General features: G+C 37.5%; 1 long non-coding RNA gene and 14 other non-coding genes across 15 annotated transcripts; all 15 read left to right on the forward strand.

Moving 5' to 3' along the window:
* Positions 1-38,074: 38,074 nt before the first annotated feature.
* On the forward strand, positions 38,075-40,670 carry LOC137495886 (uncharacterized). Its single transcript, XR_011015866.2, has 6 exons — positions 38,075-38,202; positions 38,757-38,840; positions 38,961-39,010; positions 39,110-39,185; positions 39,260-39,436; positions 39,774-40,670. It is a non-coding gene; the product is annotated as an uncharacterized lncRNA (long non-coding RNA).
* A 1,311-nt stretch (positions 40,671-41,981) lies between these two features.
* On the forward strand, positions 41,982-42,063 carry trnal-uag (transfer RNA leucine (anticodon UAG)). Its single transcript has one exon. It is a non-coding gene; the product is annotated as a tRNA-Leu (tRNA).
* A 1,313-nt stretch (positions 42,064-43,376) lies between these two features.
* On the forward strand, positions 43,377-43,458 carry trnai-aau (transfer RNA isoleucine (anticodon AAU)). Its single transcript has one exon. It is a non-coding gene; the product is annotated as a tRNA-Ile (tRNA).
* A 931-nt stretch (positions 43,459-44,389) lies between these two features.
* trnal-aag (transfer RNA leucine (anticodon AAG)) lies at positions 44,390-44,472 on the forward strand. The gene has a single exon. It is a non-coding gene; the product is annotated as a tRNA-Leu (tRNA).
* Positions 44,473-44,569: 97 nt separating this feature from the next.
* Positions 44,570-44,651, forward strand: trnal-uag (transfer RNA leucine (anticodon UAG)). The gene has a single exon. It is a non-coding gene; the product is annotated as a tRNA-Leu (tRNA).
* A 1,310-nt stretch (positions 44,652-45,961) lies between these two features.
* Positions 45,962-46,043, forward strand: trnal-aag (transfer RNA leucine (anticodon AAG)). The gene has a single exon. It is a non-coding gene; the product is annotated as a tRNA-Leu (tRNA).
* Positions 46,044-47,181: 1,138 nt separating this feature from the next.
* trnal-aag (transfer RNA leucine (anticodon AAG)) lies at positions 47,182-47,263 on the forward strand. Its single transcript has one exon. It is a non-coding gene; the product is annotated as a tRNA-Leu (tRNA).
* Positions 47,264-49,468: 2,205 nt separating this feature from the next.
* trnal-aag (transfer RNA leucine (anticodon AAG)) lies at positions 49,469-49,550 on the forward strand. Its single transcript has one exon. It is a non-coding gene; the product is annotated as a tRNA-Leu (tRNA).
* A 2,016-nt stretch (positions 49,551-51,566) lies between these two features.
* On the forward strand, positions 51,567-51,648 carry trnal-aag (transfer RNA leucine (anticodon AAG)). Its single transcript has one exon. It is a non-coding gene; the product is annotated as a tRNA-Leu (tRNA).
* Positions 51,649-52,579: 931 nt separating this feature from the next.
* On the forward strand, positions 52,580-52,661 carry trnal-aag (transfer RNA leucine (anticodon AAG)). Its single transcript has one exon. It is a non-coding gene; the product is annotated as a tRNA-Leu (tRNA).
* Positions 52,662-53,799: 1,138 nt separating this feature from the next.
* trnal-aag (transfer RNA leucine (anticodon AAG)) lies at positions 53,800-53,881 on the forward strand. Its single transcript has one exon. It is a non-coding gene; the product is annotated as a tRNA-Leu (tRNA).
* Positions 53,882-56,068: 2,187 nt separating this feature from the next.
* trnal-aag (transfer RNA leucine (anticodon AAG)) lies at positions 56,069-56,150 on the forward strand. Its single transcript has one exon. It is a non-coding gene; the product is annotated as a tRNA-Leu (tRNA).
* Positions 56,151-57,081: 931 nt separating this feature from the next.
* trnal-aag (transfer RNA leucine (anticodon AAG)) lies at positions 57,082-57,163 on the forward strand. The gene has a single exon. It is a non-coding gene; the product is annotated as a tRNA-Leu (tRNA).
* A 1,138-nt stretch (positions 57,164-58,301) lies between these two features.
* On the forward strand, positions 58,302-58,383 carry trnal-aag (transfer RNA leucine (anticodon AAG)). Its single transcript has one exon. It is a non-coding gene; the product is annotated as a tRNA-Leu (tRNA).
* Positions 58,384-60,592: 2,209 nt separating this feature from the next.
* On the forward strand, positions 60,593-60,674 carry trnal-aag (transfer RNA leucine (anticodon AAG)). Its single transcript has one exon. It is a non-coding gene; the product is annotated as a tRNA-Leu (tRNA).
* The last annotated feature ends 274 nt before the right edge of the window (positions 60,675-60,948 follow it).

Genomic DNA, 60,948 nt, shown 5'->3' on the forward strand with positions numbered 1-60,948 from the left:
GAGAGGACCCACATTTGTGGATTACAGTGGTCTGCTAACACACGACTAAAATATGTTTGTAAGGATCCTTTTTTTTTACCTTAGAGATTTTCAAATCTGAAAATGGTGACATTGGGATATGCAGCTTATCTCCTTTTTTAAAAAAAAGCACGGTTCCAGTTTGTGTTGATTGTCCTATCTCTACAGATTTTCCATCAATGTCTTGTTTATGTTTATTCAAATGGCAATGTTAGTATCGTCAGCAGTACTCTTTCAATTTTTAAAGACATAGCTTAGTCACAGTTTACAATACGTTAATATCGCTACAATATTATGGACTGGAATATCCTCTGCAAATGCTGCTCTCTGAATGTAAACACCTTAGTCAAACTTCTACCGTCGTGTAGGATTTTCGACTATTTATGACTTTTTGCGGCATTTTGTGACAGGATAGTCTATACAAACATGGCTGTTTTACACTATTCTCAGCACCTACCAAGTCTCTGCATCTACTGGGAAATGTGAATGTTTTTCCCCCAAATGACATGTGGTATCAAATTTCAATAAAACTACACCCTTCCAGCAGTTCCTTACATCCAATATCTCATTTGTCATGGGGGGTCATGTATGAGATGTTCCTGAATGAAAGTGAAAGTGCCAAACTGCAGTTAAAGCAGAAATGACACCAAAATTACATGAAACTTTAAATGTGGATAGCGTGGTTATGCGATGACGTTAATCGATTATTATGTGCTATAACATGTAAAACAGGACCATGAAAGAAACATTCAAAAAGCAACTCATGTAAATACCTTAATTATACTATTGTCTTATTCAGTCACTCTCTATCTCCCCTGTGTCTGAAACTCCGGTTTTCATGAAAACCCTTCATTCTTTTGCCACTCGACACTTCCACCGAAACAAAGCTGGATTCCTTCCTGACTTTTTTTCAAACTAGAGGTGTGAAAACACCTTGGAGAGACGAGGGGGATTCATGGCCCTTCAAGGAAAAGCAAAAACTATGTACAGTAGTAAAAATTACCAGTCCAATTGTAGGTAAACCACAAAAAGAACCTAATGAAATTTATTTAATGAGAATTAAACAGAAAGCATGTGTTGTCATTGTAAATAGTTCCCAACCCTTAAATATAAAATTTCAGCTCTTGCTATCAAAAACTAATTTTAGGCAACCTTAAGTAAACAAAAATGTGTATCAAATGTCCTTTGTGCCGACTGCCATTAGAATTTTAAATACTAGGTTTTAAGTATGAATAGGGTTTAATTAAGTGTTTAATGTGATTTATGCAATGACATTGAATGTTTTTATGTTGCCTGTTTTTTTATTTTTATTACTATTATTTTTTGTGATATGTGTAATGTGAACGCTGATGTGGTTTGTGTTGTAAAACCAAAGATTTTTTTTTTTTTTTTTTGTGGACAATATAGAAAGTAACTTAAAAAAAAATAAATAAATAAATGCAAATATTTAAAATTACATTATTATAATATTTGGGAGTGGGCTGTGATCATTCAATTTATTTTCAATGATAATGATAATATGTCATCCAAATGATTATTGCTGTAAGTATGATTAACAGTATATTTTAGCTATTTACATTATTGTTACACTGAGTAATATTTAAATGGGAGTCTGCTGTAAATCATGGTAAAACACATCATTCAAATATTTTGGGGGAGGTGGGAAGGGTAATACATTACTGTATTATTGTACTATAACAATGAATAAAAGGATCAGGCATTACTCTCATCTAAGGTAATTTGGAAATTTCTGATTGGTTATTTTGTTTCTTTAGATTCAGTGTCACAATCTGTGCAACAAGGTCTCCAAAAACACCCCCAAAATTAGCATCACATAATTGTATTCATGTCACTGACAAAACTGTGAAATGGCAGGGAATTTCAGTCACTGCGGTTGTCAGATTACCTGTAAAGGTCAGGAATGGCTGTGACACGGTAAAACGGATTCATTTATCTTCATACGGTGTATGTAAATTGACTTGTAGTTAGAGAGAAAAGCTCCTGTTTACATCAAAAAGTTATTATTTTACCTTTGAAACAGATCCAGAATATCTGTGTGTCTCTTTATGTGAAGTGTATCAGTAGGATGAAAAGTTAATAGTAAATCTATAGCGAGCTTACCAAACCACTTGATACAAAGAGATATAAATATATTCAGCAAACCAAAAGGAAACATTTACTGGAACAGAAGGAAGTTTCCAAAAGCAGACAGAGTTTATGTTTTATGCCTCTTGGGAGCTGGTGCTCTTGAAGGGAATGTTTTACAGGCATTACAACCAGGAACGGATCTCCTGGGATTCCCGCAGAGGCAAATATCACTTTGCTTCATCCACATTTTTTTTTCATTGCATAAAGAGATGGAAATATGCACAATGCCCTGATTTCCAAAATGCAGCACTGAGTGGTCTTACATTTCAAACTAAAAACTGAGTGCATGAATATTTAGACCTCAAGCAATACAAGCAGATGTTGTCTAAACTGAATGGCCTTCCTTTAGAAAAATAATCAACATAAATTATGGCAATACATACAGTTGAAGTCAGAATTATTGGCCCCCCGTTGATTTTTAATTTTTTTTCTAAATATTTCCCAAATGATGTCTAACAGAGCAAGGAAATTTTCACAGTATGTCTGATAATATTTTTTCTTCTGGAAAAAAAAAATATTACTTGTTTTATTTCAGTTACAATAAAAGCAGTTTTAAAGTTTTTAAAAGCCATTTTAAGGACAAAACTACTAGCCCCTTTAAGCTATTTTTTTTTTCCTGATAGTTTACAGAACAAACCATCATTATACAATGACTTGCCTAATTACCCTAACCTGCATAGTTACCCCAATTAACTTAGTTAAGCCTTTAAATGTCACTTTAAGCTGAATAGAAGTCTCTTGAAAATATCTAGTAACATATTATTTACTCTCATCATGGAAAAGATAAAAGAAATCTGTTATTAGAGATAAGTTATTAAAACTATTATGTTTAGAAATGTGTTGACAAAATCTTCTCTCCATTAAACAGAAATTGGGGGAAAAAAACTAACAGGGGTGCTAACAATTCAGGGGGGGGCTAATAATTCTGACTTCAACTGTCTATAATGGTCTATATGGATTTTATCAGTGGTTCCCAAAGTGAGGGTCAGGAATTTTATTAAACTATTAGAATTACCATATTTTATCCATAACCCACAGAAGATAAAGTAGCTAATAGTTACATAAAAAGCGAAAACATGCAAATAAATAGCCATCAGACTTTAATTTTGTTTTCATAGTATTGTGTGTTTGTTAGATTAACAACACAGCAATAGCATCAGCTGCAGCATATTGAAATTGTAGCACCAAGTTAAACTTTATTGCAATTAAATACATAAAAAAAATAAATACAGGCCACAACTGAACATTGATGATGATTTCTGACATTAAAATTATTAAATTAATAAATGACTATTTGAATTATAGTCTATGGTTGTTAGACTGTCTCACTTTTTTGTGTTGTCAATATGCTTGTGTTTATATAGGCCTATTGTTTTGTGTGCAACATTTTTATATTTTTAACCATTTCTGAGGATTGTGGTGGTCACAAGTTACTGGCATTGTTATTTGGGGGGTCGCATGCTGAAAAGATTGGCAATCCCTGGTGTATGTGGTCTATATGGCCTCCATATAGAATGGTCTGTTTTTTTAGGACTTGTCATTCATTTGAAATTAAAGTCATTTAAAGGCTTCTTTTCCATCCAGAAAATGACAGTTGGTCAGAATAGCAAATGTTTTCATTTGTTGTGATCAATTCAATCAGTGCTATTCCTCCAAATATTAATTTCTTAATGATTTTGAAATTAAAACATTGGTTTTGTGTTCTCTAAAATAAATATAAAGATGACACTTTTTGTAATTAATCTTTAAATAACACAAATAAAACAAAAATTGTGTTTTACTCAAATACGTAAAATATGTTAATTAGAGCATTTATTATTGCATTTAATAATAAGAAATTAGAGATGCTGTCACAATCCTGTTCTTTACCTCTCATGTGGTCCATGTACTTTTTGTCTCACGTTTCAAATGTTATCGCTCGATTAAATGGGCATTATCAGTGGTTATCAGCTGATAGATGTGAGCCAGTAGGGGCCTGCTGCGCCTACTAGTAGGCTCTAAAGGTTGTCATCCATTCACATTGTTAATCAGCTATAGTAATAGAGAAGACGGTTTGTTGGGTTTAGGGTTAAGGTAGGGGTAGAAGTTAATAAAATACAATTAATGGAAAAATTAAAAAATAATATAAAGAATTCTTGTTAACTTCTGGCCACAGCCATATGTGATCTTTAGCTTATTAATCATGGATGAATGATAAAAGTCTTCTAAGCCTACGAGTAGGTGCAGAATGCCCCTACTGGCCAATATCTATCGACTGATAATAGCCATTCAACCGAGTGAAAACATTTGAATCGGCTGTTTTTGTTATAGTCATGTGATTCCGTTGTTCAGTTTGCCCAACATGCATTAGTTTCACCAGTGACACACCTCTGTATTCATTCATGTCTTGTAAATTATACCCATGAGTTTCATTAGTTCTTTGTCCGGTATTATATGCCAACCTTTGTGTGTCCCTATTACTAGCCTGTGAGTGTTTTTTTGTAAATATTTATACATTTTTTAAGAATTTTTGTGATCCATGCTTTTATGAGAGAGCCAACCGTGACAGGTACCATGTTTTAGCTGTAGTTACATTCATTCAAGACAATACAAAAAAATACAATTACTTTCAAGAATTTAAAAGGAAATCTATATTTGGTAGAATAACCCAAACTTTTGTTATTTGTTATTATAACCAACTGTTATTATCTAAAAAAAAACAACAACAAAAAAACTATATTTTTATTTGAAATGTGAAAACTTATCATTATTATTATTATTATTATTATTATTATTATTATTTTAATAAAACACATTCATTACTTAACCATATACCTAATAGTCTAGAGAAACTTTGAGTGGTCTCTTTTTTTCTTCCATACATAGCTGTACTGTATGTCAAACATAATGGCTATGATTTTTCTTCCCTTGACCGTGGACTATTGTGAGACTGTTTTCTTTATTCCATTAAAAAATGGCAGAACTACCATTTCACTAACCCTTGAGGAAATAACTCATGCGTTCAAGTGTGGTGGTGTCAGAACAAATACAACACCTTTTTTTTTTTTTTTTTTTTTTTTTTTTTTTTTTTTTTTTTTTTACAATTCTATGCAATAATGTGATAAGAAACAAAAGCAGAAGGGATACTATCCATTGTTTTTAAAGAAGAAATTACAATTAAATCAGTTAAATCAGTTACTTTGGCATAACTCTATTCTATACATTGTAGCCTACAATTCTATTCACCAGTGCTTCTTCCAGCAATTCATATCATACATAGCTGCAGTAAATGATCAACCTGTGAGTTGGTCTTTTTTTTTCTCAGTGTCCTTCTGAATTCAAAGTGTGGCCAGATACTGTGTGTGTTGTAACTGTGTCTGCTGGCTGTCCTCTTCGTCAGCTTCACCTTCCGCTGAAAAACTGCCCTTACATCTGCTAATTAAAATGCACTGAAAATGAACTTGTGCAATGCACGACTTCAACATGATCCAATGCTTGCACCCACTTCAATGTGCAAATTCTGTTGTGTTATTTTTTACAATTTGCATACTTCTTTTAGCATTGTGACTAACTTTTTATTTATTTTTGTTGAATACAGAAAGTATGTTTGCTTTATATATTTCTGATGATTCAAAATTGACTAAACTTTCTATAATTAATATTTTTTAAATTCCTAGTTAATTGCGTGAAAAAAAATCAACAAACAATGCAAGAATTAAACAATTTAATTTTAAATTAACTAAAAACTAAATGTTGTTATTAATTTGCAATCCCTGTGACCTTTGATCATTTGCGGAACACAAATATAAGACATTTTATATTAAATCTTAATTGTCTTTAGACACAAATGGTTCTGGCTCATTCAGAGTCCAGGGGAAAAAAACGACAACCTCAAAACATATTCCTTCAGGAGTTCAATTAAAGTATTATCAAGTGACAAGAATACTTGTGTTCACACAAAAAGGAAAAATAATGACTTTGATATGTTGGTGTCACAATATGAGACTGTGGTTAGGACCCAAGTGAAACGTTATTTCATATCTCAGACCAAATGATATTAGACAAAAACATTCATTCTCAAGAAGGCAAAATGATGAGCAAACAAAAGAGAAACAATACTATAAAATACTCTGAACACACTAAACAAAGCAAAGAACCAACAGTATTCATGACGCAATGCAGAAGCACTGAATAAACAAATACAAAAGGCTTATTTAAGAACACAATCGACAAACATCTGAACATAATATATGTCACAGCAGCAGTTTGTTATGCTTAATTGTTTCTTTTATTAATATTAATATTAATATGAATATTGATATTTCTTTTTTTTTTTAACTAGCCATGTTTTTGGTAAAATATAGCCGTGTAGTGCCATCATCCACCAGTGGCAGGAAACTGATTACTTATAACTGAATTTTGGGATTCTCATTACACCAACTGGAACAAAAAGAAAAATGAAATGAGACAAGCTGTCAGATATTTTATTTGACTGTCAGCTCTTCCCTGTGGTCATAATCTGATACAACACTGTATCAATTACTCCACGCTAAGGAAAGGGGAACATTGGAAATGATGACAGCATCTTGGACTTTGGAGGTCTAAGATTGACTGAACGGTTTAACATTTCATTTTTTGCTGCCTATATTCATCAGCATGTTTATTCATCAGAGTTCATCGACCTTCTGTTTTTGTGTGCCATACAGCTATAGATTCATTGACCAAAATAAAGTATTTAAAATATGTAAACACATGCGGTTTGTGTACATAAATCAAGCCTCTATAGGAAGAACAATCATGTGCAAAGGCAAAATATTCAATATACTCTCTCTCTGTTTACAAGCTCATACGCACCTCAGCCAGACGCATCATCCATCTTTGAAACAATAGACTCTCTCAAAGAATGTTCTTCATCCCAGGTGGATAATTGACAGATTGGCTGTCTGTACAAGGTATAAAAAAAGTCAAAATCCTCAAGCTAACGGAACACTTTTGAAGAAAGGGCAGACCGAAAGAAAGACAGACATGATAGATAGATAGATAGATAGATAGATAGATAGATAGATAGATAGATAGATAGATAGATAGATAGATAGATAGATAGATAGATAGATAGATAGATAGATAGATAGATAGATAGATAGATAGATAGATCAACTACTCTATTTGTGATACTTGTTAAAATGTAGCATTGTATAAACATTTGTAAACAACTGTATTGTTTTAATCAGATTTACTGGGTTTATCTTGATTAAATCTTGAATGCATGTTTTGTTTTTGAAACTTTTGGGAAATACGTCAGTGACTGTGGTTAAAGAATTCGTAATTTTACTTTAATTTGTTACCTTAAAATATGTGCCCGGTACTTTATCTTCTTGCAGTTTTTGTTTTTTACAAATCCACAAGAGGCTGCCTCGAACATTTTTGACAAGCTCAAATACTTTACTGCATTATGTTTTCTCATATGTGTCATTATTGTTAATCCACCTGGCTGCTGTGTACATTTCTGCCAATTTCAAGGTCTTTCTTTCTGTTTTCATCTCAAAGATACACTCTGGGCAAATTTACTACCCTTTTGTTATGTTAGGGATGAAAACATCCACTACAGGTATATTATCAAAGGTTAAAAAAATCCAATCCACAATTACTTTTTATATGGAAAATACATCAAACCAGTGACATCATTTGTGAATTAAAGAGTTAAAATTCTGTAATTTTCTAAAAACAAATGTAGTAGTTTTGATCAGGACTGAGGTTGATTAACAGATTTATGCAAAATAATTCGACAAAATATATATATTTATCTGATGCTTTTTACAGCAGTTTAATTCAGCAGATGTTTTCATTCCTAACACAACAAACAGGTAGGAGATTTGAACAGTAAACAAAGGTTAATGATACAAAGAAAGTCAGTGGGGTTAAAAAAAACAACCTTTTTTACTATTTAAAAAAAAAGTTTAAACATAATTTTGGTCATCTTTTGACATTCTTTACTATAAATAAAGTTTCAGTGGAGTTCCCGTTTTTAGAATAAATTGGCAAGTACTTGTAAACTAATTAACAATCAGTGTCAGTTGTACAATATTTATAATCTACAGTATGATATAACACATCTAGAGAGTTAAAAAATATTCACTTCATGATGAAGCCCTTATATTTCAGATCAAAGGTTTAGTCCCTTTGTCTGTTACCCCAAAGAAACAACAATTCCAAACAAAGTTGGAAAGTTTTTAGTCAACAGAATGTCTGAAGAGGACCATTAAAATCAAGTGTTACCAAAAGAGTTCATTATTTTTGGATGAACTTGTGAGCGCCACTTTGCATTTAGCTTCTCTATTCTGGTGCTTATTTGTTCCAGTGCATCAGAGAAACTAATGGGAAGCAATTAGTTTGATAGTTGTTTGTATACCCGTCAGCTGAATGGCCTTTTGTATCATTTTGTAGCAGCGCTATACCATATTTACGCTACATGAAGGACTAACTTGGGAATGCATAGCAATTAGTCTTCTCCATTTCTTCACCTCAAAGATACAGCTTCAATATCGTCTTGCTTGTACATGCGCATTGTTTGGCTCTCTGGAGGCAGTCTTTGCTGAAATAGGATTTAGTAAATGTACTTTTGGGAATTCGCACAAACATTTACATATGAAACGATAGCTTTACTGAGCCTGTTGGGATTGTTTTATAAATTAGGGTTAGGATGAGAACTGCTGAATACTGAATTAATTGGATTGGGACTGATAAATAAATTGTACAATTGTATTTATTTTTGTCCCTTGTTGACTTTCTTGCATGTCAAGGTGGAACCATGTGAATAAATTTAATTGCTTTGTGAAATTAGTGTCTGTCATTTGCATTTCTGTTTATGACTGTATACAGCAGCCTCCTTTGCTACGCAATATAACTTTTATTTTCTTTTTTAACATAAATGGGGAAATACAAGAAGTGACATTATAAAGAGGTGCAGCACAAACACGGCTTTAAATAAAGTGGAACTTTGTTTTGTAGCTTGGATTTCTTATAGCTTGTGAAATTATGATGATGGTGCACTCAGAAGTACTTAAGACTTACATATAATTCACATTTATTCATTTGATATCTGGTTGCTTGCTTGGTTTGTTGGTTAATTAATTGGTTGGAAAAAGGTGTAACTTTTTTTTTTAACAATCTCAGCCCAAATGCATTTTTTTACAAAACTAACTGTTTACATTTTGTAGTATTTTTGACCATGATTATATTGAGTAGGTTAAAAAAAGAGCCTACTGTATTCACACAGTTCACAAATGACACACATTAAACTACATTTTATTAATGCTGTCCCTGCTTGACTGTCTGCATGGAACAGTGGAACAGTGAATATTGTAAATGCCTTTTGGTTTATGACATTATTGTATTAATCAAAAAACAAACAAACAAATAATTATTAATCATTTTGCATGCCATGCAAAATCATGAATTTGCTATTTAACTGACTGTATTATTAATATTATTATTATTATTATTATTATTGGTAGTTGTAGTAGCATTATTATTTTATTTTTTTTATTTAGAAGTGTTTCTCATTTATCAATGTATATGTTTGCTCATTTTTTCCAGACGTGTTGTGCGTTTTAGTTGGCTCAAATCCCATTTAAAAGTACTCATCATTAACAATATACACTCACCCACCTCTTTATTACAGTAGATCCACCTGTGCTGTGATTTTCATGCACTACTATCTCACACAATCATCTAGGGTTTACAGAAAATGGTCCGAAAAAGAGAAAATATCTTGTGAGCTGCAGTTCTGTCAGCGCAAATGCTTTGTTGATGTCAGAGGTCAGAGAAAAATGTCCAGACTCGTCGAGCTGATAGAAAGGCAACAGTAACTCAAATAAACACCTGAGGTATGCAGAAGAGCATCTCTAAACACACAACACGTCGAACCTTGAGGCGGATGGGCTACAGCAGAAGAAAACCACACCGGGTGCCACTCCTTTCAGCTAAGAACAGGAAACAGACTACAATTCACACAGGCTCACCAAAATTGGACAATAGAATATTGGAAAAATGGTCCCTGGTCTGAAGAGTCTGAGCATGGATCCATCCTGCCGTGTATGAACTGTTCAGGCTGGTGGTGGTGGTGATGTAATGGTGTGGGGGATATTTTTGGCACACTTTGGGCCCATTTGTACCAATTGAGCATCATGCCAATACCACAGCCTAGTATTGTTAATGATCATGTTCATCCCTTCATGAACACAGGGTACCTAAATTCTTATGGCTACTTCCAGCAGGATAACGTGCCATGTCATAAAGCGCAAATCTTCTCAGACTGTATTTTTTAAAATAAAATTGAGTTCACTGTTCTCGAATGGCCTGTACATACACCAGATCTCAATCCAATAGAGCACCTTTGGGATGTGGTGGGATGGGAGATTCACGTCTTGGATGTGCAGCCGACAAATCTGCAGCAACTGAGTAATGCTTTCATGTCAATATGGACCAGAATCTCTGAGAAATATTTCCAGTACCTTGTTGAATCTATGACACAAAGGATTAAGGCAGTTCTGAAGGCAAAAGGGGTCCAACCCAGTACTAGTAAGGCGTTTCTAGTAAAGGTGACTTTAAGTAATACTACTATAATAATATTACTATTTTAATTAGCATTACTACTGTATATATAAGTAATGTTAATAAGTAATAAGTAGGCCCACACGGAATCTGCATGCAAAACTCCGCTGATTTCCACAGAATTTTAGCCCATCAATAATTCTGTTTATTTACTTGAGAGAATGCGTGTAAATCTTTTTTTTTTTTTTTAGTTTTTAAATTAATTACAGTAATATTATTGACTAATATGAAAATGTTCATCTGATTTATGTACAATACAGTTTGTACAATAATATGTTATGCATTTTAGTAGATATATTATATGAGTAACTTGTTTTGTTTACCAAATAAAGTGAATCTAATTGGATTTGCATTTTAAACATTAAATAAAAGTTCAAAAGATATTATTTTTTTATTTCACAAATTAAGGTTTTAGTTATTATACTCCCAAAATAGGTCCACAGAAATCCGTCAGATTTTTACTAAAATTCTCAGCGGAAAAAAAAAAAAAAAAAAAAAAAAAACGTCCCCAAATTCCATCTGGCCCTGGTAATAAGTTATAACAAGTAAGTAACAAATGTATTATCTTTATATAGCCTACTAGAAATTGCAAATAGTCAGTTTTTCTTTTTCTTTTTTGGAATTATCAGTGCAAAATTCTCTTGAAAGACAAATAGTCTTGTCATAGCATTTACTGTATATATGCTGCTTGTACGATTTGAAGTGCTTTTATTCTCACTTGTAAATCCCTTTGGATTAAAATGTCTGCTAAATTCCTTCATTCAATAATTTTTTTTTTGCTTAGTCCCTTTATTAATCCAGGGTCGCCACAGCGGAATGAACCACCAACTAATCCAGCACATGTTTTACGCAGCGGATGCCCTTCCAGCTGCAACCCATCTCTGGGAAACATCCATACACACTCACTCACACTTACTACACTACAGACAATTTAGCCTGCTCAATTCACCTATACCGCATGTCTTTGGACTGTAGGGGAAACAGGAGCACCAGGAGGAAACCCACGCGAACGCAGGGAGAGCATGCAAACTCCACACAGAAACACTAACTGACTCAGCCATGTCTGCTAAATTACTGTACTTAATGTAAAGGTAAAATCCAAATCCTGAAATGAAAAAAAAAAAAAAATAGAAATGTATCCCTTTTTTTGGTTTGTTTTTCTGACCACAGCACATACTTTTAAACATTACCTGCAAAGACACCCATAAATATGTATCCACACAGCAGCTCATTCCCTTAGGCAGAGTGAAGCTTGCACATGACAAAAGCAATAGAAAGTACTTGCCAGTGAAAAATAGAAATGGTTTAGAGCCATTGCTTCCAAGCCATTAAAGGAGGCACGCCGCAATCTCCCGCAATCATCTGTGCTATTTCTCTTGATATTCTGGGTACGCTGGCGACGGGTCACAGGAGAGTATGGTGTGTGTGATACAGTCGGTACAGGCGAACTCTTCGGAGACTCTGGAAATCTTCCTCTGATAGTGCCTGGGTGATTGCTATAGTCTGATGTATGAGGGCCAGTTGAGTATTCAGTCACATCTCTATCAGAAACGACTGCCTTCTGATTCAGGCTAATCCGGTTGGTGTTTTACATCATTTGTAAGTTTAGAGCTCATAGTGCATGTTTAATGGTAAATTCGAAGTAGGAATTTCCAATCTGGATGGTGTATCACTGTACTTTTACATCAGAAGAGAAGAGTGTTCTGACATGCACAAAGAAACATGAAAGTGCATGAAGATAATGTAAGTATGAGGTCGAGGCTTTGTTATAGAACTTTTTTTGTACGGTCACAGAATTAATTTTTCATGCTCGGTGTGCTGGTATGTAGGATGCGGATGGATTTTCTACAATTTTGAGGTTCAGTCGTGGATATTTATGTGTCAATGTTATCCTGTAAGCTATTTGATGCATTGCGTGACAAATGAGACGGATTGAGGATTTTAAAAGTATGGCCAGGTCATGTTTTACTTTTTCAAAAATATTATAAAAATTTAAAAAACTATAAAGCAAGTATAAAAAAGTACAGTATGAAGGAAACACTTTATATCATTGTCTTATTTCTCATAACTTTAGCTATTAAAGTAGCTAACATATTATTTTCATAGCTTTTATTAATCTTTTTTCATTAAAAAAATTTTTAATACTTGAATTAATATTTAACTAAGATTTCTGAAAGCTGTAGAAATTATTTACATTTTTATTTCTTTTTAATGTATTTAATGGAAACAAAATAAATATATGTATGTATGTATGTATGTATGTATGTATGTATGTATGTATGTATGTATGTATGTATGTATGTATTTATTTATTTATTTATTTATTTTGTTTATTTATTTATTTATATACATAAATATGCATATAAAGGCTCAAAATTATACTTAAACATTAATTTATCAATATGTATTTACATATTAAATATATTTACACTCAGTTTGTGTTAATAGTACTGTAGGAATAAAAATTATCATATGCATTTGTTCATATGGCAAAACATGTCTTTTTCACCAAAGAAGGTCCATACTGATTCCAAAGGCAGATACTAATTAGATCAGGGTCCAGACCCTGACAGGAATGTACCATGTGTTCTATGTGTAGAGTGTATGTCTGTATCTGTGTAATGTGAATAAAGTTACAGTATGTTACTACAGAGTGTATCTGTAGCACCCCTGTTTATTTTTGTCCCCAATTTCTGTTTAATGGAGGGAAGATTGTTTCAGCACATTTCTAAGCAGAATAGTTTTAGAATCCTATTTCTAATAACTGATTTATTTCATCTTTGTCATGATGACAGTAAATAAAATTTTACTTGATATTTTTTAAGACACTTCTGTACAGCTTAAAGTGACATTTAAAGACTTAACTAGGTTAATAAGGTGAACTAGGCAGGTTAGGGTAATTAGGCAAGTTATTGTATAACAATGGTTTGTTCTGTAGACTATCGAAAAAAATAGCTTAAAGGGGCTAATACTTTTGTACCAAAATTGTTTTTTTTTTTTAATTAAAAACTGCATTTATTCTAGCCGAAATAAAACAAATAAGACTTTCTCCAGAAGAACAAGTATTATCAGACATACTGTGAAAATTTCCTTGCTCTGTTAAACATAATTTGGGAAATATTAAAAAAGAAATAAAATCAAAAGGGGGCTAATAATTCTGACTTCAACTGTATATATATATATATATATATATATATACAGTATGATATATATAATAAATTTGCATATTTTCTAATCGCTTTTTTGATTCATATTTTAATAATGAATTTGCACAACAAGCATATAGGTAAAATTATTCATTTATTTATTTGGCAAATGAACAATAACTCAGATCTGTCGTACCTTATATCTTCCTCCTGCGTCGACCTGAACTAGGTGCTTGCCTGTGCGTAATCAAACGCATCAAGAGAGACTGATGCAGAGGCAAATGTCATTAAATTCTGTGTCTTTGCCTCGGAAAATTGACTTCTCGTGACAGTTTTAAATTTGTTCTGGAGGCTGAAGCCGCGTTCTGCTGCCACACTGGAGAGTCCTTGCCAGAAGTGGCTCGGACTCTACAGATAGACTCGGGCCAGATATGGTTAACAAGAATTGGGCCAGTGCTTACAGCCACATCACAAACGCATGTACGGCAGCGAGCTGCGATCCATACTCGGCCCGGATAACACTCTGGGTTGCACCACTTCAGCCAGCGTTTTGTAGTTAGGACACATTTCTCCTCAGGAAGTGATCAGAAGTTTGCTGAATTTTCTGAATGTGAGATTTCCCGGTCTTGCGAGCACTCATTTCACCAAGAAAAAAATACTGCAGCACGCGCTCCTTCAGCACCAGGGGCGCAGCCTCACACCTTTGCACTCGGTAGTGCATGGTGCTCACAACGCACTCCAAACAACCTGATCTCCTTGTTGCCGCTTGGTTGGCCTATAACAACAGCTGTCGGCGACTGAGGATTTTTGTCTGTTTGTTCGTCATTGTCCACTGCATCACTTCCTCTTTTTTTCATCTTTATTATTAATATCACAATTATTTGTCCGTTTAAAGAAACTTCTCACACTCAGCTGCTGTGAGATTTTTGCAACTGTACGCAGCGGTGACAAAGAGGAGAAAAAACAAGGGCAATTGCCATCAGCTGGACAGGAGTGGGAATTACAGTTAGCTACAGATTACAATAGATCCCCCTCAGCATAATTCGTCAAAATGACAGATCAGCTTTAGATTTTTCCATCACTGCTGAAAAAAATCCATCAATGACGGAAAATATTCGGTTAACGCGACCTCTGGTCTGTATATGCATAAAGTGTATATGTATCTAGTGTTTATATGTATAGAGTGAATCATGTGTGTAAAGTGTATCATGTGTGCATATGTATGGAGTGTATATGCATAAAGTGTAATGTGTGTATGTGTATAGACTGTATCGTGTGTATATGTACAGAGTGTATGTCTGTATCAACTTTCAGTGTGTAAAATGGTAGTGTATCATGTGTGCATATGTATGGAGTGTATATGTATAAAGTGTAACGTGTGTATGTGTATAGACTGTATCGTGTGTATATGTACAGAGTGTATGTCTGTATCAACTGCCAGTGTGTAAAATGGTAGTGTATCATGTGTGCATATGTATGGAGTGTATCGTGTGTATTTTTGTCTGGATTTTCTCAACGTCCAGTAGCTCAGTAGTTAAGTTAATCACCTCTCAGTTAAGAGACCGGGGTACTATCCCAGACCCTGACAGGAATGTATCATCTGTATATAAATAAAGTGTATTTATGGAGTGTTCATGTATTAAGTGTTCATGTATTAAGTGTAACATGTGTCCATATCTATGAAGTGTATCATGTGTGCATATGTATATAGAGTGTAAATGTATGGAGTGTATTATATGTGTGTACATGTACAGAATATATGTTTGTATATGTATCATGTGTTTATATGTATAGAGTATCAATGGAGTGTATCATGTGTGTATATGTTTAAACTGTGTAAAGTGTATCATATGTGCATATGTATTGACTGTCTCATGTCTGTAAATGTATAAAGGTTCTATCCCAGACACTGACAGTAATGTAACGTATGTATAGGGTGTATGTCTGTATATGTGTCATCTGTGCATATGTATAGAGTGTATGTTTGTATATGTGTAACATGTATCATGTGTGCAAATGTATAATGTATATATATATATATATATATATATATATATATATATATATATATATATATATATATATATATATATATATATATATATATATATATATATAGACTGTGTCATGTGTGTACATGTTCAGAGTATATGTCTGTATCAACTTCCAGTATCTCAGGGGTAAGTGATTCGCCTTTCACTCCAGAGACCCAGGTTTTATCCCATACCCTGACTGGAATGTAATGTGTCTATATGTATGTCTGTATATGTATAGACTGCATCATATGTGTATATGTTCAGAGTATATGTCACACCTGAGAAACAGGTTCTATCTCAGACCCTGACAGGAATGTAATGTGTCTATATGTATAGAGTGTATGTGTGTATATGTGTAAAAAGTATCATGTGTGTATATAATTGGAATGTGTAAAGTGTATCATGTGTGCATATGTATTGACTGTATCATGAGTGTATAAATGTATTGAGTTTATATGTATAAAGTTTGTATGCATATGTTTAGACTGTATCATGTGTGTAAATGTCTGTATCAACTTCCAGTAGCTCAGTGGGTAAGTGTTTCGCCTTTCACACCAGAGACCCAGGTTCTATCCCAGACCCTGACAGGAATGTAATGTGTCTATATGTATAAAGTGCATGTCTGTATATGTGTGAAGTGTATATATATATAAACTGTATCATGTGTCTATTTGTATAGAGTGTATGTCTGTATATGTGTAAAGTGTATCATGTCTGTATATGTATAGACTGCATCATGTTCAGAGTATATGTCTGTATCAACTTCCTGTGGGTAAGTGATTCAACTCTCACACCAGAGATCAGGGTTCTATCCCAGACCCTGACAGTAATGTAATGAGAGTGTAAGTCTGTATGTGTCATCTGTGCATATGTATAAAGTGTACCATATGTATAGACTGTATAATGTGTGTATATGTTCAAAGTATATGCTTGTATCAACTTCCAGTAGCTCAGTGGGTAAGTGATTCGCCTTTCACACCAGGGGTCCGTTCTTCATACCTCACTAAAATGATTCTGGATCTTTTAATCTTGATAACTGATCTCTGGCTAATTTAGTTCTTCAAACAAGTTCGTGAATCAGATTAGAATGTCTGGATGAACTGATCTGAGATCGCTGCGTGTGTTGTGAAATCATGATCAGCAATGCAACGATTGGCTGACGAAACAGCAGCGTAATGACATCATCTGATTAATATTCAATTATCCATATGAGCAAAATTACATCAAATTAGCAGTCGACAGTTTGTTAAATATGACACACAATAACTTTCCACATGTTGTGAACTGCAGGCTTTACACTTTCATGTGTCAAGAGTATTTATCATGTATTTCAATGCATATCAATTTATTTAGTTCTACATTTAGAAAATTTTTTCTTTATTACAGTAGCCGTTTTTTTAATCGCTGCATGGAATAACTGGATGTTTACAAAAGCATTTTGATATTGGTAAAGGCGTCTGCAACTTTTGTGAAGCATAATCACTGGCATATTTACTGTCAAAACATGTTCATGACTGCATTAATGTATTATTTCTTTTTTTAAAAAGTCACATATTCTGCATTTCTATTATCATACACAAATTGTACTAAAGTGATCTAAAAAGTTCATATGAATAAATTTTCTCTTTGTACTTTCATTTCGAGGGTGCAGATTGCATAAGTTTTGTTAATATAACTTTATTTATTTTATTAATAACTATAACTTTATATATATAGTTAATTTTTTAAACTATTTTCCCAAGTGTATATAACTACTACTGTAAGAAAATATCATAATTCGGTACTTTCTTTGTTATTTTTGCTTGAACTGACCCGATCTAATCCTGTTTATATGAATTGAACCTGCTTCCGATCAGGTTTGAGCTAGCAGAACTGTTGCTATGACAACAACTCTCATATCAGCTTTGAAGAACGAAACGATCCTGGATCATGTCAAATCCTGAGTAATCCAAAAACTGAGTAATCCACGTACGAAGAATGGACCCCAGATACCCAGGTTCTATCCCAGACCCTGAAAGTAATATAACATGTAAGTCTGTATATGTGTCATCTGTGCATATGTATAAAGTGTACTATGTGTGTATTTGTATAGAGTGTATGTCTGTATATGTATAAAATGTACCGTGTTTATATATATATATATATATATATATATATATATATATATATATATATATATATATATATATATATATATATATATATATATATATATATATATATATATATATATATATATATATATATATAGACAGTATCAAATGTGTATTTGTATAGAGTGTATGTCTGTATATGTACAAAATATATTTCTGTATCAACTTCCAGTAGCTCAGGGGTAAGTGATTCGCCTTTCACACCAGAGACCCAGGTTTTATCCCATACCCTGACTGGAATGTAATGTGTCTATATGTATGTCTGTATGTGTGTAAAGTGTATCTTGTCTTTATATGTATAGACTGCATCATATGTGTATATGTTCAGAGTATATGTCACACCTGAGAAACAGGTTCTATCTCAGACCCTGACAGGAATGTAATGTGTCTATATGTATAGAGTGTATGTGTGTATATCTATAGACTGTATCATGTGTGTATATGTTCAGAGTATATGTTTGTATCAACTTCCAGTAGTTCAGTGGGTAGGTGATTCAACTCTCACACCAGAGACCCAGGTTCTATCCCAGACCCTGACAGTAATGTAACGTGTCTGTATATCTGTCATCTGTGCATATGTATAAAGTGTACTATGTGTGTATTTGTATAGAGTGTATGTCTGTATATGTATAAAGCGTACCGTGTATATGTATAGAGTTTATCAAATGTGCATTTGTAACTTCCAGTATCTCAGTGGGAAAGTAATTCGCCTTTCACACCAGAGACCCAGGTTCTATGCCAGACCCTGACAGGAATGTAACATGTATGTCTGTATATGGGTCATCTGTGCATATATATAAAGTGTACCATGTATCATGTGTGTATATGTACAGAGTATATGTCTGGATCAACCTTCAGTAGTACAGTGTATAAGTGATTCACCTCTCACACCAGAGATCCAGGTTCTATCCCAGACCCTGACAGGAATGTAACATGTATGTCTGTATATGGGTCATCTGTGCATATGTATAAAGTGTATCATATGTGTATAATCACGTGTATATATGTTTAGATTATGTCTGTATCAACTTCCAGTAGTTCAGTGGGTAAGTGACTCACCTCCCACACCAGAGAATCAGGTTCTAGCCCAGAGCCTGACAGGAATGTATCCTATGTGTAAAGAAAATAATGTTTGTATAACTGTATCATGTGTACAGAGTGTGTGTATTTTTATCATGTGTTTAAGTACAGAATATATGTATCAAGTGTTTATATGTATAGAGTGTATGTCTGTATATGTGTAAAGTGTATCATGTCTGTATATGTATAAACTGCAACATGTGTGTATATGTTCAGAGTATACATCTGTATCAACTTCCAGTAGCCCAGTGGGAAAGTGATTCACCTCTCACACCAGAGACCCAGGTTCTATACCAGACCCTGACATGAATGTAACAAGTCTATATGTATAGAGTGTATGTTTGTATATGTGTCATCTGTATAAAGTATACCATGTGTGTATTTGTATGGAATATATGTCTGTATATGTATAAAGTGTACTGTGTATATATATAGACAGTATCAAATATGTATTAATATAGAGTGTATGTATCAACTTTCAGCGTGTAAGCAATTCACCTCTCACACCAGAGATCCAGGATCTATCCCAGACCCTGACAGGAATGTAACATGTGTATATGTATAGTGTATGTCTGTATATGGGTCATCTGTGCATATGTATAAAGTGTACCATGTGTGTATTTGTATTGAGTGTATATGTGTAACATGTATCATGTGTGTATTTGTATAGACTGTATCATATGTGTATTTGTATAGAGTGTATATGTGTAAAGTGTATCATGTGTGTATATAATTGGAGTGTATCATGTGTGCATATGTATTGACTGTATCATGAGTGTGTAAATGTATAAAGTTTGTATGCATATGTATAAAGTGTATATATGTATAGACTGTATCATCTGTGTAAATGTTTGTGTCAACTTCCAGTAGCTCAGTGGGTAAGTGATTTGCCTTTCACACCAGAGACCCAGGTTCTATCCCAGACCCTGACAGGAATGTAATGTGTCTATATGTAGAGTGTATGTCTGTATATGGGTCATCTGTGTCATCATGTGTAATTTTATAGAGTGTATCATATGTGCATATGTGTAATTGTATTGAGTGTATCGTGTGCGTATGTATGTAGTGGATCATGTGTCCATATGTATAGACTGTATGTGTGTATATGTATAAAGTGTATCATTTGTGCATATGTATGGAGTGTACATGTATGAAGTGTATCATGTGTGCATATGTATGGAGTGTACCATTTACATATGTATAGAGTGTATCAAGTGTGTATATGTATAGAGTGTATTTGCATAGAGTGTTTGTTTGTATATGTGTAAATTGTATCATGTGTATAATGTGTTTGGGTTTATCAACTTCCAGTAGCTCAGTGGTTAAGTGATTTACCTCTAACTCCAGAGACCCGGGTTCTATTCCAGACCTGACAGGAATGTTCCATATTTGTATAGAGTTTAGCATGTGTATGGAGTGGATCGTGTTTATATTCATAGAGTGTATCATGTAAATTTGTATGGAGTGTATCTTTTGTGCATATGTATGAAGTGAATATGTTTAGAGCGTTTGCGTGTCATGTGTGCATATGTAATGACTGTGTGCTCTATAGAGTGTCATGTGTGTATATGTATAGTGTCATGTGTACTTATGTATAGTGTATCATGTATTTTTTTGCATTGCTTAACTTTGTATCTTATTGAATATTTTTGGTCCTTAACAAATTTTGTATTAAATATGTACAGTATAGAGTGTATCGTGTGCATATGTATTGTGTGTATCATGTGTACATACAAATGGAGTGTATCATGTGTGCTTATTTATTGAGTGTTTATGTATAGAGTGTGTTGTGTGTATATGTTTGGAGTTAATCATGTGTGTTTATTTTTAGAGTGTAGCATGTGTATGGAATGTATCGTGTGAATTTGTATGGAGTGTATCATGTATGTGTATGTATGGAGTGTATCATGTGTGTGTAGAATGTATCATGTGTGCATATGTATAGATTGTATCTTGTGTGTATATTTATAGTCATGTGTGTTTATGTATTGAGTGTATTATGTGTGCATATGTATGGATTGTATCATGTGTGTTTATAGAAAGTATCATGTGTGCATATATATATGAAGTGTATCATGTGTGCATATGTATGGAGTCTATTGTGTGGGCATATGTATAGAGTGTATCATGTGTATATGTATAGAGTTTATTGTGTGTGTATATGTTTAGAGTGTATCATGTGTGCATACAGGGCCGCTGCTTGCCAAAAGGGTGCCCTATGCGAAGTTTTACTGTGGTGCCCTACAGAAAAACAAAAACACACAAACCTATGTATTTAAACATGTATTTATTTATCTATTTACATAAATATGCATTTAACACTCAAAATTATACTTAAACATTCAAATATTTACATTATAAAACAATAGTTTGCATCAAAATAAACACTGACGTGTCTCCTGCAGAAGCATGCCTAAATTTAAACATTTACATAAAGTAAAGAATAAAACCTTCTCTGTACCTGTAGAGATGGACGGTCCTCAATGCTGCATCCTGTGTCTACCTGTGCAGCTGTTGGTGCCTTTGGAGCAGTGCTAGATCAGGCTTCCTCATCTTCTTTTGTGACAAATTTCAGCATTGAACCACCATGTAGAATGCAGAAGAAATTTAAGAAAAACTCATGACATACTATTAAAACAATGGGCTAGTCAAGCACTCTTCATAATGTTTCTAAATTACAAACAAAATGTGGATTTACCTGGCACTATGATCTGTGGTGACAAAAACTGACACTTGCTTTCAGTATAAATCAAAGGCATTTGTGTTTTTTTTTAAACAAAAACTTTGTTAACATTCAAAAAAAGATCATCATTAATGAATTCATGCAATAAAAATGGTTCATGGCCTGTGGCTTACAGTAATTTGACTCATTTTATGTTATTGATCTTTCAGAAATCACAAACATTATTTTTATTACTTCACATTGTACTGTAGAAAAATGAAAAACATTTTAAAAACATTAAACCTATTAAAAACACACCAATCCACCAATGTAAAGACTAAAGAGACTTTATTGTTATTGCAGCGATGAAATTAAGCTAACTTGGCAGCTCTCAGAAAGAACAGCAGCAATAAAAAAAGGTAGAAATAGACAAAACAATAAACAATGATAACTGCAGAGAATTATATAATATAAAATAATATAATAAAATATAATATAACGTGAAAGACATAAAACATGTCCTATCATAGTTTAATACACAATGCAAAGCAAGAAACTGAATGTAAACAACAAAAAATTAGGCAGATTTGTGTAGTTGTTTCGAAGTTTAAACAATGGCTTCACTAATTTACTTGAACAACCAAGTAAATTTTTTTAAGATTCATGGACATAAGTTACCTGAAAGTGATGTATACGATTCATTGTGTACTAGTTTCCTCTTCTCGGCTCCAGACTGCTGTTGTCTTGGACATAGAGCAGCAACTTGCATTCATATATATATATATATATATATATATATATATATATATATATATATATATATATATATATATATATATATATATGTTGTTAAAAACATTTTAAAAATCAGCCCAGCCTGGCCTCCTTATCTTTCAGGCTGCGCCTGTGACATGTTTGTTTGTATTTTGCGTTCTTCAAAAAATTATTTTAAAAATGTGTTTAACAACATATTATCCATGTATATATTTTTATTTACACTGAGTTTATGCCATTATTAAATAATTATTACAATTTTTTTTGAGCAACCGAGTTGGTGCCCCCCTTAGGAGTTGGTGCCCTACGCAACCTGCGTACTCTGCATATAATAAGCATATAATAATAAGTGTATAACGTCTAGAGTATAATATAATATCTGAAAATATCTAATGTAGTGTGGAAGTGAATAATATCTAGTGTATAATATGTGTATTAACATTTAATAATAAGTGTATAATATCTAGTGTAATATAATTTCTAAAAGTATCTAATATAGTAAAGAAGTGTATAATATCTAGTGTAAACTATGTGTAAGCATATTATACGTGTATAATATTTAGCGTATACTATAATATCTAAACGTATCTAATATAGTGTAGTATATCTATTGCATATACTATAACAAGACCCTTAAAAAATAAATTATAATATTTTTTATTTCAATTATTTAAATCTAAATAATACAGTTTACAGTAATGATGTGATGATTTAATTGATTGTCAAAAAATATATCATGGTTTATTTTGGTACACATACTTTATGACCTGAACATGTTCTTAACTAGATTTATGAGATTTACCTGGATATGTATATTTGAGTTGTTATGTTTTCCTACAAAGGCATAAATATTCAAGGACTTTCTTGAAAACCCGGACATTGTCATGATTAAGACGCACTTGTTCTTAAACACCTCAGCAGGGCATAAATCCACACTCCCCAAAGTGCTCATTTAAGAGCCCATAAATTTTACATTTCCTCAGTCTAAACTGGTTACCACAGGATTCACGCTGCGTGAGGCAAAACACAAAGCAATATTATCATGTATTTTTACCCTCTAATTATTCTGCTGGAGACACTTGCAGTACTTTAAGCTCAAAGTCACATTTACAAGTATGCTGAATTTCGCCTTTTAACGTAATTCATAATGAAAGCAGTTTCTTGAACTTCACTACATATATATGGTGTCATCAAGTATCAAATCTCTGTATTTAGGCTACATTTATATTGGTGTGTTTGTTTCAATCTGTGTTTTAAAATGAAAATAATCCTCATTCACATTGGCATTTTCAGAAAATTCATGTCAGAAGATAAAAGTAGCTATAAAGCTGTTGCAATATTGTAGCCTCTATCCAAATATTAAATAAGACTAATTATGTCACTAGTTTCAAGAATAACTATTGGAAATTAAATTGAAATAGAATTATAAATATATAAATAAGCCCAAGATATATAAATGTATAGAAAGTGTATTTAGATTTTGACTTATCAACATATAAAATGTAAATAATATATACATATAAAATGTTAAATAATGTAAGTGGTGCACATGATCCTATTTGCAATTGAATGACTCAGAACATAAAATAGGAATATGTAATAAATCAAACAAATTAGAATGATTTTCATGATAGATAACATGTGAACTATATAGCTATAGTAAAATAATAAATGAACACATTTAAAGTAGTGATGGGCAAAATTTTTTTGCATTTTAAAATAAAAGTTTGTTTTGACATAATTTACATGTGTACACTCTCAGAAATAAAGGTATGTGAGTTGTCACTGGGGTGGTACCTTTTGAAAAAGCACAAGTTTGTACCTAAAAGGTCCATATTAATGCCTCACGGGTACACATTAGTACCTAAAAAGTGCAAAAGTGTTCCACTTAAAATATTTAGGTACCAATATGTACCTTTTGAAAAGATACCACCCCAGTGACACCTTCCGTACCTTTATTTCTGAGAGTGTACTGTGCAAATTTCTAATATATGTATATATAATATACATAATTCACATAATCCATATTTAATACACATATAAAACTTATGACAAAATAAACTTTCATTTTGGGATGTGATTAATTGCAATCAATCTTTGCTCAGCACTAATTTAAGGCTAAGCAAGCATTTCTTATTCAAAATAAATCAATAAATAAAATGTATAATAGTTTAGCAACCCAATGTTACATAGTGAATATCTTAACAAGTCATTGTACTGTAGAACTGGGTGCATTTCCTACACAATTTCCTAAATGGCTGAACTATCATACGATTCATCGGTTAGGAAAAGATCAATGTAGTGACGAGGGTTTCCCCAAACCCGTAGTTTCTCTGTCGCAGATCCATCATTTGAACCACGTTAGTTATAACGTTAAATGCCCATAATGATGCTCTAAACAGGGTGGTGTAACAACCTATTTAGAGGGGAACCCCATCATTTCTTTGTGCAAATTATATTGTTTTAAACAAACATGCAAGTTTGTAATTTAACACACACAAGTGACAAGCTGCAGACTGCACATCATCACTTCTCTACAGGTTTACTGTTTACTAACAAGGTGACAATGCCAAATGCTTGCCTGACATACAGTACATAATACAGCATTTTTGGTTGTTTTCATAGACATGTAAAGGGGGATCATTTTGAAAACATTGTTGAGTAAGTGGGATTTTTTTTTAAACTCAAGGGAATTTTTGTTCTATATTTAGTGACATCATTGTCATGTAAACATAGCCTTAGATATCAAGTGGTATAATGAAAGGTAAATTTCAAGGCATCTGTTTGTCTCCTTGAGTGAAAACAGCCGCTTGTGTGATCTTGTTTTCATCAAAAGCCAGCAGGGCAACAAAAGGAGATGAAAAGGGAAAGAGTGTCTTCAGATGTGCCTCGACCACCTGAGGTGCCACCGATATCTCTCAACTCATGTAAATCACCTATAATGAAGACCGTTTTTGAAAGGATAGCATATATTTGATAATTAATTTTTAAAAGAAAATTCTTATAGCAAGAAAAAAAAAACATGCAGTGGTCATTTGAATGGAAGGCTGAAGCGTTTACATCTTTACAGGCTTCTGTCCTTGTCATTCTTTTAAATTTAAGTGCTCTTTGAGCTACTTAATTTCTTATGTATTCTAACATTCTTGGCTTTTGTGTGTTTAAATAGTTTTTTCATTGTTAAATAAAAATGATATTATGATTTATTATTATTATTATTACATATATTTTTTACCATCATGGTATTCCAAAACTCATGATGAAGCTAAATAAGGACCAGGGTAGCGCTGACCTCTTCAGAGATGTGTTTCCCAAAACAATCCTTAGCCAGCTAGGGTCACAAGTTCTATAATTATAAACAGTTTGTCGATTCTGTTTTCAGAACCCTTTGTTCCGACAAAAAATTTACTAATTTTTCGCTTGCAATGTTTTAACAAACTTCTTGCTGTCTGTGTTCTAGTGGATTTTTTCCAAACCATCTACATCCACTTTGAAGGATTTTGAGTAATAGTTGTCTTGCACATTTTTTATTTGTAATTTGCTTTTAGGGGTTTTAGTTTTAGTTTCAGTTCAGTTTTAACAGTCTTCAGATTGTTGAAAGTTGTGCCCTCTGTAGTGCACTCTGAAAACAATTATACCATTTTTAAAGCAGCCACGTCTCATGTAGGAAGGTAATTCATTTTTATGGTTTACAAGCCAAAGTGATACATTTGCAAATTTTGTGAAAACAAAGCTAATACACAATGGTCATAGTTTTGATTTGTATTAAAAATGTACATTTACTGTACATACATTGCATCCTGCAAGTATTCATAGCGCTTCACTTTTTCCACATTTTTTATGCTACAGCCTTTTTCCAAAATGGATTAAATTAATTTATTTATTCAAAATTCTTCACACAATACAACATAATATCAATGTGAAAAAGATTGTTTTAAAGTGTTGCAAATTTATTAAAAAAAAAAAAAAACCCTGAAAAATCACAAGTACATGAGTATTCATAGCCTTTGCTCAATACTTTGTTGATGCACCTTTGGCAGCAATTAAAGCCTCAAGTCATTTTTAATAGGATGCCACAGGGTTTTTGCAGTACTTCTCAAGGTCTATCAGGTTGGATGGGAAACGACTGTGAACAGCCATTTTCAGATCTCCCCAGAGATGCTCAGTAGGATTTAGGCCTGGGCTCTGGCTGGGCCACTCAAGAACATTCACAGAGCTGTTGTGAAGCCACTCCATTGATTTTTTGGTGATGTGCTTTTGGTCATTGTCCTGCTAGAAGATGAACCAATGCCTCAGTCCGAGGTCAAGAGCACTATGAAGCAGGTTTTCATTCAGGATGTCTTCCAGTTTCTGCTGGAATGATGCTGCCACCACCATGCTTCAATGTAGGGATGGTATTAGCCTGGTGATAAGTGTTTCCTGGTTTTCTCCAAACATAAAGCCTGGCATTCACTCCTAAGAGTTTAATTTTAGTCTCATCAGACCAGAGAATTGTGTTTCTTATGGTCTGAGAGTCTATTAGATGCCTTTTGGAAAATTCTAAGCAGGAAGTGGCTTCTGTCTGACCACTCTAGCATATAGGTCTGATTGGTGGATTGCTGCACAGATGGTTGTCCTTCTGTAAGGTTCTCCTCTCTCTAAAGAAGAACACTGGAGCTCAGACAGAGTGACCATCAGGTTATTGATCACATCCCTGAATGAGGTCCTTCTCCCCTGATTACTCAGCTTAGATGGCCGGCCAGCTCTAAGAAGAGTCCTGGTGGTTCCAAACATCTTCTATTTAAGGTTGATGGAGGCTTGTGTGCTCATTGGAGCTTTCAGAGCAGCAGACATTTTTCCGTAACTTTCCTTAGCCTTGTGTCTCAAGAAAATCCTTTCTCAGTGGTCTACAGACAATTCCTTTGTCTTTCTGTTTGATTTGTGCCTTTTCAAATCATGTCCAATCAACTGCATTTACCACAGGTAAACTCCAATTAAGCTGCTGAAACATCTTAAGAATGATCAGTGGAAACAGAATGTACCTGAGCTCAATTTAGAGCTTCACGACAAAGGCTGTAAATACTTATGTACATGTGAATTTTCACATATTTTATTTTTTATAAATTTGCAACAATTTTGAAAAATATATATTTTCTTCACATTGTCATTATGGGGTACTTTGTGTATAATTTTAAGGAAATACATAAATTTAATTCATTTTGGAATAAGGCTGTAACATTAAAAAAAAAAAAAAGTGGGAAAATGAAAGTGATTTTTCGGTTTAGCCCCTTTATTAATCTGTAATCTGGGGTCGCCACAGCAGAATGAACTGCCACAAAGCAAAAAATAAAATTGCATAAATAAAATTGACTAGTATTTTTAGTGTCGAAGAGCAGTAGGCTATTATTTAGTTAATGGGTATTTGACATTTTAATTATAGGAGTCTTCATTTGCATTCATGAGAGTTTCACTTTCTTATAAGTTTTATAATGACACTACATTTTGTATTTTTTCTTTTGGGGGGGGGGAGAGGGGTCAAACCTTTAAGGAAAAATGTTGGATTCGATTTTATACTGTACGGTAGTTGCATTTTTCCCCTACTCGAGTCTCAAGTGAAACACTATCAAAGAACACAGAAAAATCAAATCAAAACCGAGCGGAAGAGGAATATTTCTTGCCGCAAGAACGCTCATCTGAACTTGGGGATACAACTGCTAATTTAGGTCCTCCTGACAGGAAAAAAAGTAAGCGCTCTTCAAAGGCAGCCTGCGAGTCTTTGTCTGCTTCAGCGTCAACATTTCCAGCATGTTTCTCGAAGGGAGAAGAAATAATTGGCTGCATTGTGTGAGGTTTATGTGTCAGGTCTGATAAGCGATACAGCGCTGATGTACATGAAGACATGAAAGAGACATGCAAGAAGACTGTCTTTTGAACCTCCAATGTGTTGATAAAGTATGCATCCATATTTAATGTCTTGATATGAGATATTGCAGAAATGTGGGTGAAGAATCGCATTTTTTTTATTTTCAGACGCCTACACCTGCAACTTTTTTTCCCCCGGTGGCTGTCCCTGTTTGCGCGATGTGATTTGTGTGCTTTCCTCCGTTAACGTGTCTATTATGCTAATTAACTGTGGTTTAACACTTCTGAGACGACTTCAAAGCTGAAGGTACGCAAAGTTCTGATAAAAGAAAATGGCAGGTTGCGATGTTTTAATCCCCATTGGCTACTTTATCAAGTCTGTGAGGCCTTTTTTTATTCTGAGGAAGTCTTTATTTTTCAGTTTAACAGGGATGGAGGTGAGACAACAAAGCTGGATTGTAAGAGGTAGAGGCATCATGCAACATGAAGAAAATTAAAATGAATGTGTATATAATTGATAATTAATTTGTGAGTTTTAAATTTACTTATAAATATATTTTATTAAATACTAATAGAAAGGTATTGCAATGGTGGGTAACCACATTTCAATTCAACAAGATTGATTTTTTTAAATGATATATTATTAATAATAATATTATTATGTATTAGTACTTACATGATGCATAATATTTTATAGATCAGGGGTGTAAAGTTTAGTTCCAGCCCTTCTTCTACACACATCTGTTTCAAACAAGCCTAAAGCACTCAATTAGTTTGATCAGGTGTGTTTAATTAGGGTTGGAACTAAATCGTGCAGAGCCGTGGCCCTCCAGAAACTAAATTTGACACCTGTGTGATATAATAATAATAATTATAATAATAATAATAATAACAATAATAATAATAATACACTTTCACTTTTTTTATTCTAATATACTAATCAGGGTTGGATCATACTTGTTTATGTACTGCATTTTTATTCATTTTTTAATTTTCCTTTACCCTAGTCCCTTTTCATCAGGGGTTACCACAGCAGAATGAACTATCAACTTATCCAGCATTTGTTTTAAACAGCGGATGCCCTTCCAGCTGCAACCCAGCACTGGGAAACACCCATACACTACTACAATTACACACTACAGTCAATTTAATTCATTCAGTTCACCTGCATATCTTTGGACTGTGGGGGGAAACCGGAGAATCTTGGAAAAAAACCCATGCAAACACAGGGAGAACATGCAAATTCCACACAGAAATGCTGACTTACCCAGCCAGGACTCGAACCAGTGACCTTCTTGCTGTCAGGCGACAGTGAATCTATTGTACTGCATTTTAAATTAAACAAATCTGAATACACTTTTATCCACTTTCTGTACAAACAAGGACAATAGTATTAAAAGCAACGTAAGTACAGCAATATTTAAATATAACAATTCATATTTGCATAATGCAGTACACAATTGTCAAAATGTTTGTTCATTTTTATTTATGGAAGAAACTGAAATGGAATAGAAAGTGTAAAAGAAGTTTTAGAAGTTTTGAGGAAACTTTCAATGTCAATTTAAAACAGATCATTATTAGTAATTGTGCATCTATAATAGTTGAGGTGTGCATTATTTAAAAAAAAAAAAAACATTTGTAGTAAAAATTAACAACATTACTGTTTTTTTTTTATTATTTATTCAAACAAAAGCTACTGTTATAATCACCACCAATCTAGCAGTTGCAGATCACCGGAGAACTGCGAATTTGCCACTTAACAGAACTACAAATTCCGTCATGTTCAGAACTCACACAACAGTAGATTCTTGCTTACCCCTAGATTTCACACACCCAGCTACAGATCATCCTGCCTGATTACTTGTACTAAGCACCACAGAGACATTCATTCATTGCCTAGTATTGTTCCATGTTCCTTGCTTCCATGTTTTGATCTGTCTAGTTTTTTATTCTTGGACTCTTTTTGAATTGCCATTCACTAAATAATGCTGCATGCGGAAGTCCATCTCATTTGCCACACCTGCATTGTTTCTACATCCTTGCTATGCTTTAGAAGCTATGTGAATAATAAAATATTAATAAATTAAATCAGTCAATCAATGATTAACAGTTATAAACTATTAACAAACTATTTATATATTCAAATAATTCTTAATATCTATCTGTTCATCCACCTATCCTTCAATCCTTCTGTATATCTGTAACACTATACTGGTTTACATATTTTAAAACAATATACATGGATTTTTTAAAAAATATTTTGATACATAAAAAGTTCATAAAAATATACATAAAAATGTTGTAGTATGTGTAATTTTGTAAAAGAATTGTAATATGTGTTCTATTGTTAATACTTAAATTATTCATTCATTCATTTATTTATTCAGTTGATTCTAAGCTGTATTTTTTGACACATCTGTTAAATATACATTACCACAGTTCTTGTTTTTTTCCCAGAATGTTCTACAAAAGCTTAAATATTCTGTGTCCAACTCCCCTCAAACTAACGTGTTCAAAAAAGAAACCATAAACCAAACTCAGTCAAGCTAAAATGAAAAGCCGTCCTGTGCTGCTCACTTTCACAGCAGCGTCAGAGACAGCAGTTCCTCATAGATCATTAACTCAGAATTTATAGCAACAGATAATGAGCATTCTGGACATGTTTAAGAGAACAGCGCTCTCTTATTTTTACAGTATCCTGACACAGCCTCAAACCTACAAACAGTGGAGCTGGTTGAGAATCGACAGGCACCGGCTCTTTCCGCACTGACAGCTCATACTCGCTTTAATAGGCTGATAAAATGCTGACTTGAGCACACAAAGAAGCTGCGGTGTTTTCGCAGAGCAAGACTGAATGATGGAGACTGGTCTCTGCCACAGGTTTTTACATTTCTGAGAGATAATGAGGAACAGGCTGAACCTTCTTTGGCCTTATTCATGCTTTCTTGAAACCAATACAAATGAGGCTTTGTCAATGAAAGTTAAAGTAAACACTGGTGACTTTTTACACTTTGTGTTTGTTTAGGCGATGTATATGATGTGCTTATTTCAGTTTTATTCTTTAACGCATTGCTCACCCAAACTGGAAAAAAACTCTATTTATTTATTTCTAAACAATTTATTTGTTTATTTTTGTATTTATTTTGCATAATATTATTTGCATTTATATTTTTAACTGATAATATTAATACTATAATAATAATAAAAAATAATATTTGATTGTTTTAAAATGTAATTTATTTTTGTGTAGGCAAAACAAATTTTCTGGAGTCTTTTTTTTTTGGAGGGGAGATTTTATTTATTAATAATATACAACAATAATATGTTCTATGCTGAAAAAAACGAATACAAGCGCTACAAAATCTAAAAATTGTACTAAAACTGTACAAAAACTCTAAGAACTCTACAAAAGTAAAATTCGCATAAAAAAAAATTTGTGTTTTATAGTCCCTATCAGACACATTGCACCAGTTCCCATTGAAATCATTAAATGACAGGCACCAGATCCCTCTGAAGTCCTCAAATAGTGGGCGCCAGATGCCTCTGAAGTCCTCGAATGGTGGAAGCCAGACCTCCCTAGTCCCACTAATGGCCTGAGTCGCCACCTGACCTCCACGAATGGCCAGAGCTGTCATATGAGTCCCACAAATGCACAGAGTGTCCACTTGAATCCGTGTGAGTAGACTGGGGTTGTCTAAACCTATTTTGGAGCTCAGGTAGGGGCTCTGGCCATTCTTGGAACCCGGGAAGATCTGGTACTCGCCATTCTGGGAATTCAGGAGTATCTGGCGTCTGCCATTTGGGCACTTTAGAAGGAACTGGCACCCACCATTCAAGGACTTCAGGGAGATCTGCCGCAAAGTGCTCTCTAGTGTGTCTGGTAGAGACTCAACTTGGTGACTGTAACATTTACATTTATTCAATATAAGGTACGATACATAGATGATATTTGTACAAATGTGTATTTTAAGTTTTAATATGGAATTCTATAGAAATTCTATATAACAATAATATTTGTAGAATATACAATAAATTAACCATTTTACTTTTTCTTTATAAGGTTTTATCACTGGAACTAAAAGTGAACACCAGAGACTTACACTTTGTGTTTGTTTTTGTGCTGCTAATTTAAGTTTTATATAAAGTGTCACTCATTTTCTCTTCTGTCTATGATGCATTGAAACTTGTGAACAGCAGAGAGCTTTTCCTCAGTGACGATAAATAGATTTAACTGCTAATTAAGCTGTTTTCAAACAATCTGATATCCTCAGGAGAGGCTGTTGACTATATATTTCACGTTCAGCCATTTGCAATAACTCCAGGACATCAGAATGGCTGTCAGTTTACTGCCACCGTAATAACTATAATCATGACATGTGAAGCAATTGTTGAGATCCAATCCTACAGTCTGTCTCTTTCCACTGTCCTCAGAAAGAAAGCTGATGACTTGCCCTTGCACATGAAGGAACAAATGTCCTCTTTTTTTGGTATCTACACTTTCTTGCAACTTTGACTTCATTTACAAAACTAAAATGAAGTAGGCCAGGGTTTGGTTTAACTTTACATTCACCAATTTTTGTATCCACTTATGATTTGTACATTCATAGGAATTGTGCATTTTTAGTGTTTGAGATAACTATTATTAAAATGTATGCATTTTTGTAATTGTCATAGTTTTTTCAAAGAAAAAAAAAAGCTGGGACATAGGCATGCTTAACATGCTGTCACATCAACTTTCCTTTTAATGAAATGATTTGATTGTTTGAGAATTGAGGATGCTAACTGTTATTGTATTGCATGCAAAACTGTCTTCAATCTGACATTATACAAGACTTATTGCAGATGCAGAATGAATTTAAAATCACAATGTCTAAAATGCAAAATATAAAAAAATATTACAATTCCTGGAATCGATGCAGCTCTGGGGTCTGTTCTGCGTACATGGATTACACCACTAGCTGGATTTGGATATTGACGATTTGACACAATCCAGGATCGTTTCGTTCTTCAAAGCTGATCCGAGAGTTGTTGTCATAGCAACAGTTCTGCTAGCTCAAACCTGATCGGAAGCAGGTTCAATTCATATAAACAGGATTAGATCGGGTATTTTCTTACAGTAGTAGTTATATACACTTGGGAAAATGGTACATATTTGTTAACTATATATATAAAGTTATAGTCATTAATAAAATAAATGAATTTATACATATTAATAAAACTTAAGCAAGATGCACCCTCGAAATGAAAGTACAAAGACTGCCACCTGGTGGTGCAAAGAGAAAACTTATTGATATGAACTTTTTAGATCGCTTTAGTACAAATTGTGTATAATAGAAATGCACAATATGTGACTTTTTTTAAAGCAATAATACATTTATGCAGTCATAAACATGTTTTGATAGTTAACATGCCAGTAATTTTATGCTTCACAAAAGTTGCAGACGCCTTTACCAATATGAAAATGCTTTTGTAAACAACCAGTTATTCTTTACACCGATTAAAAAACGGCTACTATAATAAAGCAAATCTTTTCTAAATGTAGAACTAAATACACTGATTTGCATTGAAATACATGATAAATACTCTTGACACATGAAAGTGCAAAGCCTGCAGCTCACAACAAATGTGGAAGGTTATTGCGTCATATTTAACAAACCGTTTACTGCAAATTTGATGTAATTTTGCTCACATGGATAATTGAATATTAATCAGATGATGTCATTACGCAGCTGTGCCGTCAGCCAATCGTTGCATTGCTGATCATGATTTCGAGGATCGATAGATCTGTCCTTCACAACACACGCAACGATCTCAGATCAGTTCATCAAGACATTCTAATCTGATTCACGAACTTGTTTGAAGAACCAAATTAGCCAGAGATCAGTTATCAAGATTAAAAGATCCAGGATCGGCAAAATCATCTTAGATCATTTAAGCGAGGTACGAAGAACGGACCCCTGAAGTTGTTCCAAGCTGATAAAGTCCCTCTTAACACATCTTTAAAAAAACCTGATAAAATTAGGACCAGCAAGATCAGGACATTGCTTAATTGTTAGAAGATAAAAAATCAGCTCAAAATCAGTGCAGTTATCATACAACTAATTTATAGTTCCACTTTGAGATACAAAGAAGCAAGTTACATTTTCTTGATGCAGCAGCAGATTGTGTTTAGTGACGGTGGTTTTCTGAAGTACTGTGATGTGGCTATATTTAACACCACAACAGAATGTTGTTGTTGTTGTTGTTGTTGTTGTTGAATTTAGGTGAAATATCTAAATTCTTTGACATTTCTTTCAAGACCTTTTGCATAAAATGAGCCATGGATCTGTTTTGCCTGAAAAAACGGAACCTCCACATATTTGATCTTTTCTGTAAATTAAGTTTATTTTATATTTTACTTTTTTATAAAGTTTTACCGTTTATTTTTAAAATTTTCACTTCATTTTTTTTTACTTCAATATTTGCTTAAATTTACAAAAAACATTCAGGTTTTTTTTTATTAAAACACCTGCATTTCTTTGCTTTTACATTTGTCATTTAACATTTAATGTAAGATATGTAACAAGGTATTTCAAAAACACTCTGTACATTGTGACATATTATCCTAAAAGGCTTTGAAAGTCCAGAGAAATTATTAATTATGTCTCATTGCATGTCACTGGCATAATATCCAAAAACAAAGTAGTGTGATCGAATATACAACTGTTTAAAATATGTGGTAATAATTCATGACCTTATCAGAAATTACATTATCCCAAACTTCATCTTTATTAGTTCATCTTTATTAGTTTGTCTATAATATTTGTAGTCACAAAAACGTAAATATAAATAAGTTAAAGAAAATTAGAGCAATCTACCACAACTTGTCCCAACATTTTCAAAGTTAGGCTAGTATGTTATTTTTTAATTATTTTTTTATTTGTATTTTACGAAATAATATTAACAAATATAATATTTAATTACATACTAAAAATTTTCCAGCAATTAATATTAATTATATTATATTATATTATATTATATTATATTATATTATATTATATTATATTATATTATATTATATTATATTATATTATATTATATTATTCATTTAGTTTTGGCTTAGTCCTTTTATTAATCTGGAGTCATCATAGCGGAATAGTCGCCTTGCTGTGAGGCAACAGCACTACCTATTGGATTACCGCATCACCCATATTATATTATATTATATTATATTATATTATATTATATTATATTATATTATATTATATTATATTATATTATATTATTCCAACACATCACGTATTATCATTTCTGCAAGAAGGCCCTTTAAAACCAGTGATTTTTGAAGTGAGTGCTGACACCTTTCACCATTCACTTTCCAAGCTGCTTCTAGAAAGATCCAAACCTTTAATGCGTCCCAGCAGCGTCGTTCCTCCAGCTTTCAGGCATCCGTCAGGAGCCGCTCATTAGGGGCTTTTTCCTGCCTACTGTCAGCCATTGAGTCTCTGCAGTCTGAAGCCTCCATCACACCACCATCACCATTCCCTCATCCCCATCTCTCACATCAGCAACAGCAGGCTTGTTAAACGCCGGCCCACATTAGTCGGTCCTGTCCCTCCGCTGAGGCTCGCAGGCCTGTCAGCCCCGAGGTTCAGTTAATCACTCAGTGAGATCAGCCTTGCGCTCGGGCCCTGGACGCTAATAGAGCGACGAGCGAGACTCAAACACAACATGAGGGCCTCGTTAGCACAGCAGGTATTTAAGGAAACACTCCGTTTCAAATGAAGGGATAATTTGTCTTTGCGCCGAACCACGGGACCCCCTTTTTTTTGAGGGATGGCTATGCGTCGTCAGCATTGAGAGGCTGTAGGCTGGCACCGTTGACACCATCACTTTGATGCTTAATAAATATTTTCTGCCGAATAGCTGTATATTTTAGCCCCAAATACACTAGTCATTCTGTTGTGTTGAGGGGCTTTTTCTGCTGACTGCTCTTTCTTTTCCTTTCTTTCTGTCTTTTCTTTTCCTTCCTTTCTTTTCATTTTCATTTTCGTTTGTGGGTTTACATATGTACAGAGGAAACATTTTTCTCATCCCATATTAATTAATGGGGAGCAAATTCAGTTAGTAACAAATGATGTTTGGGTGTGATGTTGGACAATAAACAAGTGAGATGTATGGACTTACTGTGTAAGGAAAAGGCTTCAACAGAGAATGTACTTCTTAAAGAAATGACTGTTTTTTAATGTTGACAACACATTGTTAACCATGTTTTATAGTGCTTTTTTGTATTGCAAAATGTTGTATTGCAACATTTTGTGCAATCTGTTGGTATGGAAATGCTTCTGAGGCCCAGAAGAGGTCACTGGGGAAGATGGTAACAAAAGCCAGTAAGTTGTTGGGAATTTTTGTACGACTGAACTCATGATTTAGCCACTAAACTGACAAAATGTAAAACAATTATGTTTCTTTTTGAGATTAGGCATGAGGATCAGCACATAAGCGCGTAAAAGAGACGTGTACCTGCAAAAGACATTGTTCAGTCTTAAGTGAGTGAGTGAGTGAGTGAGTGAGTGAGTGAGTGAGTGAGTGAGTGAGTGAGTGAGGGAGTGGGTGAGTGAGTGAGTTAGAGTAGTGTGTGAGGAGATGTTTTCTGTCTGATGAATCATTATAGCATGGATACCCATTCATTTCCTATGACGGTCACGTTTGACTGGAAACACCACAGGTGTAAAAAGGTTGAGTAAAACACTAAAAATTCAATGAAAAAGATAGTCATCACTTTTATATGTTCAAATGCAAAGTGTGAACACTCTCAGAAAAAAAGGTACAATGAGGGTACAATTTTCTTCCTAGAGGGAACAAAATATAAAATTGTACATTTAAAGGTCCCATATTGGTCCTTAGGGTACAATTTTGTACCCAAATGGGCTATAAAGGTACAAATGTCCAGATTTAGGTTTGAAAGGTACATTTTGTACCTTTTATAGCACATTTGGATACAAAATTGTACCGTAAAGGACCAATTTGGCTCCTTTAAAGGTACAATTATATATTTTGTTTCCCTATAGGAACAAAATTGTACCCTCAGCTCATGATAAGATCAAGACACTATATAAGACTAATTTAAATGTATTAATACTAAACATTAATACTAAAATACATAATTTAAAAATATAATGAATAAATAAATTGATTGAATTAAATATTTTAATAATTAATTTTTTTTCATGTATTTAAATTACATTTTTCTCAAAAATGTTAACAATTTAATTTATAATTGAATTTTAATCATTAAAAACGTAAATACTGGTCTTTGCTTACTGTTTAAGACCCTATAGTATATGGGATGTAGAATAAGAACCATGCAGAGTGACAGCATCTTCATACAGGTGGTGATGTTGCTGTCTCTTTAAGAATTTGGCTTGTTGAGACGTTATAGTAGTGTTTGTTACTGAGGCGGTCGGTCGAGTATGCTGGCTGTTTACACAGAACTTCGCACGCTTTTCAAAGAAAAGTCTATTTTGGAGTCCCCACTTTTCAGGTAAGAATGTATTAAAGATATATTTTCAGTCTCATTTTTACATGTGAAGCCGTGTTCTGTTGATTTTGTCTGACTATCGGGTCTCGGCTTTCCCCTGCTTTAAGTGCTCCGGATTGTCTGGTGTAACGTTACGTTGGCCTGCAGGATGGAGTTTGCTAAGATGTCTGCAGCTTATTAAAGAAGTTAATACAATGTGATATCGAAGTCACTGAGGGACATAACGTTATAGACGGTGAGTACTATATGCTGTTAGTTTTCTCGGTGTAAAAGTTCCCTTTATCGCCTACGTTACGTATTCGCGCCTTATATCTTACGTTACGTTACTGCTTTATTAATAAGTGTTGCCACGGCGGAATATAATCGCAACCCAGATAGCAAAATACACTCGGGCCAGTTGCAGCTAGATTTTCGCCTGCCCGAGTCCGTCTGCTGTAACGTTACTTGGGCCAGATGCGGTGGCAGAAGCGAGCCGTACATATATTCGTTTCAGTGTCTAAGTTACATTAATGTTGAGGAGTGTCCACAAACTCTCATGTCCAGAATTGTTGGTGCCAGAATCGTTTAACGTTATACTTATGTTAATGTAGAATTATTAACATACCACGTTGTATAAATCGACGTTTTAAGTTATACTTTGTTCTTTAATGTAATAATTTGTCTTATCTGTTCTGAAACTGGTACCTTGAGCTATTTTACCTATTTTATTAATATCTCAAAATAAATAAATAGTTATTGCTTTATCTTATTGCTTTCCAGAAGTTTTTGAAGTTTCCAATTGTCTTTCAGGACAAGATTGAACAACAGAATGCAGCCTAACAGCATCAGACCAATGAAGGCATGTCATATGAAAGCATGGCTCAGTTACAAGATGTAAGTATGTCTCATTATCTATACCATGGTTTTAATGGCTTACATACTATTTTAAATTTGTAGGTTTTTACTTACAAACAACAATAAATGTACACCCACGTGTTTAAAATTATTTTCTAGGTTTTCATCGAAAGATGAGAGATCAACTGAAGAATGCTATAGACTCTAAGGTACTCTTTCTAAACTTTCTCCACTTGATTAATATTATTAAATTCTAGCTTTGTATGGATTCCTTCATATTTGTTTGTATGCCACATCTTATGTTCCAGGAAGTGATTTTACAGCAGCACTTCTCATGTTGCCAGCCTTGTTAAGCGAGACACTTCAACATTCCGTTGTGCTCCGGTGCGTATGTTGTTTTCTGTTCAGTATATGCTGTGATAAATGCATTTTATAATGCTTGATATTCTTTATATTAGGATGACGCAGTGGGTAGTGCTGTCACCTTACAGCAAGAAGGTTGCTGGTTCGAGCCTCGGCTGGGTCAGTTGGCATTTGTATGAGGAGTTTGCATATTTTTCCAGTGTTCGTGAGGGATTCCTCCAAGTGCTCCGGTTTCCCCACAAGTCCAAAGACATGCGCTATAGCTGAATTTGGTAAGCTTATTTGTCTGTAGTGTATAAATGTGTGTGTGAATAAGTGTGTCTGGGTGTGTCGTAATACTGGGTTGCAGCTAGAAGGGCATCTGCTGCATAAAACATATGCTGGATAAGTTGGAGGTTCATTCCACTGTGGCGACCCCAGATTAATAAAGGGACTAAGCCGAAAAGAAATTGAATGAATGAATGAAATTTATATTAGTCTTTTAATCTGTGATACCTTTTTTTTTTAATCAGTGAATATTAATTATTTTACTTTCTATGCATGTTGATTTTCTCTTCATCAGTGATAGAGTGACTGATATTAATGTAATTATTGCTTTGTCATTTACAGTGAACCATCTTCACCACATCCAACAGTTCAAGTACAGGAGGACATCACCGACTGGACAACTGTGTTAACAAGACGAGTCACAGCAGTCTTCAGAGTTGATGGGATTGTGATTGGCCGGGCTAATGATGTGGACGAATATACATTTTTAACATATCCATCTTATTAGAAGAACACCTTGATGTTTCTGCAGTGGAATGTTTTGAATGGACGGTGGACGATGACAAGCCTCGATCTACTCCAGTTACCAGAGTGATCAACCTTGTTTTTTGTTTCTCTACATGCTCTTGGGATAATCACAATCAATCCACAATCAAAGTTAATCCAGCACACTGCTATCATTCATGCATAAAGCAAATTTTTAAATAACTTGTGGTCCTAATGACTATCAAAGAACATTTTCCAGGTATGAGTGCTTTACATGTCATGTTTATCAAACGCATAAACACATATTGTGTTACAACAAATTACAACTCCACTTGAGGATGATGAGGAGTAATCTACTGATGTTGAGGAAGAGGCTACTGATGTATTTGGTTTTCTTCACTGTTGAAGCAATTTATAGAGAAACATTGCCTTCATTCTGAAATTCAGAGAAAATTTTGATGACAAATTATTTATTATGACAGAGTATTCTGACTAAAGACAAATACTTTGGACTTTATAAAGTGCAGTACTTGATGTAGCCTGTGTAATGTGTTTATACATCTTAAACAGTATTCTTGTGGTCTTTGTATTAATTGTAGATTATTTAGTTTTTATTCTTATCTAAATTGTTCTTTTTACTGTTTTACATGTCTGCTTTATACTTGCTGTGTAATTTTATTTCTTAACACATTTAGTTGTGAGTTGTAATGAAATATTTCTACAATAATAATTAAGAATGGACATCTGTGAACCAAAATATTTTATTTATTTATTTGTGCATGCAGTCACCAAAAGATCAAAATGCCTGGGTCAGTACCCTAAAAATACTACATAATATAAAAAGGTACATTTTTGTACCTTCAGTGTCTACAATTTTGTTCCTTGGGGGTACAAAATTGTCCCTTAAAGGGTACAAATGTAGAAGGTACAATTTTGTACCTTTAAATTGAGGTACAAATTTGTACCCTTAAGGGTACCACCCCAGTGACGGGCCATTTGTACCCTAAAAGGTACAATTTTGTACCTTTTTTTTCTGAGAGTGAAGGATATTATAAGGCCTTGAGGCAATCAGATGTAAAACACTATATTTAAGATTGATTTAAGTTGTAAATCGGTCAGATTTGACCCAAACTCGACAGGAGGGTTAAACAGAGCAGCAAACTGCTTGAGTGTGTGCGCATGTTCACGGTAAACGTTAGAAATGTGAGAGTACACTTAAGCTGGCAGCTAGTCAGTATAATGTGTTCTTTGAAACTCACGGCAGACTTGTTGTTGTGACGGCAACACATCCCCAATCTCGGATCTGCTCAGGAGCAAATGTCTTTACCACGATCTTGGCAACGTCTGTACTGGAAGGCTCTCTCAGCCATTGTTCCTTTTAGCAAGAACACCCGGTTGAAACAGGAACAGTAATGATTCACAATTAGAGTAGTAATACTTTATAACTGGATTTGATTATAATAACAACAACAATGTGGGGTCTGCTGTGATGGAATCAGTAGCTTTCACTCTTTTGTGAAACAACAGTTACCTTGTAATACGGTGCTTAAATGCATCGCAGTTGGCTGCCAGTTGGAGTAGACATCAAATGCCTTGAGGTGTGCTCAAATAGAGACAGAACTGTGGTTGACAGGAAGGTGGGAGTGCTTCCTAACTGGTATTAAGGAGCTCTCTTTCTTTGTGGAGGAGCTCCAGCAAGTAACGGCCAAATTGAATAGATTTTCCAGCGCTGTTGCGCTACATGAAACAAGTTGGTGGGAAAAATGCACAGGGAAATCACCTTCGCAAGGTCGAGCGGTCTAAGGCGCTGGATTAAGGCTCCAGTCTCTTCGGGGGCGTGGGTTCGAATCCCACCGCTGCCAGACAGTCATATTAGGATCCTTGAGATTGACCTCTCTGCTTGAGCAAACAGATTTGCAAAGTGATACTGGATGCTCCCGGTCACATCCAAATGTGTCCTAATTGGCCAAAGTTGAAGGGCTTCACTAGGAAGCTCGGCGTCCTCTCTGCTGTTCTGCTTTCGTAAGACTGGGGAAAAAGGGCCCACGGTATGGTGGTTACCAGGGTAGCGTGGCCAAGCGGTCTAAGGCGCTGGATTTAGGCTCCAGTCTCTTTGGGGGCGTGGGTTTGAATCCCACTGCTGCCAGATGCGGTATTAAACGTGGCAGCAAACTGCTTGAGTGTATTCACATTAAACGCCTGGGAATTGTCAGAGTACACTTAAGTTGGCAGCTAGTCAGTATAATGTGTTCTTTGAAACTTACGGCAGACTGAGCAAATGTTTTTACAACGATCTTGGCAACGTCTGTACTGGAAGTCTCTCTCAGCCATTGTTCCTTTTAGCAAAAACACCCAGTTGAAACAGGAACAGTAATGATTCCCAGCGCTGTTGCGCTACATGAAACAAGTTGTTGAGAAAAGTGCTCAGGGAAAGCACCTTTACAGGGTAGCATGGCCAAGCAGTCTAATTCACTGGATTAAGGCTCCAGTCTCTTCGGGGGCGTGGATTCGAATCCCACCGCTGCCAGACAGTCATTTTAGGATCTTTGAGATTGACCTCTCTGCTTGAGCAAACAGATTTGCAAAGTGATACTGGATGCTCCCGGTCACATCCAAACGTGGCCTAATTGGCCAAAGTTGAAGGGCTTCACTAGGAAGCTCGGCGTCCTCTCTGCTGTTCTGCTTTCGTAAGACTGGGGAAAAAGGGCCCACGGTATAAATGCCATTGGGGTAGCGTGGCCGATGGGTCTAAGGCACTGGCTTTAAGCTCCAGTCTCTTTGGGGGCGTGAGTTCAAATCCCACCATTGCCAGATGCGGTTTTCAACAGGGCAGCAAACTGCTTGAGTGTATTCGCTTTAAACGCCCGGGAATTGTCAGAGTACACTTAAGTTGGCAGCTAGTCAGTATAATGTGTTTTTTGAAACTCACGGCAGACTTGTTGTTGTGATGGCAACACATCCCCAATCTCGGATCTGCTCTGGAGCAAATGTCTTTACCACAATCTTGGCAACGTCTGTACTGGAAGGCTCTCTCAGCCATTGTTCCTTTAAGCAAGAACACCCGGTTGAAACAGGAACAGTAATGATTCACAATTAGAGTAGTAATACTTTATAACTGGATTTGAATATAATAACAACAGCAATGTGGGGTCTGCTGTGATGGAATCAGTAGCTTTCACTCTTTTGTGAAACAACAGTTACCTTGTAATACGGTGCTTAAATGCATCGCAGTTGGCTGCCAATTGGAGTAGACATCAAATGCCTTGAGGTGTGCTCAAATAGAGACAGAACTGTGGTTGACAGGAAGGTGGGAGTGCTTCCTAAGCTGGTATTAAGGAGCTCTCTTTCTTTGTGGAGGAGCTCCAGCAAGTAACGGCCAAATTGAATAGATTTTCCAGCGCTGTTGCGCTACATGAAACAAGTTGGTGGAAAAAGTGCACAGGAAAAGCAACGTTGCAAGGTCGCGTGGCTGAGCGGTCTAAGGCGCTGGATTAATGCTCCAGTCTCTTCGGGGGCGTGGGTTAGAATCCCACCGCTGCCAGACAGTCATTTTAGGATCCTTGAGATTGACCTCTCTGCTTGAGCAAACAGATTTGCAAAGTGATACTGGATGCTCCCGGTCACATCCAAACGTGGCCTAATTGGCCAAAGTTGAAGGGCTTCACAAGGAAGCTCGGCGTCCTCTCTGCTGTTCTGCTTTCGTAAGACTGGGGAAAAAGGGCCCACGGTATAAATGCCACTGGGGTAGTGTGGCCGATGGGTCTAAGGCACTGGCTTTAGGCTCTGGTCTCTTTGGGGGCATGAGTTTGAATCCCACCGCTGCCAGATGCGGTTTTCAACAGGGCAGCAAACTGCTTGAGTGTGATCGCTTTAAACGTCCGGGAATTGTGAGAGTACACTTAAGTTGGCAGCTAGTCAGTATAATGTGTTCTTTAAAACTCACGGCAGACTTGTTGTTGTGACGGCAACACATCCCCAATCTCGGATCTGCTCTGGAGCAAATGTCTTTACCACGATCTTGGCAACGTCTGTACAGGAAGGCTCTCTCAGCCATTGTTCCTTTTAGCAAGAACACCCGGTTGAAACAGGAACAGTAATGATTCACAATTAGAGTAGTAATACTTTATAACTGGATTTGAATATAATAACAACAACAATGTGGGGTCTGCTGTGATGGAATCAGTAGCTTTCACTCTTTTGTGAAACAACAGTTACCTTGTAATACGGTGCTTAAATGCATCGCAGTTGGCTGCCAATTGGAGTAGACATCAAATGCCTTGAGGTGTGCTCAAATAGAGACAGAACTGTGGTTGACAGGAAGGTGGGAGTGCTTCCTAACTGGTATTAAGGAGCTCTCTTTCTTTGTGGAGGAGCTCCAGCAAGTAACGGCCAAATTGAATAGATTTTCCAGCGCTGTTGCGCTACATGAAACAAGTTGGTGGGAAAAATGCACAGGGAAATCAACTTCGCAAGGTAGCGTGGCCGAGCGGTCTAAGGCGCTGGATTAAGGCTCCAGTCTCTTCGGGGTGCATGGGTTTGAATCCCACCGCTGCCAGCAAGTCATATTAGGATCCTTGAGATTGACCTCTCTGCTTGAGCAAACAGATTTGCAAAGTGATACTGGATGCTCCCGGTCACAGTATGGTTACCGGGGTAGCGTGGCCGAGCGGTCTAAGGTGCTGGATTTAGGCTCCAGTCTCTTTGGGGGCATGGGTTCGAATCCCACCGCTGCCAGATGCGGTATTAAATGTGGCAGCAAACTGCTTGAGTGTATTCGCATTAAACGCCTGGGAATTGTCAGAGTACACTTAAGTTGGCAACTAGTCAGTATAATGTGTTCTTTGAAACTTACGGCAGACTGAGCAAATGTTTTTACAACGATCTTGGCAACGTCTGTACTGGAAGTCTCTCAGCCATTGTTCCTTTTAGCAAAAACACCCAGTTGAAACAGGAACAGTAATGATTCCCAGCGCTGTTGCGCTACATGAAACAAGTTGTTGAGAAAAGTGCTCAGGGAAAGCACCTTTACAGGGTAGCATGGCCAAGCAGTCTAATTCACTGGATTAAGGCTCCAGTCTCTTCGGGGGCGTGGATTCGAATCCCACCGCTGCCAGACAGTCATTTTAGGATCTTTGAGATTGACCTCTCTGCTTGAGCAAACAGATTTGCAAAGTGATACTGGATGCTCCCGGTCACATCCAAACGTGGCCTAATTGGCCAAAGTTGAAGGGCTTCACTAGGAAGCTCGGCGTCCTCTCTGCTGTTCTGCTTTCGTAAGACTGGGGAAAAAGGGCCCACAGTATAAATGCCATTGGGGTAGCGTGGCCGATGGGTCTAAGGCACTGGCTTTAAGCTCCAGTCTCTTTGGGGGCATGAGTTTGAATCCCACCGCTGCCAGATGCGGTTTTCAACAGGGCAGCAAACTGCTTGAGTGTGATCGCTTTAAACGTCCGGGAATTGTGAGAGTACACTTAAGTTGGCAGCTAGTCAGTATAATGTGTTCTTTAAAACTCACGGCAGACTTGTTGTTGTGACGGCAACACATCCCCAATCTCGGATCTGCTCTGGAGCAAATGTCTTTACCACGATCTTGGCAACGTCTGTACTGGAAGGCTCTCTCAGCCATTGTTCCTTTTAGCAAGAACACCCGGTTGAAACAGGAACAGTAATGATTCACAATTAGAGTAGTAATACTTTATAACTGGATTTGAATATAATACCAACAACAATGTGGGGTCTGCTGTGATGGAATCAGTAGCTTTCACTCTTTTGTGAAACAACAGTTACCTTGTAATACGGTGCTTAAATGCATCGCAGTTGGCTGGCAATTGGAGTAGACATCAAATGCCTTGAGGTGTGCTCAAATAGAGACAGAACTGTGGTTGACAGGAAGGTGGGAGTGCTTCCTAACTGGTATTAAGGAGCTCTCTTTCTTTGTGGAGGAGCTCCAGCAAGTAACGGCCAAATTGAATAGATTTTCCAGCGCTGTTGCGCTACATGACACAAGTTGGTGGAAAAAGTGCACAGGTAAAGCATTGTTACAAGGTAGCGTGGCCGAGCGGTCTAAGGCGCTGGAATAAGGCTCCAGTCTCTTCGGGGGCGTGGGTTCGAATCCCACTGCTGCCAGATAGTCATTTTAGGATCCTTGAGATTGACCTCTCTGCTTGAGCAAACAGATTTGCAAAGTGATACTGGATGCTCCCGGTCACATCCAAACGTGGCCTAATTGGCCAAAGTTGAAGGGCTTCACAAGGAAGCTCGGCGTCCTCTCTGCTGTTCTGCTTTCGTAAGACTGGGGAAAAAGGGCCCACGGTATAAATGCCACTGGGGTAGTGTGGCCGTTGGTCTAAGGCACTGGCTTTAGGCTCCAGTCTCTTCGGGTGTTTGGGTTCGAATCCCACCGCTGCCAGATGTGGTTTTAAACATGGCAACAAACTGCTTGAGTGTATTCGCTTTAAACGCCCGGGAATTGTCTAAGTACACTTAAGTTGGCAGCTAGTCAATATAATGTGTTCTTTGAAACTTATGGCAGACTGAGCAAATGTTTTTACAATGATCTTGGCAACGTCTGTACTGGAAGTCTCTCTCAGCCATTGTTCCTTTTAGCAAGAACACCCAGTTGAAACAGGAACAGTAATGATTCCCAGCGCTGTTGCGCTACATGAAACAAGTTGGTGTGAAAAGTGCTGAGGGAAAGCGCCATTACAGGGTAGCATGGCCAAGTGGTCTAATTCATTGGATTAAGGCTCCAGTCTCTTCGGGGGCGTGGCTTCGAATCCCACCGCTGCCAGACAGTCATTTTAGGATCCTTGGCAACGTCTGTACTGGAAGGCTCTCTCAGCCATTGTTCCTTTTAGCAAGAACACCCGGTTGAAACAGGAACAGTAATGATTCACAATTAGAGTAATAATACTTTATAACTGGATTTGAATATAATAACAACAACATTGTGGGGTCTGCTGTGATGGAATCAGTAGCTTTCACTCTTTTGTGAAATAACAGTTACCTTGTAATACGGTGCTTAAATGCATCACAGTTGGCTGCCAATTGGAGTAGACATCAAATGCCTTGAGGTGTGCTCAAATAGAGACAGAACTGTGGTTGACAGGAAGGTGGGAGTGCTTCCTAAGCTGGTATTAAGGAGCTCTCTTTCTTTGTGGAGGAGCTCCAGCAAGTAACGGCCAAATTGAATCGATTTTCCAGCGCTGTTGCGCTACATGAAACAAGTTGGTTGAAAAAGTACACAGGAAAAGGACCTTTGTCAGGTAGCGTGGCCGAGCGGTCTAAGGCGCTGGATTAAGGCTCCAGTCTCTTCGGGGGCGTGGGTTCGAATCCCACCGCTGCCATACAGTCATTTTAGGATCCTTGAGATTGACCTCTCTGCTTAAAGGGTCACGAAACACCAAAACACATTTTTTGAGCTGTTGACAGTCGTATATGTGTCCCACACTGCTAAAAACACTATTAAGACACCTATATGTCACTAAAAAGTGTAAATTGGTTGTTTTTGCGTTATTTCAAGCAAATTCGTACTTCCAGTTTGAAACGAATTTTTGAAGCTGCGTCACGGTCATGACATAATAGCGTGTATTCCAGCGTGCAGACTGGGTGTCTGTGCCTAAGTGAGTCTAATTACGTCTTACAGTGTGATGCATTAATGCATGAGTAAGGCTTGGTTCAAACCAATCAGCGCGCTCTATTGTGCAACTTCATTAATATTCTTTACTATAACCGTGTTTTCAGGACAGAGACGCCACGTTGTGTTGGCAAAACAAGCGTGAAGTGTTGCTTTTATAGTTTGCTGCAGTTAAGTTTCGTTTTCATTTTCTCTCTGTGAGAGCTCAGAGTCACGTGTGGATTAACAGTGTACGCGACGCGCGACAACAATAACTTACGTGTCTAAGGAGGATTATTGTTTACCTGTGAGCTGTTCTCATCTGCAAACGCTGAGATCTGGATTCGTTTGTAGTATTCTCTTCATAAAGACGCAGCTCTAGTTGCTGGTGATTGTCCTGTCTCTACAGATATGGTAAGTGAGCGACCAGTTTATTCAGTTTGTTCGTATCTAACAAACTATTGCACAGAGTGTAAACACGTTAGCACCATAACCAAACTTTAACCTTGTGTAGGATTTTTTACCGCATTTTGTGACCGGAATAACACGCGCGGCTTTCTGACACTACCTGCCGTGTGCATCTAAGTTTCTGGGAAATGCGGAGGTTTTTTTTTCTCTCATTCGCCGTGCGGTATAAAACATTGCATGAAAAATACATGCTTAGAGCAGTTCCTTGAATCAAATATCTCGTTTGTCGCGAGGGGCATGAATGAACTCCCTGAATGAAAGAGCCAAACTGCAGCTAAAGTCCACCATTTAATAATTTGGCAAATAATTCGACTACAGATGTCCATGTAGGTTAAACACCATCACTTTATCGTGTGTGTGTGTGTGTGTGTGTGTGTGTGTGTGTGTGTGTGTGTGTGTGTGTGTGTATTTTGACTCTGAAACTCGCGCGTGCCCAAATAGACACTCCCACACCATCCCACTTTTCTTCCTCCGACACTCCATCCTAAACAGAGCTGGACACGCCCACTTTTCTGACTTTTTCCAAAATAGAGGTGTGAAAACACCCTGCTGAAACGAGGGGGTTTCATGGCCCTTTAAGCAAACAGATTTGCAAAGTGATACTGGATGCTCCCGGTCACATCCAAATGTGGCCTAATTGGCCAAAGTTGAAGGGCTTCACTAGGAAGCTCGGCGTCCTCTCTGCTGTTCTGCTTTCGTAAGACTGGGGAAAAAGGGCCCACGGTATGAATGCCACCGGGGTAGCGTGGCCGATGGGTCTAAGGCACTGGCTTTAGGCTCCAGTCTCTTTGGGGGCGTGAGTTCAAATCCCACTGCTGCCAGATGTGGTTTTCAACAGGGCAGCAAACTGCTTGAGTGTATTCACTTTAAACGCCCGGGAATTGTGAGAGTACACTTAAGTTGGCAGCTAGTCAGTATAATGTGTCCTTTGAAACTCACGGCAGACTTGTTGTTGTGACGGCAACACATCCCCAATCTCGGATCTGCTCAGGAGCAAATGTCTTTACCACGATCTTGGCAACGTCTGTACTGGAAGGCTCTCTCAGCCATTGTTCCTTTTAGCAAGAACACCCGGTTGAAACAGGAACAGTAATGATTCACAATTAGAGTAATATTACTTTATAACTGGATTTGAATATAATAACAACAACAATGTGGGGTCTGCTGTGATGGAATCAGTAATTTTCACTCTTTTGTGAAAAAACAGTTACCTTGTAATACGGTGCTTAAATGCATCGCAGCTGGCTGCCAATTGGAGTAGACATCAAATGCCTTGAGGTGTGCTCAAATAGAGACAGAACTGTGGTTGACAGGAAGGTGGGAGTGCTTCCTAACTGGTATTAAGGAGCTCTCTTTCTTTGTGGAGGAGCTCCAGCAAGTAACGGCCAAATTGAATAGATTTTCCAGCGCTGTTGCGCTACATGAAACAAGTTGGTGGAAAAAGTGCACAGGAAAAGCATCTTTACAAGGTAGCGTGGCCGAGCGGTCTAAGGCGCTGGATTAAGGCTCCAGTCTCTTCGGGGGCGTGGGTTCGAATCCCACCGCTGCCAGACAGTCATTTTAGGATCCTTGAGATTGACCTCTCTGCTTGAGCAAACAGATTTGCAAAGTGATACTGGATGCTCCCGGTCACATCCAAATGTGGCCTAATTGGCCAAAGTTGAAGGGCTTCACTAGGAAGCTCGGCGTCCTCTCTGCTGTTCTGCTTTCGTAAGACTGGGGAAAAAGGGCCCACGGTATGAATGCCACCGGGGTAGCGTGGCCGATGGGTCTAAGGCACTGGCTTTAGGCTCCAGTCTCCTTGGGGGCGTGAGTTCAAATCCCACTGCTGCCAGATGTGGTTTTCAACAGGGCAGCAAACTGCTTGAGTGTATTCACTTTAAACGCCCGGGAATTGTGAGAGTACACTTAAGTTGGCAGCTAGTCAGTATAATGTGTCCTTTGAAACTCACGGCAGACTTGTTGTTGTGACGGCAACACATCCCCAATCTCGGATCTGCTCTGGGATCCGTTCTTCGTACCTCCCTTAAATGATCTAAGATTATTTTGCAGATCCTGGATCTTTTAATCTTGATAACTGATCTCTCGCTAATTTGGTTCTTCAAACAAGTTCGCGAATCAGATTAGAATGTCTGGATGAACTGATCTGAGATCGCTGCGTGTGTTTTGAAGGACAGACCTATCGATCCTCGAAATCATGATCAGCAATGCAACGATTGGCTGACGGCACAGCAGCGTAATGACATCATCTGATTAATATTCAATTATCCATGTGAGCAAAATTACATCAAATTAGCAGTCGACGGTTTGTTAAATATGACACGCAAGAACTTTACACATTTGTTGTGAGCTGCAGGCTTTACACTTTCATTTGTCAAGACAAGAGTATTCATCATGTATTTCAATGCAAATCAATGTATTTAGTTCTACATTTAGAAAAGATTTTCTTTATTATAATAGCCGTTTTTTAATCGGTGTAAAGAATAACTGGTTGTTTACAAAAGCATCTTCATATTGGTAAAGGTGTCTGCAACTTTTGTGAAGCATCAAATCACCGGCATATTAACTGTCAAAACATGTTTATGACTGCTGAAATGTATTATTGCTTTAAAAAAAGTCACATATTGTGCATTTCTATTATACACAATTTGTACTAAAGCGATCTAAAAAGTTAATATCAATAAATTTTCTCTTTGCACCAGATGGCAGTCTTTGTACTTTAATTTCGAGGGTGCAGATTGCATAAGTTTTATTAATATGGATAACTTTATTTATTTTATTAATGACTATAACTTTATATATAAAGTTAAAAAATATGTACCATTTCCCCAAGTGTATATAACTACTACTGTAAGAAAATATCAGAATTCAGAACATACTTTCTGTATTATCTTTGCTTGAACTGAGCCGATCTAATCCTGTTTATATGAATTGAACCTGCTCCCGATCAGGTTTGACCTAGCAGAACTGTTGCCATGACAACAACTCTCGGATCAGCTTTGAAGAACGAAACGATCCTGGATCGTGTCAAATCGTCAACATCCAAATCCAGCTAACTGAGTAATCCACGTACGAAGAACGGACCCCTGGAGCAAATATCTTTACCACGATTTTGGCAATGTCTGTACTGGAAGGCTCTCTCAGCCATTGTTCCTTTTAGCAAGAACACCCGGTTGAAACAGGAACTGTAATGATTCACAATTAGAGTAATAATACTTTATAACTGGATTTGAATATAATACCAACAACAATGTGGGGTCTGCTGTGATGGAATCAGTAGCTTTCACTCTTTTGTGAAATAACAGTTACCTTGTAATACGGTGCTTAAATGCATCGCAGCTGGCTGCCAATTGGAGTAGACATAAAATGCCTTGAGGTGTGCTCAAATAGAGACAGAACTGTGGTTGACAGGAAGGTGGGAGTGCTTCCTAACTGGTATTAAGGAGCTCTCTTTCTTTGTGGAGGAGCTCCAGCAAGTAACGGCCAAATTGAATAGATTTTCCAGTGCTGTTGCGCTACATGAAACAAGTTGGTGGAAAAAGTGCACAGGAAAAGCATCTTTACAAGGTAGCGTGGCCGAGCGGTCTAAGGCGCTGGATTAAGGCTCCAGTCTCTTCGGGGGCGTGGGTTCGAATCCCACCGCTGCCAGACAGTCATTTTAGGATCCTTGAGATTGACCTCTCTGCTTGAGCAAACAGATTTGCAAAGTGATACTGGATGCTCCCGGTCACATCCAAACGTGGCCTAATTGGCCAAAGTTGAAGGGCTTCACAAGGAAGCTCGGCGTCCTCTCTGCTGTTCTGCTTTCGTAAGACTGGGGAAAAAGGGCCCACGGCATAAATGCCACTGGGATAGTGTGGCCGATGGGTCTAAGGCACTGGCTTTAGGCTCTGGTCTCTTTGGGGGCATGAGTTTGAATCCCACCGCTGCCAGATGTGGTTTTCAACAGGGCAGCAAACTGCTTGAGTGTGATCGCTTTAAACGTCCGGGAATTGTGAGAGTACACTTAAGTTGGCAGCTAGTCAGTATAATGTGTTCTTTAAAACTCACGGCAGACTTGTTGTTGTGACGGCAACACATCCCCAATCTCGGATCTGCTCTGGAGCAAATGTCTTTACCACGATCTTGGCAACGTCTGTACTGGAAGGCTCTCTCAGCCATTGTTCCTTTTAGCAAGAACACCCGGTTGAAACAGGAACAGTAATGATTCACAATTAGAGTAGTAATACTTTATAACTGGATTTGAATATAATAACAACAACAATGTGGGGTCTGCTGTGATGGAATCAGTAGCTTTCACTCTTTTGTGAAACAACAGTTACCTTGTAATACGGTGCTTAAATGCATCGCAGTTGGCTGCCAATTGGAGTAGACATCAAATGCCTTGAGGTGTGCTCAAATAGAGACAGAACTGTGGTTGACAGGAAGGTGGGAGTGCTTCCTAACTGGTATTAAGGAGCTCTCTTTCTTTGTGGAGGAGCTCCAGCAAGTAACGGCCAAATTGAATAGATTTTCCAGCGCTGTTGCCCTACATGACACAAGTTGGTGGAAAAAGTGCACAGGAAAAGCATCGTTACAAGGTAGCGTGGCCGAGCGGTCTAAGGCGCTGGATTAAGGCTCCAGTCTCTTCGGGGGCGTGGGTTCGAATCCCACTGCTGCCAGACAGTCATTTTAGGATCCTTGAGATTGACCTCTCTGCTTGAGCAAACAGATTTGCAAAGTGATACTGGATGCTCCCGGTCACATCCAAACGTGGCCTAATTGGCCAAAGTTGAAGGGCTTCACAAGGAAGCTCGGCGTCCTCTCTGCTGTTCTGCTTTCGTAAGACTGGGGAAAAAGGGCCCACGGTATAAATGCCACTGGGGTAGTGTGGCCGTTGGTCTAAGGCACTGGCTTTAGGCTCCAGTCTCTTCGGGTGTGTGGGTTCGAATCCCACCGCTGCCAGATGTGGTTTTAAACATGGCAACAAACTGCTTGAGTGTATTCGCTTTAAACGCCCGGGAATTGTCTAAGTACACTTAAGTTGGCAGCTAGTCAATATAATGTGTTCTTTGAAACTTATGGCAGACTGAGCAAATGTTTTTACAATGATCTTGGCAACGTCTGTACTGGAAGTCTCTCTCAGCCATTGTTCCTTTTAGCAAGAACACCCAGTTGAAACAGGAACAGTAATGATTCCCAGCGCTGTTGCGCTACATGAAACAAGTTGGTGTGAAAAGTGCTGAGGGAAAGCGCCATTACAGGGTAGCATGGCCAAGTGGTCTAATTCATTGGATTAAGGCTCCAGTCTCTTTGGGGGCGTGGCTTCGAATCCCACCGCTGCCAGACAGTCATTTTAGGATCCTTGGCAACGTCTGTACTGGAAGGCTCTCTCAGCCATTGTTCCTTTTAGCAAGAACACCCGGTTGAAACAGGAACAGTAATGATTCACAATTAGAGTAATAATACTTTATAACTGGATTTGAATATAATAACAACAACATTGTGGGGTCTGCTGTGATGGAATTAGTAGCTTTCACTCTTTTGTGAAATAACAGTTACCTTGTAATACGGTGCTTAAATGCATCACAGTTGGCTGCCAATTGGAGTAGACATCAAATGCCTTGAGGTGTGCTCAAATAGAGACAGAACTGTGGTTGACAGGAAGGTGGGAGTGCTTCCTAAGCTGGTATTAAGGAGCTCTCTTTCTTTGTGGAGGAGCTCCAGCAAGTAACGGCCAAATTGAATCGATTTTCCAGCGCTGTTGCGCTACATGAAACAAGTTGGTTGAAAAAGTACACAGGAAAAGGACCTTTGTAAGGTAGCGTGGCCGAGCGGTCTAAGGCGCTGGATTAAGGCTCCAGTCTCTTCGGGGGCGTGGGTTCGAATCCCACTGCTGCCATACAGTCATTTTAGGATCCTTGAGATTGACCTCTCTGCTTAAAGGGTCACGAAACACCAAAACACATTTTTTGAGCTGTTGACAGTCGTATATGTGTCCCACACTGCTAAAAACACTATTAAGACACCTATATGTCACTAAAAAGTGTAAATTGGTTGTTTTTGCGTTATTTCAAGCAAATTCATACTTCCAGTTTGAAACGAATTTTTGAAGCTGCGTCACGGTCATGACATAATAGCGTGTATTCCAGCGTGCAGACTGGGTGTCTGTGCCTAAGTGAGTCTAATTACGTCTTACAGTGTGATGCATTAATGCATGAGTAAGGCTTGGTTCAAACCAATCAGCGCGCTCTATTGTGCAACTTCATTAATATTCTTTACTATAACCGTGTTTTCAGGACAGAGACGCCACGTTGTGTTGGCAAAACAAGCGTGAAGTGTTGCTTTTATAGTTTGCTGCAGTTAAGTTTCGTTTTCATTTTCTCTCTGTGAGAGCTCAGAGTCACGTGTGGATTAACAGTGTACGCGACGCGCGACAACAATAACTTACGTGTCTAAGGAGGATTATTGTTTACCTGTGAGCTGTTCTCATCTGCAAACGCTGAGATCTGGATTCGTTTGTAGTATTCTCTTCATAAAGACGCAGCTCTAGTTGCTGGTGATTGTCCTGTCTCTACAGATATGGTAAGTGAGCGACCAGTTTATTCAGTTTGTTCGTATCTAACAAACTATTGCACAGAGTGTAAACACGTTAGCACCATAACCAAACTTTAACCTTGTGTAGGATTTTTTACCGCATTTTGTGACCGGAATAACACGCGCGGCTTTCTGACACTACCTGCCGTGTGCATCTAAGTTTCTGGGAAATGCGGAGGTTTTTTTTTCTCTCATTCGCCGTGCGGTATAAAACATTGCATGAAAAATACATGCTTAGAGCAGTTCCTTGAATCAAATATCTCGTTTGTCGCGAGGGGCATGAATGAACTCCCTGAATGAAAGAGCCAAACTGCAGCTAAAGTCCACCATTTAATAATTTGGCAAATAATTCGACTACAGATGTCCATGTAGGTTAAACACCATCACTTTATCGTGTGTGTGTGTGTGTGTGTGTGTGTGTGTGTGTGTGTATTTTGACTCTGAAACTCGCGCGTGCCCAAATAGACACTCCCACACCATCCCACTTTTCTTCCTCCGACACTCCCCCCTAAACAGAGCTGGACACGCCCACTTTTCTGACTTTTTCCAAAATAGAGGTGTGAAAACACCCTGCTGAAACGAGGGGGTTTCATGGCCCTTTAAGCAAACAGATTTGCAAAGTGATACTGGATGCTCCCGGTCACATCCAAATGTGGCCTAATTGGCCAAAGTTGAAGGGCTTCACTAGGAAGCTCGGCGTCCTCTCTGCTGTTTTGCTTTCGTAAGACTGGGGAAAAAGGGCCCACGGTATGAATGCCACCGGGGTAGCGTGGCCGATGGGTCTAAGGCACTGGCTTTAGGCTCCAGTCTCTTTGGGGGCGTGAGTTCAAATCCCACTGCTGCCAGATGTGGTTTTCAACAGGGCAGCAAACTGCTTGAGTGTATTCACTTTAAACGCCCGGGAATTGTGAGAGTACACTTAAGTTGGCAGCTAGTCAGTATAATGTGTCCTTTGAAACTCACGGCAGACTTGTTGTTGTGACGGCAACACATCCCCAATCTCGAATCTGCTCAGGAGCAAATGTCTTTACCACGACCTTGGCAACGTCTGTACTGGAAGGCTCTCTCAGCCATTGTTCCTTTTAGCAAGAACACCCGGTTGAAACAGGAACAGTAAGGATTCACAATTAGAGTAATATTACTTTATAACTGGATTTGAATATAATACCAACAACAATGTGGGGTCTGCTGTGATGGAATCAGTAATTTTCACTCTTTTGTGAAAAAACAGTTACCTTGTAATACGGTGCTTAAATGCATCGCAGCTGGCTGCCAATTGGAGTAGACATCAAATGCCTTGAGGTGTGCTCAAATAGAGACAGAACTGTGGTTGACAGGAAGGTGGGAGTGCTTCCTAACTGGTATTAAGGAGCTCTCTTTCTTTGTGGAGGAGCTCCAGCAAGTAACGGCCAAATTGAATAGATTTTCCAGCGCTGTTGCGCTACATGAAACAAGTTGGTGGAAAAAGTGCACAGGAAAAGCATCTTTACAAGGTAGCGTGGCCGAGCGGTCTAAGGCGCTGGATTAAGGCTCCAGTCTCTTCGGGGGCGTGGGTTCGAATCCCACCGCTGCCAGACAGTCATTTTAGGATCCTTGAGATTGACCTCTCTGCTTGAGCAAACAGATTTGCAAAGTGATACTGCATGCTCCCGGTCACATCCAAACGTGGCCTAATTGGCCAAAGTTGAAGGGCTTCACAAGGAAGCTCGGCGTCCTCTCTGCTGTTCTGCTTTCGTAAGACTGGGGAAAAAGGGCCCACGGTATAAATGCCACTGGGGTAGTGTGGCCGATGGGTCTAAGGCACTGGCTTTAGGCTCCAGTCTCTTCGGGTGTGTGGGTTCGAATCCCACTGCTGCCAGATGTGGTTTTAAACATGGCAACAAACTGCTTGAGTGTATTCGCTTTAAACGCCCGGGAATTGTCAGAGTACACTTAAGTTGGTAGCTAGTCAGTATAATGTGTTCTTTGAAACTTACGGCAGACTTGTTGTTGTGACGGCAACACATCCCCAATCTCGGATCTGCTCTCGAGCACATGTCTTTACCACGATCTTGGCAACGTCTGTACTGGAAGGCTCTCTCAGCCATTGTTCCTTTTAGCAAGAACACCCGGTTGAAACAGGAACAGTAATGATTCACAATTAGAGTAGTAATACTTTATAACTGGATTTGAATATAATAACAACAACAATGTGGGGTCTGCTGTGATGGAATCAGTAGCTTTCACTCTTTTGTGAAACAACAGTTACCTTGTAATACGGTGCTTAAATGCATCGCAGTTGGCTGCCAATTGGAGTAGACATCAAATGCCTTGAGGTGTGCTCAAATAGAGACAGAACTGTGGTTGACAGGAAGGTGGGAGTGCTTCCTAACTGGTATTAAGGAGCTCTCTTTCTTTGTGGAGGAGCTCCAGCAAGTAACGGCCAAATTGAATAGATTTTCCAGCGCTGTTGCGCTACATGACACAAGTTGGTGGAAAAAGTGCACAGGAAAAGCATCGTTACAAGGTAGCGTGGCCGAGCGGTCTAAGGCGCTGGATTAAGGCTCCAGTCTCTTCGGGGGCGTGGGTTCGAATCCCACTGCTGCCAGACAGTCATTTTAGGATCCTTGAGATTGACCTCTCTGCTTGAGCAAACAGATTTGCAAAGTGATACTGGATGCTCCCGGTCACATCCAAACGTGGCCTAATTGGCCAAAGTTGAAGGGCTTCACAAGGAAGCTCGGCGTCCTCTCTGCTGTTCTGCTTTCGTAAGACTGGGGAAAAAGGGCCCACGGTATAAATGCCACTGGGGTAGTGTGGCCGTTGGTCTAAGGCACTGGCTTTAGGCTCCAGTCTCTTCGGGTGTGTGGGTTCGAATCCCACCGCTGCCAGATGTGGTTTTAAACATGGCAACAAACTGCTTGAGTGTATTCGCTTTAAACGCCCGGGAATTGTCTAAGTACACTTAAGTTGGCAGCTAGTCAATATAATGTGTTCTTTGAAACTTATGGCAGACTGAGCAAATGTTTTTACAATGATCTTGGCAACGTCTGTACTGGAAGTCTCTCTCAGCCATTGTTCCTTTTAGCAAGAACACCCAGTTGAAACAGGAACAGTAATGATTCCCAGCGCTGTTGCGCTACATGAAACAAGTTGGTGTGAAAAGTGCTGAGGGAAAGCGCCATTACAGGGTAGCATGGCCAAGTGGTCTAATTCATTGGATTAAGGCTCCAGTCTCTTCGGGGGCCTGGCTTCGAATCCCACTGCTGCCAGACAGTCATTTTAGGATCCTTGGCAACGTCTGTACTGGAAGGCTCTCTCAGCCATTGTTCCTTTTAGCAAGAACACCCGGTTGAAACAGGAACAGTAATGATTCACAATTAGAATAATAATACTTTATAACTGGATTTGAATATAATAACAACAACATTGTGGGGTCTGCTGTGATGGAATCAGTAGCTTTCACTCTTTTGTGAAATAACAGTTACCTTGTAATACGGTGCTTAAATGCATCACAGTTGGCTGCCAATTGGAGTAGACATCAAATGCCTTGAGGTGTGCTCAAATAGAGACAGAACTGTGGTTGACAGGAAGGTGGGAGTGCTTCCTAAGCTGGTATTAAGGAGCTCTCTTTCTTTGTGGAGGAGCTCCAGCAAGTAACGGCCAAATTGAATCGATTTTCCAGCGCTGTTGCGTTACATGAAACAAGTTGGTTGAAAAAGTACACAGGAAAAGGACCTTTGTAAGGTAGCGTGGCCGAGCGGTCTAAGGCGCTGGATTAAGGCTCCAGTCTCTTCGGGGGCGTGGGTTCGAATCCCACCGCTGCCATACAGTCATTTTAGGATCCTTGAGATTGATCTCTCTGCTTAAAGGGTCACGAAACACCAAAACACATTTTTTGAGCTGTTGACAGTCGTATATGTGTCCCACACTGCTAAAAACACTATTAAGACACCTATATGTCACTAAAAAGTGTAAATTGGTTGTTTTTGCGTTATTTCAAGCAAATTCGTACTTCCAGTTTGAAACGAATTTTTGAAGCTGCGTCACGGTCATGACATAATAGCGTGTATTCCAGCGTGCAGACTGGGTGTCTGTGCCTAAGTGAGTCTAATTACGTCTTACAGTGTGATGCATTAATGCATGAGTAAGGCTTGGTTCAAACCAATCAGCGCGCTCTATTGTGCAACTTCATTAATATTCTTTACTATAACCGTGTTTTCAGGACAGAGACGCCACGTTGTGTTGGCAAAACAAGCGTGAAGTGTTGCTTTTATAGTTTGCTGCAGTTAAGTTTCGTTTTCATTTTCTCTCTGTGAGAGCTCAGAGTCACGTGTGGATTAACAGTGTACGCGACGCGCGACAACAATAACTTATGTGTCTAAGGAGGATTATTGTTTACCTGTGAGCTGTTCTCATCTGCAAACGCTGAGATCTGGATTCGTTTGTAGTATTCTCTTCATAAAGACGCAGCTCTAGTTGCTGGTGATTGTCCTGTCTCTACAGATATGGTAAGTGAGCGACCAGTTTATTCAGTTTGTTCGTATCTAACAAACTATTGCACAGAGTGTAAACACGTTAGCACCATAACCAAACTTTAACCTTGTGTAGGATTTTTTACCGCATTTTGTGACCGGAATAACACGCGCGGCTTTCTGACACTACCTGCCGTGTGCATCTAAGTTTCTGGGAAATGCGGAGGTTTTTTTTTCTCTCATTCGCCGTGCGGTATAAAACATTGCATGAAAAATACATGCTTAGAGCAGTTCCTTGAATCAAATATCTCGTTTGTCGCGAGGGGCATGAATGAACTCCCTGAATGAAAGAGCCAAACTGCAGCTAAAGTCCACCATTTAATAATTTGGCAAATAATTCGACTACAGATGTCCATGTAGGTTAAACACCATCACTTTATCGTGTGTGTGTGTGTGTGTGTGTGTGTGTGTGTGTGTGTGTGTGTGTGTGTGTGTGTGTGTATTTTGACTCTGAAACTCGCGCGTGCCCAAATAGACACTCCCACACCATCCCACTTTTCTTCCTCCGACACTCCCCCCTAAACAGAGCTGGACACGCCCACTTTTCTGACTTTTTCCAAAATAGAGGTGTGAAAACACCCTGCTGAAACGAGGGGGTTTCATGGCCCTTTAAGCAAACAGATTTGCAAAGTGATACTGGATGCTCCCGGTCACATCCAAATGTGGCCTAATTGGCCAAAGTTGAAGGGCTTCACTAGGAAGCTCGGCGTCCTCTCTGCTGTTCTGCTTTCGTAAGACTGGGGAAAAAGGGCCCACGGTATGAATGCCACCGGGGTAGCGTGGCCGATGGGTCTAAGGCACTGGCTTTAGGCTCCAGTCTCTTTGGGGGCGTGAGTTCAAATCCCACTGCTGCCAGATGTGGTTTTCAACAGGGCAGCAAACTGCTTGAGTGTATTCACTTTAAACGCCCGGGAATTGTGAGAGTACACTTAAGTTGGCAGCTAGTCAGTATAATGTGTCCTTTGAAACTCACGGCAGACTTGTTGTTGTGACGGCAACACATCCCCAATCTCGAATCTGCTCAGGAGCAAATGTCTTTACCACGACCTTGGCAACGTCTGTACTGGAAGGCTCTCTCAGCCATTGTTCCTTTTAGCAAGAACACCCGGTTGAAACAGGAACAGTAATGATTCACAATTAGAGTAATATTACTTTATAACTGGATTTGAATATAATAACAACAACAATGTGGGGTCTGCTGTGATGGAATCAGTAATTTTCACTCTTTTGTGAAAAAACAGTTACCTTGTAATACGGTGCTTAAATGCATCGCAGCTGGCTGCCAATTGGAGTAGACATCAAATGCCTTGAGGTGTGCTCAAATAGAGACAGAACTGTGGTTGACAGGAAGGTGGGAGTGCTTCCTAACTGGTATTAAGGAGCTCTCTTTCTTTGTGGAGGAGCTCCAGCAAGTAACGGCCAAATTGAATAGATTTTCCAGCGCTGTTGCGCTACATGAAACAAGTTGGTGGAAAAAGTGCACAGGAAAAGCATCTTTACAAGGTAGCGTGGCCGAGCGGTCTAAGGCGCTGGATTAAGGCTCCAGTCTCTTCGGGGGCGTGGGTTCGAATCCCACCGCTGCCAGACAGTCATTTTAGGATCCTTGAGATTGACCTCTCTGCTTGAGCAAACAGATTTGCAAAGTGATACTGCATGCTCCCGGTCACATCCAAACGTGGCCTAATTGGCCAAAGTTGAAGGGCTTCACAAGGAAGCTCGGCGTCCTCTCTGCTGTTCTGCTTTCGTAAGACTGGGGAAAAAGGGCCCACGGTATAAATGCCACTGGGGTAGTGTGGCCGATGGGTCTAAGGCACTGGCTTTAGGCTCCAGTCTCTTCGGGTGTGTGGGTTTGAATCCC

This window comes from Danio rerio, chromosome 6 (assembly GCF_049306965.1).
Source record: "Danio rerio strain Tuebingen ecotype United States chromosome 6, GRCz12tu, whole genome shotgun sequence".
In the NCBI taxonomy this organism is placed as follows: domain Eukaryota; kingdom Metazoa; phylum Chordata; class Actinopteri; order Cypriniformes; family Danionidae; genus Danio; species Danio rerio.